Source organism: Pinus tabuliformis, chromosome 2_1, assembly GCF_031772625.1.
Source record: "Pinus tabuliformis cultivar Carrire ecotype Pingquan chromosome 2_1, CPIR1, whole genome shotgun sequence".
Taxonomy (NCBI): Eukaryota; Viridiplantae; Streptophyta; class Pinopsida; order Pinales; family Pinaceae; genus Pinus; species Pinus tabuliformis.
The window spans coordinates 823,979,181-824,051,269 of record NC_142299.1 but is presented as its reverse complement, the minus strand read 5'-3'; positions in this window follow the sequence as shown (position 1 = coordinate 824,051,269).

Genomic DNA, 72,089 nt, shown 5'->3' with positions numbered 1-72,089 from the left:
CTACATCAACGCATTTGAATGTGCTTTTGTTGGGATCATATAGTATGGTTTTGGGTATGGATTGGTTCTACCTTCATATGACCAAGGTAGATTGTTACGAAAAGGATATTGAGTGCTTGAATAACAATGGAGAAAATGAATCTTACAGGGTAAGAACAAGGCTATGTCAATTAGAATGTTGATGGTTATGTAGGAAAAGCATAGTAACGTGAAAGGGTGTGTGGTATTTGTAGTGCATATTTCTAGTGATAAAGACAAGGAATTTGTGGATACGGACATCTTGTGGAGGTGTTCAGTTTTACAGTACTTTCAAGATGTGCTCCCACGAGAGATTTCAGAGTTATCACCCCATAGGGAAGTCAAATTTTCTATTGAGTTGGTACCATGGGAAGCACCAACATTAAAGGCACCATACACGATGAGCACACTAGTTAGTAGAGATGATGTTTCAATTGAAATAAATTCTTGACAAGGGATAAATTAGGTAAAATGTATCATCTTGGGCACACTAGTGTTTTTTATGAAGAAGACAGATGATACTCTCAGGTTGTGCATCGATTACAGGTAGTTGAACAAGGTGATCATCAAGAATAGGTATTCATTGCCGAGGATTGATGACTTGTTTGACTAGTTGAAGGGAGAAACAATGTTTGCAAACATTTACTTGAGATCTGGATATCATCAAGTATGAATTAAAAATGAGGACATCTGCAAGACTACTTTATGGACCAGCTATGGGTATTATGATTTTTTTGTAGTTCCATTTCGTTTGCCTAATGCTCCAACTACTTTTATGTGTTTGATGAATAGTGTGTTGCATCTTTATTTGGACAAGGTTTTTATTGTGTTTTTTGACGATATACTGATATATTCTTTGAATGAGGAAGAGCATTATTGGCTCATTGGGGCCTAACCCAGGTTCGGAGTTAATTAGCCAAACAAATCCCTGTACTATTGGCATTTTTGGAAACAGTCTGTAGAGCGTGGACTAAGGTCTCAACCGAAGTAGTATGGGGCAGTGCTGGAACCAGGTTTCTGCACCCTTGAGATGTTTGAGGGGTTGATTTGGTCCAACTGCTAGTCCCTACGTGCGGGTTGCTTCGCGCACATCCCTAACCTTTCTACCCTGATATGTTGGCCTCCACACAACCCTAACCAGGGGATGTGGGGCTTCCACGTTGCTGGAGAAGCACTCTGCACTATTCCCCTAAGTTACACCTGAGATCTTACTTATCTTCTTACACCAGTGAGTATCTTCGTGTAAATGGATGCCTTATGTTATATTTATTTATACAAAACATTCATAGGAGTTTGCGCAGTAAATAAATAGTAAACTATACCCAATAATAGATAAAAAAGGAAAAGATACACAAAAATGTGGTAAAACTTCTCTTTATTGATGCTTCTAATGGTTACAGACTCGACCTGCCCTGCGCACTCAGCTGCAGGGGTCCGCGCACTTAGCTATGGACTACTAGGCCTCTGTACACATAGCTGCAAAGCCTTCGCCTACTCTACGACCCAAAGACACAACTTACACTTCGAATCAATCAATTCCTTCAACTCCTCATGCTTATATTCCATTAACTATTTTCTACACTTAGATCCTCACTCTATCTATACAATCCCATGGTCCACGGACCATGTTTAGATCTTTCAAACCGATATTACATTACAAAAACAAGGACAGACAACCCTATGACTCTATTATTACTTCACGCTCCGCACCCAAAAGTCGCAGAGTCTTCACAATAGACTTGGTCAAAACTTGGGCTTTAAACCCCAAAATATGCCTTGGGGAGATTCCATGCCCAACATGCCCCCAACACAAACATCGTGACTCACCCTCGAGTCACTCTGTCGATGTGGAGATCTTTGCACAGAGTCCCTCCAACTCTGCTCGAACCGCTGCAAGGTCGGCAGCGCACTAAGTAGCTGCCTGCTGAATCTCTTGTACCAGTTGTTCCGAGACGTGGTGTTGGAACTACTTCCCTGGACCTATTCTTATGTCCCTTGCATTTGTTTATAGTCCTGCACCTTCTTTTGGCTACTTGGAGTGTGAATACTATGCTTCAGTTGAGTAGTTAGATAGCCAGGCCACCCATGTATGGCTTCAATCGACTGCCATTCACTTTGCCTAGGAAAGGTTCTCCATTTAGTTTTACTAGCTGCAACATGCCTCCGTCTATGACTTCCTTACCAACATACGGTCCCAGCCAATGCACTCTGAAATTTCCTAGGAAATTTTCACGCTTCTTTTGTACCTGCTGATGGAAGCCAGCCAGGAATTGTTCGTCTCAAAGTTCTTCCAGCTACGCGAGCCTCTCTTCCATGGCCCCATGGTCTGTCATACTAGTGAGCACTGCTATGCATAGACTACGCACAATATACTCCATTGGCATGACAGCTTCCACACCATAGACCAATCGAAAAGCTGTCTGGCTTGTCAGTTTCTTACATGTTGTCCTATAATCCCATAGTACTGTAGGAACGCACAGGTCCCAATCACTCTGTTGCACGTTGTATACTTTAGCTAGTGCAATCTCCAATATTTTGTTAAATGCTTCTACCATTCCATTGGCTTGGGGGTGATACGGTGTGCTTTTCTGATGATACACCTGAAACTCTTCTATCAGCGCGTTGATTGTTTAATTCAGGAAATGTGTACCGTGATCGCTCATCAATATCTTTAGATATCCAAATCGAGTCAACACTTGTTTGAATAGAAACTTCGTAGCCATGGCGGTTGTGCAATCTTTTATCGGCTACACTTCTACGCAATGAGTCAGGTACTCTGTCACGGTGACAATTAATCTCACGCCCATCTTCCCTTGAGGTTTGATAGGGCCTATAAAGTCGATCACCCACTTTTCAAATGGCTATAGCATCATTTGCGGATTCAAAGGCATATCATCCCTCTGCGATGGTTTACCAGTTCTTTTACATATATCACAGGCCTTACAGTCTCCTTTTGAATCCTACTGAACGGTTGGCCACCATAACCCTACGTGGAGAATCTTTTGTGCGGTCGCTCGCCCTACATAGTGTCCTCCTGTAGCACCCCCATGTGCTTCCATGAGAATCTGATTTTGTTTGAATTCAGGTACATACCTTCGTAGTATCTCATCCTTGCCCATCCTATATAGGTGCCCCGCGATGATAGAAAAATATGCCACGCGCACCACCAGTTCCTTATTCTACTAGACAAAGTATTCTTTAGGTGCAGTTCTCGTTGTCAAAAAGTGGATTACATCTTCAAAGTGTCCATCTTCTATGTGCATAACAAAGAGCTATGCATCAGGTAATCCTTCCCCCAAACTCGTTGATTCGTCACCCATCTTAATGCACGAAAAATTATCTGGTCCCTTATTCAGGCGTCTAGGCTTCACAATGACCTCAAAATCATATTCTTGGAACAATAAGAGCCACCTGCATATGTGCCCCCCCAACACAGGCTTATTGACCAAATATTTCTCCGTGGAATGGTCTGTATACATCTTGAAGTGCCCCCCTAGCAAATAGTGCCAATATCTTTGGAGCGCGTACACCATGGCCAACCCCTCGGGTTCAGTGGTGGAATAGTTCTTTTCTGCTTTAGACAATCTACATCTAGCGAACGCAATAGGGTGATCCAAGCCCTCTCCACCCTCCTCTGTTAGTACTGCTCCCAATGCTATACACGACACATCGACATGGACATGAAACTCAATGTCCCATTTTGGGAAGACTAGGGTTGGCGCAGAGGAAAATTTTTCTTTTAATACATCCAGGCTCTGATGCAGTCATCATTCCAGCAGAATGTGACATCTCTTTTCAACAACTTCTCCATTGGCATGGTGATCTAGGCATAGCTTTTGATGAACTTCCTGTAATACCCTATGTGTCCAAGGGTTGCGTGCAGCTGTTTGACACTTCGGGGAACTTCCAAATTTAGGATTACTCCAATATTTGTGGGGTCTGCCATCAGTCCTTGTTTGCAAACCACATGTCCCAACAGGTTCCCAAAGGGAACAAGGAATGTGCACTTTTTGAGTTTCAGTGCAATTTGGTGTCGTTGGCAGGTATCCAACATCAACCGTAAGCTCGCTACATGGTGCTTAACCAATCCAAATATAATCCAATCATTCAAATATACCTCTAGGAACTTGTGGGTATATTCCTTGAATGTTGCAACAACTATGCGCGAAAAGATGGCCGGCCCATTCTTCAACCCAAACAGCATAACGATGTATTGAAAGCAGCCCCACTCAATTGCGAAGGTAGCCTTGCTCCTATCTTCTACTGCGATTTTGATCTGGTGGTACCTTGAGAGCCCATCAGTAAAATAATATGCTTCTTGCCTGCCAAAATTTTACAATACTTCATTTGTGAATGGAGTTGGAAATGGGTCATGCACACATGCATCATTCAATTTTCTGAGGTCCACAAATATTCTTATCTCACCCTTCGACTTCTTTTCCTACACTACCATAGGGCTTACCCAATCAGATTCTTCCACTGACTCAATGATTCCATCTACGAGCATATTGTCTAGTTCTATTCGGACCTTCTCCTTCTACTTCGGATTCACGCAGTAAGGCCTCTACTTAATTGGCTTCACATCGGGATTTAATTTGATCTACATCATTCCTAAATCTCCGAGGATTCCTTTTAAGTTCATGATCTTGGTGGGGAACAGGTCCTAGTACTTGTGGAATAAATCGACGACTTTATCCAATGACGCGTCATCTCAGTAGTCACCAAACATTGTGTACATAGGTTCGGCTTCCATACCAATGTTCACCTTCTTTGTTTTTATGGCGCGACTATGTCAGGGTCTTCAACCAGTGGCCCATGAACCTCGCGATAGCCTTCAATTTCTAGAATGTTAACTTTAAGCAAATCATCATCTTCTTCTTTAGTTTTGACGTTATAACACTCTAGTACGCAGCTCAGCTAAGTCATCCATTTAGGCTGAATCAATTCTATTGGCTCCTGGGGTATTTTAAAGATAGTTTCTTTTACTGCTTGTAGTGCGTCATCAACAGTATCCCAGCAATGATCCTCAAACATAAAGGTTAACAAGAACCCTTCACGCAAGATATCCTAATCGCTTGTCCCATGGTAGAGTTCCGTCTCTATATACCATTTCATGGGTATAATATCTAGGGTATGACAGAACAGGTGAACCCACTCAGGTTGTGGCTCTTCCCCATAGACCATTTTCCATTTGGCGAGGTGCGTGGATGGATCATCCCATCTATCATAATTGTCTTTTAATAGCATCTGAGGATTCCCAAACCACATGCGCATCATTCTCCTACATTCGTGCTAGTCCTCAAAGCTTCCTTGGTGCATACCCCAACACCTTGCGAGCGTAGCGTGTAGTACCTATTTCAAAGCTTCGACACGTTGCTATTCTGGCACCTCCCTTTTGAATCGGTTCAAGAAGTCATCTACCTCACTCAACCCATCATACATAGGTAGATCCCTTACCTCCATTGATACACAACATGATGATCTTGTCATCATGTTACAGTTCAACGTGGTTACCTCATGTAACTGGTTCTACCATTGTTTTATATCTTGTCAGAATCCAATGTGTAGGAGCTTTCGTGCTTCCGTCAGATTCGTCCATCTGCGATTGGATTTACCAAGTCTTGCTCTCACGTGGTTATCTTGTAGATGCAGTCCAAGTCATCGTCGCTTTCAGAGTCGCACAAGGTCTCTGTGTACCACGATCCTTCTGCTGGGTCCAAAGGTACAACTATGCGCAGATACTTTTTCTCAAAAATCATATTTCACTTCTTTAGATTTATCACCCCATTCATGTCAGTGGCCTAATCTATTCCTAATAGTGTGGGGTAGGGATTCTTGTCATCAACAATCTCTATCACTTCGAAATCTGCTAGCATGCTTGTTCCTTTCATATCCACTATGAAGGTAGGATCTTTTTTTGGTTCGCCATTCATAATTCGATAGGAGACCATTGCATCGTAGGCCATCCCATGCACTCCCATGTCTACTTTGGCAGAACATTTGCATTCATTCCTAGGTCTAGAATCACTTGGTCCATCTCGTATTCCCCAATCTGCACAGTCAATCTCATATCCCTTCCCATCCTCGTCGCTTGCTTTTCGATCTTTCCGACTACGCGTGGTTCTCCTGGCATGGTCCCAACACATCTATTTATGAGTTCTTGTAGCCCCTTTAGAGCCTTGCTATCGTGCAGCAACTTCATCCATGTTTCCAGGAAACTTGTGAGCATCGATACGTCCATTTTCGGCTCTGGTCTATCTTTTCTTCCTGAAGTGAAGGCATCAACGAAGCTCTTCTTAGCTTCTATGAAATTTTCCTTAGTGTGCTCCAAATCAAACTCTAGTTCTTTCGTCGGAGCCTTGCGAACCCAAGTACTCTCTTCAGGCTGCTTGCCTTTGTCATCCCCTGTCATAATTCCACTTCGGAGCACAATATTCACATCAGGGTCTTCCTCGCATGGCTCAAACATCATCATTTGCAAGTTCTAGGTCAGGGGAGGTTGGAGCACTCCTTTATCACACAGCCTCACTATTAGTGTGGGACAATCCTCCATTTCATGATCAAGCAATGTACAATACAAGCATGATGGATGCATTAGATTCGTATAATCCTAAGCATAATGCCCTGGCCATCTACAATTGTAACATATTAGCTGTCCACGACCTCTTCCAGGTCCTCCTCCAGCTCGACCTCATCCGCGCCCCTGAAATCCAGTTCACATCATCCCTGCGTTGAGGTCAAAGGGCTGCATTTCGGCCTGAACTCCGTAGGTGGGAGTCCTTTCCATCAACATTTCATAACTTCTATAGGTTCGCTCATCATGTCCCACTGATCTACAGAAATTAGAGAACAAATGTTGCGAATTATGCGTGTACTTTTGTAACAGATGGCAGTTGCCTATAGCATACCTTCCCCCTATTTGACAAATTTCACACCATAATGTCAGCTTTGTGCTAGGTTTTTCCTGTGCCTCTGGTCTCAACAACATTGTTCGTCCTCCTACAAGGTAATTCTCGAACACTGGGCAATGGTCCTTGTCATGACCCTGACACTTACATTTAACACAACATACTTCGTCGCACACCTTTGGACAAGTTGTCTTGTCCTGTTTCAGACTCTGCACCTCAAGGCCCAAGTTTTTCAACTGCACGTGGATCTACTAAACTCCTAGGTTGGGGTCTTGTATCAGGTTCTTGTCCAGTCTCATCGCGATCTCCAAGGCCTTGGCCTGAGTTTTTAGCCTCTGTTGTGACAACGTGTTCCTTAGATGTGGCGTTAACGATGCTACAAACCATTCGCGGCGTTGTCCATCTGTCAACGTCATGTTAGCTTCGCGAATTGTGCACTTCAGTCTCTGATCCAATTCCCAAGGGGTCTTGCCTGGTAGCATGGTTATTTCCTTGAACCTAATGATCGACTGCGCCTCTGACTTTGGCCTGCTAAATTCCCTATTCAATGCAGTTTGGATGTTTGCGATCCCCACATTTGGATTGTCATTAGAATGCTTAATGTACCAGGTTAGCGTGCGATATTGCAGAGCATTGACCAATGTTTCCTTCTTTATATTTTCATCCGTGACTCCCTGTACTTCCCATACAGCCCTTATCACAAACCAAAACTAGTCTGGATCTTCATTTCCTACTCCCTTGAACACTGGCAACTTTATCGCGCTTACCATATTGACTCGCGGTGGTGGCGGAGGTGGTATGGGCAAAGATGGGGGTGAATATGGTGAAACTAATGGTGGTGTGGGTGGGGGTGGTATGTGTAGAATCCTTTGCCTTATCAAATTGATTGCACTTCTTGGTGAGACCTTCGTGAGCTCTTCCCCATTCCCTCATGGAGGCAAAATCAAGGGGCTAGTTTCTAGATTTGCACTACCTTTGTTTTTGTAAATTCTCCCATTTCGTGTAGCCCCAAACATCAATTTATTCGCATAACCCGCTTTTCACACAGTAGAATTTTAATCCAAGTGTTCAAAGACTTAACGTACTTACCTCATAGTCCTTTGAGGAAGTGTCGTTTTTCCTCACTATACCTAACTGAAGTATATACCGTGAAATCAGTGATGAATCCTCCTATAACTCGATCGAGCCAGTGGTCAACAGCGCACACAATCTTATCCTCTGATGGTTCCAATCTATGCACGAGTTCTGGAGTCCACACAATAGGTCTGTCGAGCTTGCACCTTCCTTGGCTCTCTGCTAGCTTCGTGATCCACTCATACATCTCAGTAGGGAAAGATGTGAAGAAAATTTCATGGATATCTATGTACAAGTAGCAGTCTAACCACTCTTCTTTTGATAGTCGCAGATTCCTGTTCTCCTACGCCATAAACTTGTGAATCTTCCAATCCCACCAATCTTCAATTCCTTTCTTTGTTGGATTTTACTGATACGACATCATACATCACTATGCAGATCCCGATCTTGGCAACAGAACCATTTTTTGGCTTGTTGGGGCCTAACCCAGGTTTGGAGTTAATTAGCCAAACAAATCACTGTACTACTAGCCCTTTTAGCAATAGTGCATGGAGCGCGGACTAAGGTCTCACTCGAAGTAGTATGGGGGGTGTTGGAATGAGGTTTCCAAACCCTTGAGATGTTTGAGGGGTTGATTCGGTCCAACTGCTAGTCCCTACTTGTAGGTTGCTTCGTGCACTTCCCTGGCCTTTGCACTCTGATATATTCACCTTCACGCAGCCCTAACGAGGGGTTGTGGGGCTTCTGCGCTACTGGAGCAATGCTCCGCACTATTCCCCTAAGTCACACTCAAGATCTTACTTATCTTCCTACACTAGTGAGTATCTTCACATAAGTGGATGCATTATGTTATATTTATTTATACAAAACATTCATAGGAGTTCGTGCAACAAATTAATAGTAAACTATACCCAATAATACATAAAACAGGAAAAGAGACACAGCCATGTGATAAAACTTCTCTTTATTGATCCTTCCAATGGTTATAGACTCGACCTGCCCTGCGCACTCAGCTGCAGGGGTTGGTGCACTCAGCTGCAGACTACTAGGCCTCTACGCACACTGCTGCAGAGCCTTCTCCTACTCTACAACCCAAAGACACAACTTACACTTCAAATCAATCAATTCCTTAGACTCCTCATGCTTAGATTCCGTTAACTATTTTCTAGACTTAGAGCCTCGCTCTATTTATACAATCCCATGGTCCGCGGATAATGGGTATATCTTTCGAACTGACATTACATTACAGAAACAAGGGAGAAAAACCCTATGAATCTATTATTACTTCGTGCTCCGCGCCAACAAATGCAGAGTATTTACAATAGACTTGTTCAAGACTTTGGCTTTAAACCCCAAAACATGCCTTCGGGGGATTCCACGCCCAACAAACATGTTGAACATTTACTATAAGTGTTGAGATTTCTAAGAGAGCATCAATTGTATGCCAATATTAGAAAATCCAGTTTCTTTCAGACAAAAGTTATATTACTTGGGATATGTGGTTTCCAAGGAAGCATAGCAGTGGATCTAGAAAAGATAAAGTCTATTATGGAATGGGAAACGCGTAGGAATGTGGATGATGTAAGGTCAGTTATGGGGTTAGCAGGTTATTATAGGAGGTTCGTAACGAATTTCTCTTAGATTAACTATCCCATTACATCATTGCAAAGGAAAGGTAAGAAATTTGAATGGAGAGAGGAATGTGTAGCCAAGTTTGAGTAGTTGAAGTAGTTGTTGACAAATTCTCCAATGCTAAAGATTGCAAAACTAGATAAAGAGTTTGTGGTGTGTACATATGCCTGAAAGAGAGGAATTGGTGGAGTCTTAATGTAGGAGGAACATGTAGTGTGTTATGTGTTGTGGCTCCTAGAGATAACCCCTGGGTTGAAAAGAGACCAATTCCTAGGACATCTTGATAAGTTCTTTCAAGATTTGCTGATATTTTCTTTTACACTTAGTATTTAATATAATTGAGATGAAATTGATTCAAAACCTTCCTTAAGAGGAGAAATACAAAGTTAGATGAAAAATATTAATAATAGAAGCATTAATATTTGAATCTAGTGGAAAACATTACATGAGCATGCAATTTTATTAGTCATTTGTAGTATATCGAATAGAAGAATCGAGGAGGAAAGAAAACCATTGCAAAAGGCTTAAACTTAGAATCTAGTGCATTGAAGTTCAACACGAAGTGCATGAGAAAAACATTTAAATGAAGTGTTAAGATAATGGATTTCATTTTTAAGGATAATAATTCATATCAATTATAGGCATCCTACACTAGACATAGATGAATGAATAAATCCATGAAAACATATCCAGTAGCTGCTATTACATGAAATATGAGAAGAAGAGTGAGAACATATGGAACAAACACAAGAATGAATACATACTACACATTCATATGAGCCGGAATCGCCAAAAATGTTGATTAATATTCCACAGAGCATACATTTCATTAACAATTTGTAGATCTTCTCTCTTGCAAAACCAAAATTCAAAACCTTTGGTTCTATATCATAAATTTTTTTATAGGTCCTCAAACAGAGAAACCATTACAAAATATTCTTTTCTGATTTGGTAGTGAATCATCATAAGAAAATATCCGCGTGGTCTAGTGGCATAATTGTACTAGTCAGATCCTAACTGACTAGTATTGAGTCTTTGAAAAACATAATATTTACATGAAACAGGAAATATCAAAGTTTCATAATTTGACACTATCAACAGTATATTTAAGCATGATAGACAACTTTAGGAGGAAGTGTTGTTGGGTTGATGATGTAGAGCACAATAGGATTGATGAATTGTCCACATTCTTTCCAGAGTGATGGAGCTAGTAGAGGAGAATCAAAGAATCAATGATGTGAAATATTGATATTTGTGAACCCTGTATAGTTCAACCTAGGGTGGAACAGGGTCTTCACGGATCCTAACTGTTGAAAATCCTTTCTGAGATAATTAACCACAAATTTACTTTAAGGGTGGAAATCTTCTAATTGGTGGAATCCATCTTGCTTTTGGCCTCAACTAACATATGACTATATTGTGTCCATGGGACCAACATTCCCACTTGATCCCATCAGCTAGGAAACCCTACTCTGACTCTCTCATGAAACTTAGAGTTGAAGGCAACCACATCCTTCAACATTATGTTTAGGAATTCTTCATATTTTTCACTGCCCTCTTCCTTATGAACTACTTTGGATAACTCCATGATAAAAGACATTCAATCTTCCACTTCTATGGACCTCATCTCATTAAGTGGCCTTTCATTTACAAACTGAATGAACTTCTTGGAAATCTGGGAGCTATTTTCACCATCTTCCTTGGTAGCTAGGATGAATAACTCATAGTCATTGATCACAATATTTTTTTCATCCATCATAGTTTTGTGCTCTCAGTTGTTTTTCATATCTATTATAATTTCATCCCAGACTAGTTGCTTAGCTTGCAGGAGAGACATATTTCCTCTCGGAAGGCCTTTGAGATCAATAGTTTCTTGGTTGGCTACCTATAGGTTCTTGCTGATCATACCTGCATTAGTCCTTGTTGGCTAAAGTTTCTTTTCCTTTTGTGGTAGGGGTTACTTGTGTCTAAGTCCTTATGCAATTTCTTAAGCTCTCCTTCCAAGAGCTAGGGATTGGTGAGGGTCTTTGTGAGTTTTTCCATGGGATTATGAGGGTTCTCAGGAAACAACACAACACAAATGTAAGTATATACTCAACTAAAAATTTTCCAAATGCTACTTAAGGGCCACCACCTCATTGTTTCTGTCTATCAGTTCCTTTTCCATAACATATTTATCCTCCTCCACCTGTGTGAGTTCCTTGGACTGCACATGCTCGTTGGATGGAATCTTTTGTTTGTTTCTCAACTCTTGAACCTTTTCTTGTGAGATTTGAAGAAGGGCCTCAAATGCATCCTTATCCTTTGGATTGACCCCTAGTTTTACAATCAACTCCTTAAAGTTCTCATTCTGCATATGTAGAGCTCTCGAGTTAGATCTTTCTTAAATTAATCTTGTTGTGGCCTTCTCTAGAAGCTTCACTGCCTTATTGATGGTAATTACATGTCTGTTAACCTCAATGTAAATCATCTCTCCCACCCACATGTGGAAGTTTATCTTACATGGTGGAGGGACACTCTACAAGTGTAAGGAGACATCTAGGGCCTTGAATTGGGAGCTTGATGGTAGTGATTGTGCTAGTGGGTGATGGAATGAGAATTTCATTTGATTTTTCTCCAAGTCCATAGTAGCCAGAAGTATGGTCTAGTATGGAACTGAATGGGAAGCCATTAGTTGCTGCATATTCTCCCTTATTTTCTTGTTCCTTTCTTCAATGGCCTTTCGAGTAGGCGAACTAAGTTGAGTTGTGGTTGTACTTCCCATTGAAATCAGAATGGATACCTTTAAGGATGATGAGGCAACAACTTGTAGTGCGTCTACCAATGTCACCTGGAATCTTGGTTGGTCTGGTTTTGTCTCTACAAACCTAGTCTTGATTTCTTCTTCTTCTATCGGTTGAGTCCTAGGATTTTTGCTGGTTTGTACATATTCCATTTCTACATCCCCTGTCTCAGCAAAAATCCTGTTCTATGCCTTGTCCTTTGTTGCTAAAGTCTCGACCTCCATATCTATGTTAATAGGCCATTAATCGAGGTTAACTTTCCATTCAAGCTTAGGCCTATATTCATGCTCATAAATTGAAGCTTTTATGCTTTCCCTTTTTTCTTGCAATGACACCATGAGGGCCATAATGCCAAACATCTCCCAAGTAAAAATTCACTTGTTTTAGTAATTCCTCAGCTATCATGAAGGCCTGTCTAGAGTTAACAATAAAATTCACTATAGGTTTTCCCAACTTGAACATATATCCCTTCTTAGCAAGGACAACATGGACTTGGTCAACATTAAGACTATGTCTAACGAAATCAAGGGAAAATATCCTCATAGGTATGAATGCAGGCAAGAGATATGGAGGAAGATCACACCCATAGACCTGAATATCCATGTAATCCCGAAACAAGTACCAATCTCCCACCTTGGTGTCCTTTCTTAGTTGAAGGATTTCTTTCTTCTAAGGGAGAATTCTTGGAGGGGACACATTATGAATTATTTTATAGGAAATCGCCATGTAGGACGAAATGAACTGTGAATAGCCATCATTCTCTAGTTTCCTCTTAACAATAGTTTCCTAGTCAAAAACAAACTTCCTCTATTTTTTTGGGGCCACTAGACTAAGGCCGAAGCATTCAAACTCCCCCACATGGGTGTACACAAACATAGAGAACAACAATGAATAATACCTAATGTATGAAGTGCTGGAAAAATGGCATAACTGGAAGTTTATGGACTCGACCAAGTAAGTAGGTATGTAAAATAAATGACCTCGCTACATAATCTCTCTAAGAAACTGCATGTATGCTTTGTTGGCCATATTGGCGTTGTCATCTCAAAAAATGTGAGAAATCACAGACAATATAGGTTGTACAGACTCAAAAAATATAGATATTGGGAAACTATCAACAATGGGCTAGGACTGTAAGCTAGGGGATAAGACCATTTGCAGAAAAAATTGTTGTTCAACTACTAAAAGGGTAGTATAGTTATAAACCAGGATGGTTTCTGTGAATTGCTAGGGTTAAGGAGAGCTTGGGTAAACTAGATCCTTTTGGATTAGCTCAGGGTCACCTCTAAGGTTTTTGCTCCAGTGGGGGCAAAAAACCAATTCTTCTCTTCTATATAAGTTCTAGTTAACCAAGACATGAGCTTGGGGAAGTGATGCACAAAATGGGTGATCTGATAATACAACCTTGAGTCAACTACATAGTGATAGAATGTATCCTCTCCTTAGATGTGGTAGCCATACCAGTCGAACTGGAGGTCTAACAGGTGGAAAGAACAAAGAGGGTCCTTAAAGGTGGTTAGATGAGGGTTTGGATTCTCAGGCTTTAGGGGCCTTAGGGGTTGCTTTCTTCATGCTTTTAACAAGAATTCAAATAATTTTCACATGGATGGGACCAAATTGTTACCTATTACTCCTAGCGATAGCTAAAAACGATGTTGGAGGGGAGTACTATTCCAGCTAAGTAATCAAATTACGCTACAAAATAGACAAATGCAGGGAGGTGTTTGCACTAGGAAAGTGAGACAAAGATTTACAAATTTGGAGCGAGAAGGGTTTTTATAGGTAGAGAGGGGGCAACAGTCATCTCACATGGGATGAAGTCACAGGGGAACATGTGGCGAAAGGAGATTGGGAAGTGATAGATGACAAGTGGATGGGAGTGGGGGTGGAGAAGTTACTGTTTTCCTTTGAATTTCATCTCTCACTTGAAACTATTTTCAACAGACTAATGATGTGGTGGGTGGTCCCCACCATCCTCCAACGAGTAATAGAATAGGAGGTCAGATTTAGCAGCTACCGCCCAGAATAAATTTGGGCCATTGGATCGGTGGGCTCACCATTTTCAATTTTCAACTTTGGGGGGTAATGCCAGTTTATTTCCCATGCAAGCTACCCCCTTGAAATGCTTCATAGAGCTGGTTAGGCATAGATGGACAACGATACACCCCAAAACATGCTTGAAATTTAAACAAAAGGGCGTGGCTATGATAATTTCCTCTTTTAGCCCATTACGATTTATTGGAGGAGGGTTCCATGGGTACAAGCTTTAACATTAGAGTTGTTAGCATGGCACCAGGGTCATATAGTTTATCTCGTTACTAGTTTGATTAAATGTCAAGTAGTAGTCTTGAATTCAACCTTTTAGCCATCTTAGAAAATTTATGAAGGGAAAAAATACTATGAATCAGGGAAACTAAATGAGCACGAGTAGAATTATGTGACGAATGATTTGGAGTTGGCAATGATCATCCATGCATTGGAGATTGAGAGACATTATTTTCTTGTTTGGAGATTTGTATTGATGAGCGATCACAGTGGACTGAGATATCTATTTGACCAACCAAACTTGAATGCTAGAAAATTAAGATAGTTGGCCATGATTGGTGAGTTTTAATTTGAGATCAAGTATATTAAAGGTAAAGAGAAAAGGGTTTCATATGCTCTTAGTAGGAGAGTACAGGTAAATCACATAGCATCTATGAGCTTCTATGGGATACATATACAGGATTGGATCTTACATGCAGGACTACAAGATGACAAACATAGGGAGCTTAGGCACAGGTTACAATAGGATATAGGTGATGAGGATGTGGACTATCATCTCAGAGCGGATGGTTTGGTTAGATTTAGGAATAGGTTCTATGTGTTGAATGACAGTGAGACCAAGAAGCTTATCTTGACAGAATTTCAAGCTAATCCATATTTAGATCACCCAGGATATTAGATGACATTGACAGTGGTGAATAATTTCTATTATTGGCCAAATTTGAAGAAGGAAGTGGAAACATTTGTGGCTAGGTGCTTGGATTAACAATAGGAAAAAGTAGAGTGTAAGAATCGAGGTGGATTACTACAACCAATTACGATTCCACAGTGGAAATGGGAGGTCATTTCCATGGATTTCATTACAAGTTTGTCAAGGACATGTAGAAAACATGATTCTTTCATGGTTGTGGTTGATAGGTTGACAAAGGTAGCACACCTTATTCTAGTGAGGTCTACTTATTCATCTAATGATGTAGCATAGGTCTTAATTAGAGATGTAGTGAGGTTGCATGGTATTCTAAAGAATATTCTGTCAGACAGGGATGCCAAGTTCACTTCTAGGTTCTAGAAATATTTATTTGTAGGTTTTGGTACAAAGTTGTCCTACAATACAACTTATCATCCGTGGACTGATGGAAATATAGAGCGGGTCAATAGGATTTTGGAGGACATGTTTAGAATGTATGTCATGAATCAACAAAAAAATTGGGAAGAGTATCTTCCACTGGATGAGTTCTCTTAAAAAACCCGAACCATTTCATTCATTATGAAATTAGAAAGACGAAGGTCCAAAGATGGCCCTATGGATATGGCTCTGGATCTGTATATGAAACTGAATGGTCCCCTCGTTTTGTGTCCCTAAGAAGAGAATCACGGCATTAATATACGTAATAGGTTACACCCTCAGGGACTGAAACTCTTACTGTCTCTGCCACCTTCTCTACTGGTGGTGGTAAGACTCGGTCTATTGCCCCTGCTGCTGGCATGGGATATGGATATAGATATTTTTATGGGGACTTCGCAGCTAAGAGCTATGGAATTATATCTTATGAATCTCCAGCAGGCACTGCAACTAACAGATCTTTCACGGGTGAAACAATTGCAGCTACCTTAGGTGCTAGATAAGCCTTTGCCTTTGTTTACTCTGCTATAGCTACCCTTTCTTCTCGAATGGGAAGTGTGTACATTGATCTACGTATAGAAAATTGAGACCTATGGAATGCTATTAGGTGGTTGATGGTGAAAGGTGAGACTCAGTCAACTCCATTCGGAACTAGACCTAGGGCAGGGGTCCGGGGGCCTGGCCTGTATTATGGTTTTTATATACTGGTTTCACTCCTTTCGTTGCTAATCCGTTTGCTTCGGTGATGGGATAGGTGGAAGGGAGGTAATAGCCCTACCTTTCTAGGGCAGTGAGCCAGTGATGAAAGAATATTATTTGCTTCACTAATGATGTAACATCCAAGTAGTTGAACAGCAGCCGCTATACGAGTAGAGTATAGATAGGGGACTCAGGAGGACCCCAACACAGTTCCCCATATCTACGATCATAGCCCTAATAATAAACACACATAGACCTACTCCTATAGGGACAGGTATCGAGGTACGACACCGAGAACCAGAGAGCAGAGGCAGAGCCTCCAGACACAGGCAGGAATACACCCGGGCCCAAGGGAGGCCCTATAGAGACTAGGGCCCAGGTAGCGAGGTAGGGGACCTAGGATAGGACTAAAAATAGACTCGATACCTATGGGGAACTAATCTACTCCGCTCCTCAAACGCAAACAACTAGAGTTCCCTACCTCTATAATTGAATGGGTAGTACCAAATCAAAGTGTGAGGAGGGGGTAGTGGATAAGTGATGTGATAGAATGTCATGGGTAGTACCGAAGATCTTCTATATTATATATCTATAAGCCAGGAAGAATGCATTCCCTGCCCTGCCATGCCTTATTCCTGCCAACTTCATTACTTATTCAGTGAGGTAGGAAGAAAGATAAGGAAAGAATGCTTTAGGAAGGAGATTGTAAGTAATTTGGGGGAGAGTGACTTATTTCTTTCTCAGCTGATTGAAGGTGGGAGGGTTGGTGCATGAAAGGGTTCTTAGTAATCTATTTATCCAAAACCAAGGAACACGGTCTGGCTCCCTCACTTTGGTCCCGAGCTGGGCTAGTGGCAATAACAAAACTGATCAACGTAGACATGGTAAATAAGGGAAGGTAAATGAGGGAAGTTAGGTGTATGTGTCAGATACCTATGCCAGACCTAGACCTCATGTAAGATTCTCCGATGATTAGATCTCCTGTAGTAGTAGGGTAGAGGATAGGGTACTCTTGCTTCTTCGCTAAAGCTCAGGGACTGGACTAGCTTCACTTACGCTCAGCTCTATAAGTTTTTTCTAATCAGGAATGGAAATAGGAATAATAGTCATCCATTTGTTGACATATATTATACATCAGCCATTGCTCCCGAAGAAGAAAGCTCTATTGCTAGTGGTAGATCTTGCCAAACCTTCTACTCAGTATCTCTATTAATCATTGGGAACACATATATATCCGCGGGCACTAACTAACATACTCCATGTGAGCTAGGCATAGCATACTCCATGTGAGCTAGGGGGGATAATAGTTGGGGGCAAGGGAATCCACTATCTCTGGACTAATATGTCAACTTTTGAATGATGTCCAGTCTGGCACTATTCAGTCTACACCAATAAAGAGGGGATGCCTAGAGGAGGATAAGTGGTTAAAGAAATAATCAATATTGAGGAACCTATTCAGACCAATGAATCATAAGTAGTGCAATGTTAAGTCACGTCCGAAGGAGATTCCAATCAACGGATGGGAAAGGACACCTTAATTGATCTATTGGGGATGGAGGCGCCAGAGGAAGTAGTTCGACCATCTGCAGGAGGGAATGTAGTGGTAGACATGGTACCACCTCAAGGTGGAAAGATTAGCTTGGAGTAGGTTTAACCCCTTCTGCATTCTAGTATACCTAATGTAATCACTAACTTTATTTTCAATTATCAATTGAAAAAACCCCAAATAGAAGTTAGGGGGATAATAATGGAGGGCAACCTCGTGGAGGAGGAAGCACTAGCAGAGTTGGGTAATAGCGTAGGAGTTGGGAACATCCCGAGTCCAGACCTTTTGGGAAGATCGGCTTCCTCTTTTTCTTGGACAAACAAGTGGAGATGCCTCGCAGAGCCTTCGGATAACATCTCTGATCCTTAAGACTGTTAATAGAGGTATAGATATTATTTACTACAGTTTATTCTCTATTTCTCCCTTTTGATTTCATGGGCAAGTGGGCACGTCCCACAGGGCACCCTCGGAGAGCACCTTATTATAGGCAAGTGGGGACAACACCTATGGTGTCGGCTATGCTTCTTTGTCGATAGGTTGGGAAGGCGAGGTGATACCGTTAACTAGCTATCGAGGGATATAGGTGTGGGAAGGCAGAGAAAGAGGTAGTAAGGCTGGCATTCCATGCACGATCTCTGTGGCTGGCTTTCCTCCTGCCATACTGAAGTGTTATAATACTTTCTTCTCCGCTGCTTCGTTCGCCCTCTCCATCATTCACGGAGGAACTCTCAATCCTCCGCTGGCGAAATCAAACTAAAGCGGTAAGGTCACTAAAGCAGTGAATGGCAGGGCGACGATTCATCAATATTCCCGAAGGGCCATATGATATCTACTCATTTACTCTCTCTAAGGGCAGGGCACGCAGTAAAGGTAGGACACTAACAATGCAGTAAAGATGGTACGCACCTCCATTCTATGATTGATCCATGAATAAGGGCTTGCCTTCTGACTTGAAACAAGGTGTTTCACGAACGTAAAGTTAGGGTTCTCTCCTTTCTTGGAAGCATCCCGGATCGAGACGTGAAGTCCATCTCCCAAATTTTGATATCTTCGAAAAGATCTCTGCCTCATGGGGAAAGCAAAGCGAGGTGTATTTGGTTAGGTAGGGACTCCAACCTATCGAAAGCTCCCAGGCTTCCTTCTCGAACTTCAGACGCTTTATTCCACGAGAGCTATAACCACGGCGGGCTCACTACCGCGGCGCTCTCCCTTCCTTTGCATGAGAGAGGAAAAACGATTTCAACATTGAAGGTCCGGAGGGTCTCGCGCTTCCGAGTGCAAGGACCGGACAGGGGGCTCAACTGATAAGGAGAGGAAATTATTCTTCAAATAGTGTTCTCTTATGGACAAAATTGGTTCTTCCAGTCATTATTTATATATGTAAAACACTATATTAAAAAGGTGTTCTAAGAAGGTTTAACGCCAGATCGGACTGGAACTAAACGAATAAATCAAGGTCCAGAGGGTCTTGCACTTTCGAGTGCAAGGGCCTACCTATTTAAAGCAAGGGCTTGATCGCTGATATGGCTAGCTGGGCTGGCTGGGATCGTTGGGATCAATGGGTAATCCGGATGGGATTGGTTGCTGGATGGGAGGGGTAGCTGGAAGAGCTTGCTTGGTTAGACTTACTTGGGATTTATGGGGATTATAGGTATTGCTGGCTTGGGATGGCTGGCCTTGCTTAGTGAGCGACTGGTAAATGAACTAGTAAAAACCTGGCCTTGCAAGTAGTGATAACCTGGCCTTATATCTTCTTTGGCTCTTTCAAAGGTCCCGAGACGCCACCTTTTCTTCCTTGCCCTCAGAAGCGCAAGACCTACGGACCTGAATTTCCCATGCATGCGTGACTTAGGTTTCTTAGGGGATTTGACCACTACTTAATAGGCTACCCTTGAACTAGCAAAATTACCACAGCTTGGCTACCTTCGTCATGGGGGGATGAATTAGCTACTCTTCAATACGCCACCTTTCAGTGGGGAATTTCCCATCCTTCCTTACTGTATAGTTAACCGTCACAGTTGGGATATTGTGATCAGTAACTAACCCTATTATTAATGTTCACGCTCTCCTTCGTAAGGCCATTCCCTCTAGCGAGTTGCTAGATAACTCCCCCACCAGCCCAATAGCAGTCATTAGGAGGGAGGGTCTCTTCTCCGCTTCTTTGTCACGGTTATTTCTTTATCGATAGCTTGTTCGTGTGCCACCAGTTTGGATTAGACCATTGAATCTTGGACAATGAGTTAGGGAGAAGCAGTAGTGGGTTAGATAGCTTGGATGGTTCAGTGAATCAGTTCAGGTAGGCAGGTAAGGTTGGGGAAAGCCAGGAGGAAAGACTCTAGATGATGGAATGAATGTAGATGCTAGAATGTCTCACTAATGAAATATGCCCATTCAGCCAGACAGCCAGACATTACCCATTCAGCCAGACAGCCCATTGCTAGAAAGCCAGCCATTGAAGTTCCTGTCAGTAAGTCAGCCATTTCAGTCGGCTCCACTACGATACCCATTCCAGCCAGCCATTGCCAGAAAGCCAGATAGACACTCAGACAGCCATTGCCCATTCATATAGATAGACGTTACCTATTGCCAGAAAGCCAGTCAGAAAGCTAGCCAGACAGAAAGCCATACAGACAGACAGTTACTACCTAACCTAGCCAGTAGCCAAGCACCAGGTGACAAAGCCAGCCAAGTCCCCCCTATCAGATGAGTCAAAGGAGCAAGCCATAACTCTTTGGATTTGACTTTATGAATGTCGTTTCACGCCCCCAAATAGCTATGTCTTTACGACGACAAATGAGGATCACTATATAAAATAGAATAGGGTAGGTCCGCCTATAACGACAAAACGAAGTAAGTATACACCATCCCTTGGGTCTAAAATAGTGCATTTCTATTTTTCCTTTACTTCTATTTCGGCTTTTCATGGCTCTTGGAAAGTTTTTTAGGGCACATGAAAAGGGGCCTCTTCCCTATCTGGTTCATCATCTCATCAACACCGTCACTGTTGTTTATAGAAAATCCTATAACGAATAAGTGTACCCACCACTACGCCGCCTTAAGTGATGAGTGGGCTAAATTCAGTAGTGGTTTAACAGTGTCGTATCTGGGCCCTTATGAACCACTCGTTCCCTGGCCTAGGTACCACTAGTTACCGAAATAAGTAAGATAGAACATGAAATAAACACAACACACAATATTTTGGGTGGAAGCTGGGATATACCTAATATATATCTGAAGATTGGTAAGGTTAACAGAACCCAACGCAACACACCTTCCTACCATCAACTATGCTTTTCTAGGCGGGAAGTTGAGTATAGAAGTAGTTCATTATCACTAGCCAGTCTTCGTAATGCATGCCAGCGAACCAACCTTGCCCAACTATAGCAAGTTTTCTTCCTCCCAAACCCACTACTCACCATGTGGAATCCTATTTCCCACTATCAATAATTTCCTCACCAACTATGGAACAGGAAGAACACCCTTATTTTAACAGAGATCACTTTATTCATGTGTCGGAGAGGGCAGACTATGCAATAGAAAAAGAAGGAACAGCTAGTCCACTTAATCTGGGCATATTTTCGTTTCATTTGTTGCCCGGAAGTTTCCATTTGAGGATATCTCGAAAATTGATGTTGGCCAAGTTTGTGGGTCTCCAGATACCAGGCACTAGCACCAGTTCCTCTCTCTACGTACTCTATAGCAGCATATGTAATCTAATTCAACCATCAAAAAGGTAGTGCACAGCACCATTCAATTCGCCTGTACAAGCTGCTATCTAGGTTCATCTCTGTGTTGACAGGTAGGCTTTGGAATCCTCTATTTTCATTTAAGCCAAGTTTCTGGTATACGCCCAGGTTTACTCTTAAACCTCCTCTGCCTAGTCCTCCAGTCATCGTTCTGACACCAGCGATACCTCAACATCCAAGAAAACTCCTTTCCTGGATACCTATGCTCGGACATCGAGCCCCCCCCCCAATGAAATTTGAATCTACCCAACAACTTATCAGAGCGACCTATGGTCGTTTCATAAAAAAGGCGGAGAATAACCTGTATTGGCCCTCTGGTTTATCCCAGCATGTTGTCCCATATGTCTTTCCTTTCCCAGAATTAATGTTCCCTCTGTGCGCATAAATTGAACCCTGCTAGAAGCTCTGGAACGTCTTTCGATGGATCAAAGGTCATCTTCCCCCAGTAACCTCGAATTCTATCGCTGCCAGGTTAGGAACAAAGTTCGGGTCCACTACCTTGTGTCTTTACAAAAAGGATGAATAAACGATATCTCACTTGCTAATAAAGTGTCCTTATGCACTTCAAATCTAGAAAAAAGCAGAACAAGTTACTATCTTATTTGAGGAAGAAGGAATAGTTCGATCTATGATAAGAGATCTCATTCTCGGATGATGTAATAGCCAGACTAAGTCCCAAAGTCTTTCCAACCAACTTCAATTGTGAGGCATCCTTTTCTTAATAGAGTGATCCGGGCGGGTTGGAGAGGCATCTTCCTATATATAGAATGAAAGAAGGAAGACATATTTCCAGTGGGGAGGGCCAATCTTCTCTTTTGATGTGAAATTAGTCAGTTTCAGGTTTGATCTCTATAATGTTACAATGGGCTGCGCCCAAACCATTCTTGGCTTTACAACTGCAGCGCCTACGGTTGTTGATGAGCTTTCTTCCATTTATATGGTAATGCAGTGATTACAGAATTCCGTTGCACTAATGTTGATCATAAGCAAGAAAGAGAATCGCTTTGATAGAGACTCCCAGGTGCGTATCTGGTCAACAACCTATAGGAATAGTCGGATGTTCTATTTCAAAATCCAGAAATGAAAATGACTGGTGGTACCTGTAGAGTTACTAAATGTATCGTCTTTGGATTTTTCTTTTTGTCCGAAAGTCTTCTTCAGGAGTCTTCATTAATATGCTCCCAGTGGTTCACGGATAAAAACAACCGACTACATCCGAAGAAAAGGCAGAAGTCTAGGGCACCTGCTACCATATCCCGTTGAAGTTTACGAATAGAGTTCGGTCAAACGCAACGCAACGACTTCTTATTCTTCAATAGCAGTACAGGTCGAGGTACCATGCCTTCTCCTTGACAGATGGAGCCTAGCTTTCTGACTGGGCAAGCAGATCCTACCTCGTTAGACGAATTTTCTCCTAGAGGAGAGCTAAAGTGATTTATTGAGTCAACCGGGGCTCTTTATAGCCCTGCCTTTCTTTATTCGGATTCTGCTTGAAACTAGTCCCATCTTCGCTGCTTTTCTAGGAAGTTTTGTTCCTATCAATAGAAATCTCCCTTTCTTCTAGTCGAGCGTCTTAAAAGCGACTGACTTCCATTTATATATGTAATTGTTGAGATCGTTGAGATCAGGCCTACGAGAGGTATCGTATTCAACAAGCGCCACTCAACTGCGCAAACTAAGCCCTCCATAGAAGTTCAAGGTAGTCAAGCTACATACTACTCGAAAGAGATGGCTAGATATAATAGATTCTAATTCATCCTAGCTTGATATAACCTTTAGGAAGGAGATTGCTAGTCCTATAGAGGAGAGACCGGAAATCCAGAACTAAGACCGAAAAGAAGATAAGCATATAGAGGAGAATAGGTAGCTGCTCTTGAGCCACAATAGAAGGTTAAAAGAAGGAGTCCCAAACTGATAACTGTTCTTCCTCATTAGACTCAAGAAATTATATGAGATAAACGGCTTCTATGCCCATCTTTCTTTAAGCGAAGACATCCTCAAATGAACCTATAATTGGAGAGGGCTAGCTTAACCTCTAGAAACTCTCGTTGAAAGGCTTTAGAAAGAGCCTTGGAGGGAAGATTAAAGAAGAGAGCTACAATCGAATCTATTCTAACCTGTCCTCCTTATCTTCTATAGCTCTCACTTGAGAGATCTTATTTGATATAATTCATCCTTGTGTGCTATAACCCTAAAGTTAACAACAAGGTTTTTATCCCAGGTTTGAAGAATTCGATGACAGGCCTTCGCTGCAAAAGATCCCGGAATTGGTAGATTCGGAATCAGCGTACAATAACTCATACTGGCTTTCCCTTAGCTTCACTCGTAGTAATGATGACTAGTAAACTACTCTTCACTTGAAACTGTTCCGCAATCTCATTATTTTTTGGGTCCACCACTTGACGCATACCCCGTCTGTCAACCGTAAGCCTCATATTTTCCTAAAAGATGAACTAGCACATTGGGATCTAGTGTTTGAGAGAGCAGGAAACAGAGGGTCAACCCGGGTAACAGGGGCAAGTCAAGGTATTAGGCTTAGCCTTTCTTTGGATCAATCAATCTACCTAAAAAGGATATTCCTATTGGTTAGGAAGTCGAATAACTAAATAGCTCACCTCTCCTTTCCCCGCGTGGGTCGGGATACCCTTTTGGATGCTTTTTTGGAGAGAGAAAAGGAGACAAAGAAGTGGAATAAATAGAGTCAATAGTGGAAGGGTGTAGAGAGGAAGAGAAGTCCATAGGATCCACAAGCAAGTCTGTTCTCCGTAACCTGATACTCTTTCCTTTATTATGATATTACGGTGATATAAGTTTTCCAACTAACTGGACGATGAGTGGTCATCTGTTCCCAGCCCTCATAAAGACCTAGGCTGCTGTTCATCGGAGGTATGGTTGAGAAGGTCTACTAAAAGAACACACACCCGTAAAAATGGACTAGATGGAGAGTTGCTCATAGGGTCGTTCTGTTGAATCTACTAAGGCTTTTCCAGTATGGGTTGATCCTTGTACAACAGGCTTCAGACTTCATGTTCTGTAAGGCTGGGTTAGATAGGCCCTCCCGTCTCATTCCATTTCCTAAGATCTGTCAATGATTTATGAATCGTGGTTCGAAGTCTCTTAGCGATCTTTCTTCCTTCCATGAGGGTCTGTGACTACCGACCTGCTGTAGCTAGAAAAACAGTATTTGACTAGCCTGTGTTAATCATCGAAAATTCCGTATTCTTATTGAGCTTTTAAAGAGCTGCTTTTTACTCTCTTAAAGAAAGGTGGCTGACAAGTGATCAATAGTCTCTTACAATAGACGTTGACCGAACCCACGTAGGGCCCCTTTGGGCGCTACTTTTTCGATTCCAATCTTTCACAAAGACATCCACTTTCTTCTCTATACGCAATTCTTGATATATGAAGCAGGGAAGGCTAAAAGGAAGGCTCAATCCTCGCTGTCCGAACCGGGAGTCAATACTACCTTGCTCCGGTCAGATTTAACAAGCCATTTGTTAAAACAAAGGTGCAAAGCTACTTGTCCCTCCGGGGGCAAGGTCAACTTTTATTTGCCAGCTGGATGTTAGTTTACTATATGAATTCTTCTTAGGGAAGATGAAAGGAGAGGTTCACTTGGCATCATTCACGGGTCATAATTTTCATGCACGATTAGAAGCAAGCAGTCCAAATCTTCAGCTCATTCATTCTCCAACATATCATTTTGTGCGGCTCATACAAACTCCGTTTACCTACCCGGTCTAGCTTCCATCCCTATCGGTCTCGAGGTCGGAACCTCAACAATCGATTTCTCTCTCCTTCGATTTATGCCAGCGAAGGTTCCAAAAAAGGGATAAGATTCTTAGAGCTGAGGGACCATGATCATAAAGTGAAAAGCACGTGGTAACCAAATCGAATGAAAAGTACAGCCTATCTCGATTAGCTGATCGAAAGCTAGCGCATCATGTTCTCGAGTCGCCAGGTGTTTATTCTCCCAACTCTGCCCACCAAATTCGATATATCTATCTTGTTACTAGTTGGATCGGAGTCGACACAAGGAATTGGTCGACGAAGCCAACAAGCAAGGGACTAAGTGCTAGTTGAGCTAGTAGTTTCCAGGGCTAATGTCAAAATAAGATTTAGTATGTTGAAATAACTTTAATAAGAAAATGTAAAAAATAGAAGGAAAAAAAAAACCAATATTTTATTTCTTTTAATTAATTACCACAACATAAGAAAATAAACTAGCATAGTCCATCTTAATACCGCAGTTTTTAAATGGAAAGATATTTGCAGCTTGATTTTTTTTATTCCTCTCACTTCTTGATATATATGTGGTTAAGATGGGTCTATCCTAGCCAACATTGATGTTGGTATTTCAAAAGGAAGTTACCTTAGTACATATGTATTTAAACACATTTTCAACATTATAGAGGACATGGAATAACAAAAGACTCAGTAATCATCAAGCATATCATCATCATTAGACAGGATACAAGTCAAATTTAAAGGGCTATTACTATATTCAAATATAATTAGTAAAAAGGATGTGGAATAACATTTCAAAACACTTCCACTAACCCCAAGGTAGACTAACCCTATAGAGATTAATGACTATCATAAACCTACCTTGGTTGCATTATGTTAGGCCTCTCTTTCATTCTTCTGTTCATATGGAGTGAATGCTTGAAGATAAAAATCTTTAGCAAAAAATTTTGGTTATCACAAATGTAAATTGAGTGTGGTTTTGGTCTTATATCTATAGATTGGAACATCATATGCAATTGCCTTAAAATCCTCCCCACCAACCCATTGTTTTGTCTCATCAAACCTATTCTCAACTTTTCCAAAAAAAATAATAGGGTGTGAAACATCATGCCTCGCAATTTCCCAAGGATTTCCCATCTACAAGCCATTAGATAGATTAGCTAGTCTTAGTCTAATCATTCTTAAAAAATTCTTCTACATCATCCTCTTGGAAAAAATTAATGCAAGATGATATAATGCAATTGAAATTTCTCAAAATCGGTAGTAGATATGCACAAATACTCTTTTATTGTCATGATTGGAATGTGATAAAGAAATTGGATGAAATTTTATCAATGTATACAATAGAAATGATTAAATTCTCACAAAATATACTTCATCTTTATTCAACAAATTTGATTAAGATAATAAAATTTGTGCATCACCATTCATCACATATAATACATTACCTCCATCCAACATTTAGCAACTTCCTCCCAACTATATTTTGTTATATTTTGATGGAAAAGGCCATACTTTTATTGAAGTCTATAGCCCCATGTATGATAATAAGGTGTTTCCAAGGAGTCAAGGACTATGTTGCCCCTACCTATTTCTAAGTCCATAGCTTTACATCGATGCTTACATTGAAGTACAATTTTAGCCAGCGAAATTGTGTCATAAAATTTGCAACTATGTTGAATAATCCATGTGTTCCCCAAAGAATAAAAGTGGGTTGGTAAAACGGTAATGAAAAGGAAGTGAAAATTCAACCTAAAACCATGTCCGAAAAAAAAAAAAAATATTCAATTGTTTGATCTTTACTGCACAAGTTGCATGAAGTGTTTGTAACTATAACACCAACTTTATGAAGTTTGGTCTTGACAATGAATCCGTGATGAAGAAAAATCAGCTCCATACTTTGTGTTTGAAAGAAAAAAGAGATTTTCAAGTTCATTGGCCCATTTGTGACCATTGTGCCTCCCCAGTCCTCAACCCCACCATTTGTTCAAGCATGCGACAAGTTAGAAGTGTGAAATATAGATCATATAGGTCACTTTTCACATATATAAGAAAGGCCTCCCACTTTTTCATTTCCAATACCCCCGAAAGCAACCTAACCATGATACTGCATTTTGAAGACACACTTTTTTGAAATCACATGAAAGACACCCTTTCACAGAATTTTGTCTAACCAATGCTTAAGCATGGTTAATATAGGGGTAGTTCTTCCATTATTGGTGATCATGGTTTCATTGATCCTTCTATAAGAGGATATCCTTTTGACCAATATTTTCCTTGGAAACATGGTTAAGGGTCCATGTTTTCCAGTTGAGGATGTGTTGCCACCCAAACTAGCAGGGTTTCCAAGGTCCTTGCAACATGCTAACATCGCATAGATAGGACAAGTCCCCACTGTCACCTTGACACAAGTCCCTGCACTTTTATCCTAACTCCTCCTACAATGACTATTGGAGGACACCTTGAAACAAGTTCTTAAAACTAAAATTAGAAGACTAGTGCCTCGAGTCGAGTATTCGATGAAGAAATGAATTAATTGTTTGTTGTTGTAATGATATGGAAATGTGAATTATGTAGGAAATAAATGAAGAAAAATAGTATAATTATTTTAGATTGGAAATACTTTTTCCCCCATCTATGTTCGTAGTTAACAGAACTAAAAAATTATATTTTTTTCTTGATTTCTTACATAACCTAAATATGTCTTGACTTCTCCCTCATGCCTTATCCAACAATATCAATAGGTTCTCCCATCACCACTTCTTGGGAAACCTCCAAGCTACTACAACGAGCCATAATTTTTCAAGCTTATTTACACATTTCAAGTAAAGCTAGCTGTAAAACATGAACAAGCATTAGTTAAGTTAATAGGTGATTGGATTTCGACCCTATCTAATGTTATATTTTTCTAGTTATAATGGTGGCTACATTTGTAGTCTGTTTTTATTTTAAAAGATCCCCAATGCATATTTATTTTTCATACTAATAGTTAAATGAAACATTCTATTTGAAAATACATATAATATAGGTAAAACAATGCACCAAAGAACACAAGGAAATTCATTCCACATGTGTGGAACAATAATTATTACTTTAGTCGAAATGTTGTGATTTATTCTAGCATATGTTGTCAAAATTGTATTTACTCTACTTTAGTTTGCTTTTATTAGAGACTATTCCCATGTCTATGCTTAGATCTTAGTTTCAAGACGAGACTTAACCATATGGAAAAATATTCTACCCAACCTATAACATAACTTGTTTTTCAATTGTTGGTTACATGATTTTCCCATTAAAAAATTTGTTTCCACTCAATGCTTTGTATGGGTTGAACTCTCCATCCTACTAATAGAATTTATCAATTTTTTAATGTCCATAGTCCATGCACTTGGCCATATTACTTGTTGAGATTTGTTAATTTACCAACGAAAATATAAATTGTGTATGTCAACCCATAACAATGACTTGAGGAAGAAATTGAAAGTTGAATTAGGGAGTATCTAAAAACAAAAGGTAAGTTATGTGAACATTTGTATCCATGATTTAGATGATAGGAAACAACACAAGATCAAAAATTTGTTTTTTGATGCCAAAAAATGGGGACAATGACTTAGATACTCGGAAACCAAACAAAAAATCAGAAAATTGTTGTTTAATGCAACAAAGTTAAATGATACATCTATATCTATTAACACTTCTCTCTAAGATTGACATCTAGAATCTATAATAAGAAAATTTACTAGAGCAAGGTTATGTCATTCAACTTCTCAATAACTATTCAAGGCTATGACAATTGGAGCTCCAAGCAACCTCAAGTCAAGGATGTTTTCAAAACACCTTGCTTGCTCCAAACACTGTTTCATCAAAGATGTCAAACAATCAAAAGAAATCATAGTGTGATGGTGAAGACCGCATCCTCCACTCTTATTGAGAGGAGAAAATCTATTTTTCTCTCACAGAGAGAAATTTTTAGCACAGGGATGAAATTATGACATGTCAAATTAGTTTCACCCTAAACAACAAAAATTAAGTTCTAATAATAAAGAGTGTTATTAGAATTGGTGATTCAGACAAACAACATTTCTTAGTTTTTGCAGAATTTTTCCATTTTTGCCCATTTTTTCTTGACCTATTTTTCAAATCCTTGCTAAGTTATTGCTATACACTACTTTTTTTTAATATAAAATAATTTGATAACCCACTCAACGTTTGTGTCTTTCATAATGGGAAGTAAGGAATAAAGTGTGAACAAATCATATATGTACAAGGTCAGAAACTTAGCACATTCCAAACTAATGGTCAAAATGACTCAACATACAATAACTCTTTATATATCCTAAGGTTATGAGACGTTAAACTCAATTTTAATATGATAACAAAACATGGAGTCACATGATGTAGAATAAACAAATTTCTTTGATATCAATGATGGAAAGGGCCATGTAGCCATACTCCTAGTAGTGCATTTCAAAAAGAATGTTTTCACATCATTACGATATTGTCCTAAATCGGTGTGAGTTTTGTTCAATTTCAATAGTAGGGAGGCTTGTAACATTGGAAAGGCCCAAATTTCAAAATTCCTTGAAAAAATATAATATCATTTGGGTTTGTGAAGCAAGGTTGAGTATCAAATATTACCCACATGTTGTCCCATTCACCAAAAATATTTCCTAAGAGCCACTAATCTCCAATATAAAAGACCTAAGTCATTTCATATAAAACCTTATTTTATGTTTATAGGTGAACTTATGGTAACCACAACAAAGAAGCAAGCTATAATGTTTGTAAAATAAACTATTTTGGAAAGATACCTCCAATGATCACTATGAAGCAACCATACCCTTTCCCAATATGAGAATATCACAATGCAATGTAATGAGATTACAACACTCTAAAAATATCCCTTCAACTGAGAAGTCATTGATGAGGATTATTTGTTTTTCTAAATTTAACTAAGACTTGAACTGAGCACCAACCACTTAAGACAACCAACTTGCACAATAAAGATGGCCCTAAAGGGGTAAATGTTTCCCTCAAGGATTTGAACATTAGTGAGGACTTTGAAACACACCTTATTTACCATCTAACTAAGACCCCATCGTGACAGAGTTTAAAATGTTTAGCTTGAGGTAAATATAAATCTGATTGTAAATATAACTATGATCATGTTATTGGTCCCACAATTCATCATTACATTTGTAATAACTTAGCCTCATTTTATTAAATGGTAAGTGGAGATAGTTGACCACAAACTTGATTATCCCAAGAAGTGGTCACTAAATAGTTATACTTTAAACTGAAAGAGAAACTTGAGATACTTTCATTTTGGGGGTTGCACGTTCTGAAAAACAAATAATTTGTGAGTATAGTCATCTTATTGTGTTACCTAATTCATGAAGATGACGTAACATTATTCGGTAATATATTACTAGTAAAACAATATAGCATGACCCATGAATAAAATTCCCAAATATAACAACCAAAATAAATACAATGTCTAGACTTTAGTGGAATCTCAAAGGCATTTTCTCATGCTTACCTATAATAAATCTACATGGACATAATGAAAATGGATGTTATATAAAATATGAATGCAAAGAATCCCAATGCACTTAGGGTTGATGGCCCTTGCCTAGCATCGTGAAATAGCCATGGACACATGGAGGTAGTGGTTGGACTTTTTTTATCGTAGACAAGAATATTTGGTGCTCATATTACAGACCAAACCCAACCCTTATTCTCATTAAGGCCTAGGAAGCAGTGAATTTAAACCATTACCTAAGGTTCTATTCCTAAGGGATTTATTAGGCATCTATGGGGGCACCTGGAGGTATATGTTGAACTTATGACACATAGATATGAATACTAAGTGCATGTATTACAATCCCAACCCAACTCCTTAATTCTAACTTCTTCTTGAAGATTGGGAAGAAAAGAGCTCAACACCATTGGCCAAAGTTCAATTCCCAAATGCTTTAGCAGACAATCACGAGGGCACATGGAGGTAGGAGTTAAAATTAGGGCACATATTTCATATTACATACCCAATCCCACTCCAATGTTCCCCTTAAGACCTGTGAAGTGGAAGCTTGACACCATAAACTTAGGTTCCATTCCCAAGGGCTTTACCCAACACCTTAGGATAGCATTAGGAAACCTTGAGGTTAGGATCAAACTTATGGCATATAGATATATGGGCCACATGTTTATATTTAAAATTCAAGCCTACCTTTGTGTTCTGATTTTTCATGAAATGGTAATTCAAGTGCACTTGATTCTACTGAGTTTAATTTTCCTAAAAGACATGTTAATGCAGCGAATTGTTGTTCTGTATTGTCATATGTATCCAAATGGAGAGAGTATTTTGTTTAGGTAAAAAATAGATCCCCCTTCCTTTGTAAATTTCCATCTGTATAACCCTCTCTATATATATAGCGACCAAACAAGGGCATAAAGGTAATTTTTTTCCAAACATGTACCAAAAAATAAATGAGAAATTACATACTACTTTGAATGTGAGTAAATTTTTTCTTGGCAAACATTCTTGAAGGAATTACACCCAAATTATGATCTTAATTAAAGCCTTCCGTTGTAAATTATTTACCAACATGGATAAATTGACCTTGAGAATGTGAAGCCAACCTAAGTCAACTACACTGAAACATGGTGTAGACTTTAAATGTAATAAGGATAGTCAATAATAGGCTCAAAATCACAAAATTGTACATTATGAATATTTTTGGAGTCTATGAAATACTCGATATTTACATGAGGAAAATACTAGTACAAGAAATTCCTACCTCGAGCGATTCATTGCAATTGTGAGGACTTGTGGCAGTGTCAATGGTGTCAAAGGTAGCATCCATTGAAAAAAATATTTGATGATTAAATTCTTGAATATGAGGAAGTGTGATAGAATTCTTAAAGTCACACATACAGAAACCTGGAATCCCTAAATTTTTCCCCGTTTAAAAGTCTACGAAAACTATCACTGTATCAAATCTGTCAAAGTATGTTTTAACAAAAATGTTAAATATCCAAAACACTCAAATATCTAGGAATCATAGGCTCTGTAATTTTTCATGTACAAGTTTCCCTAGGCTTATGCCTTAAATTTTCCACCAATTGATAACCCTCCAAAGTTAAAATGTTTAGCATACATCCTTCTCTCCTCTTGATTTTTTAAAGTCTACCTTCTATGGTCGAGCTCTCAAGCATATTTTCCATTCCCTTCGGGCTCAGTGAGGTGCACAAGATTCTTGCAATAGCCTTAGCAGCCACAATATTGACCTTTTTAGCATTTAACGCTCGTATTCATACCTTTTTCTGTCGATCCTTTAATATGATAAATTTCCTCCCAAACTCATCAAATGCTAATGCCACCTTCTACTCCTAATTCTTTAATATGATAAATGGCCTCCAAAACTCATCAAATTCCAATGTCATCCCTAAAAATAGTAACAAAATGTAGAACATAGATTAAAACCTAAACATACAAACATCGTTTTCAAAAAACCAATGGATTTTGAACCACAGAATTGAGGTTCTTGTACTCCTCTCTGTGTGCAAGACTAAATGTGCGGTGGAAATGTAGTGAAGTACCAAGTGGAACATACTTGGCACCATCAATGGACTGAAGATTCGATGGTGGAATTTGATATTGGGACTGCTATTGGTCAAACCATAATTTGCAACTCTCTTAAATCTCATTTTCTCTCCCACCCTGTGAAAAGACAACATATATGAATTTATGGTTGGGAGGGATTTTGTAAATAAAAACTAAAGATTAAATTTTAAAAAAATAATAAAATTTTCCTTTGTGAAAAAAATTAGATATGATATCTTTTTTCCACTTACATCAAATTTTGGTTGTATTTCTTAGCAGAATATTACATGTTTTTGGTAGTGTTTGAAAATCTACAGTGCATGTTAGGTGGTATTTATCATAATAATAATCAAGGTCACCATTTCTAAATAATGAATTTACTATTAATGTTTATGGAGGAAAAAATTGAGATGTTGGAAAGAAACAAGTGCTCTCAACTTAGTTGTATTGAAAACATTTAGTTTTTATTTCATATTAGGTGGGTAAAAATAAAATAGAGTATATAGTAAGTGGATTTAATTGTTAAAAAAAAGTTTTGTTTCTTAAAATTCATATGTCAAATTCGGAAGGTGTATGATATGTGTCCTTTTTTAGGTTAAATATATTCAAATTGTTGTGTGAATGGGGTTGGAGAACCCTATGTTTTCATCCTAATAAAATGGAGTCCTCTCCTAGTCACTCGCATAGTTTAGGTTCTTATAAGAAAAGTAGATGCTTTGCCTTAAATTTTTATCATGTCATTTTATTTAGTGTGATAATGTGGTTTCAATGAGGCAAGAAAAAGGGAATGAGCTTGAACAATTGGGATGCTAGTGTTATGTTATCTTTGAGGCATGAGTGCATGTTTAAGAAGACTCTAACAAGGGTTGAAGGGTTCAAATAGTTAGAGATGTTGGATGGTTGTAGTCTCAATTAGATGTGTAGACAAGTAATTTAAGCACCATGAGAAGTTTTGAAGAAAACTTAATACATTTGACAAGATGCACGAAGGAAAATTGGTATTGGTACTAGGTGAACATTTCTTGATCAAAGTTCATATGCTCTCCTTGGCACTACCACTTTGCAAGAAAAGGAATAAATTTGAAATAGAAGTGCAGCCCACTAAAAATTTTGGAAAGTTTGTTGCAACATATATAGGTGGTTATGTTGTGTTGCAAAAGGTGTTGATGGCCCACTCCTATTTTTGATAATATGCCAACCTTTGAATTTAATTCCCTATGAATTTGATCAAAGGATATAACCCTACAGAATCTAATAAGCTATGTAACAATAATCATCATGTGATCCAATAAATACATGTTTAATTATAATCTTTCAGCCAATCTATAATAGGGTTTGAATTTCCTATCACTTGTAAGTTTATATTGTTGATGTGACACAATTAAAATGACTAACATAAAAGACTGATTTGTATTATTGTAGTTCTTGTTATGTGGTCATATTTTTGTTCCTAGACTAAATTAGTCATTCACATTAGCCATTTTTAGTTGTATTACTTATTAGCTAGACGTATATTTTAACTCAGGACAAAATTAGTCATTGATGTTAGTTGTTTTTAGCTGGGTCACATAATATTGCTAATTTTTAGTAGTATTTCACATGGAAAAACTACGTTGACTAAAATTTTTAGTCACCTCACCATTTATTTCACCATTTTCTACTATTGGATACAATAACTTGTCCTATCATCAGATGCATACACAGGTGGATCCATTGTTATTGCTATAATAACATGCCAACAAAACAACTATCAATTTGAACTAAACATCAAAGATGGTGAAACTTCTAATGACATAGCCACGGTAAGTCAATTCTTCTTCTTAGCTGTTCTAAATTTTTGTAGAAAAAATTTAAATATTTACAACATTGAATGGTTGTGACATTTTCTCATTTGCAATAAATGCCAGACGCAATTAAATGAATGTTATGGAGAAAATTTCTTGTAACTAAAACACCGTCTAGCATGTAGAAACATAACATTCTATCTATTGAAAAACATTGTAAGAAATGGGCCAAAACGATGGTATATATTGTAATCCACATCAGCAACATTTATCGATGATCTAAATGACACCTGTGCACAAACACATTTTCTATCCTTCATCAAATAAAAAATAGAGGTATTTAGTATATTTTTTTATTTTTTCTCACATTCTACATAAATATTCCATTTCTTTCAGAATCTTTGATTTTTTCCTTCCAAATAACAACAATAATTACTAATTTTTATCTATCTCGAACAAGGTGCAAGGTACACTAAAAGTAAAAAATGTTTTCTTGCCACCTTATCGAAAAATTTGTCGAAAATCTTCAGATCCCATGCTTCCAAATTTATCAATTTCTATAATGTGCAAAAAAAAACACAACAACATGCTACCAGCTCAATATCGAATGCACAATAGAGACAAATCACAAAAAGATAGATTGCACTATGCAAATGCCACAACTACAACAATACTGCCTGACAATTGCAAAGACAAATTTCAAACAGTACATGCAAAACATTTCATCCATAGTATTCAAATTACAAAAGATCTATGTACATGGAATATTCACTTTGACACTAAGAAACATCATTGCTGACATAAATCCACTTTGAAGAACCTAGCATGCAACATCAATTCCACCAAGTTTTTTCGCTCAATTTACGTGTTTTTTTAAAACATTGTGCAACTAATTCCTCTATTTCCCATATTTTTTGCAAGTTATCCTTTTTTTTTTTTTGACAGAAACGATTATGGGGTATTTATATTCCTTTTGGCCTAAATGCTGAAAAACTGATTACATGGAGTACTTCTGTGTCCTGGTGCTTCTCACTTCTATGAGTGAGCATGCCTCTGAATCTTGTAGACTTCTTCTTTGATATAGGGTCTATGTTTTCGGTTTCTGAAATTTTCCCCCACTTGGAGATACAAACAAATTTCTTTAAGAGCAAACAGTAAAACATGGTAGTAATCAGATTAAGGGATGGGATCCCATGATTCTTCTTTGTGTTTCTGCTTGACCCCTGCTGAGAGGAGGGCAGCCTTGTTGGCTTCAATGTCCGCCTCTTTATTGTGAACTCTCAATACATGGAAGTAGTTTAGCTTCTGAAAGTCTTTTCCAAGGCCCTTGATTCTAGATATCAGCCTTGCTAGCTTGAGGTCCATCACTGGGGAATTAGATATCATTGCATTTATAATGATCTAGGAGTCACCAATTACATTAGCTTCATCAATATTTAAATCTTTGAGGAACTTGAGGCCTTGAAAGAGGTCCAGAGCCTCAGCTTGAATGTTGGATGCATGTCCAAGCCCCCAAGTGAAGGAATGGGTTTTTTCTCCATATGGGTTTACAATAACACCTCCTATACCAGCTTTGCCTAGATTTCCATTTGCTGCCCCATCAAAGAAAAGGGAGTGCCTGGAATGCGATTTGAGCCAGTTTTGAAATTCAGCTTCAGATTTTCTTATTTGCCAGTCTTTAATAGGGAGGGCGTTTTTGACTGCTGGTTGGAATTGCAAGTCTAGGAGTGAACCCCAAGTGATGTCCTGATGGCTGAGATTAGTATTGTCTTTAATATCAGTCAAGCAATCCTTTATATGGCATTTTGTTTTGATTTCTAAGGCCTTGCTGTTCTAAATAATGCTTCTAAAGATTCTTCTATTGCGTTCAAGCCAGATCTACCAACAAATAATATTTGGAAGAATGGCCCATGCTTTTTTAATTACCTGGTTTTTAGGAGATGGTCCGGGGTATCTGCCTACCCAATTAGAGAACAGCTCAACAATAGAACAAGGCATCAGGAAGTTGGGATCTAGATCTTGAGTGAAGGAGAGCCACATTTTCTTGGAGAACTTACATTCAAGAATTAAGTGGACAACTGTTTCTGCATTTTATTTGCACAACGAACATATGGATGGCCCATAAAATCCTTTCCTTTGCAAAATGAATTAGAATTCGTCCATGATAGAGTTTCCAAGCAAAGAAGTCAATCTTGGGCCATGAAGGAATGCGCCAGACTCCTTGCCAAGGTGTTGGGTCAGGGGGGGTGTAAGGCTTCTCGTTTAGCTTATTATAACCCATGGAAACAGTGTATCCTCTATCGCTCGATCCCCAACCTTTCGAGTCCTTTTTCCTCATTATCGTGGGTGCCAGGTTGTGGAGATGTTCTAGTGTGCACAACCCTTCTTTGTCCATCTAGTAATGCAGTTCTCTGATGGATGTTCTTTCTTCGATTGGATCCTTATTCAATATTTTATCAGTCCATATGTTGATCTTTCTGTCGTTTCCATGGATCCAGTAGGAGTGCATTTTGATTAATGGGGCTGCTTTTGCATATAGCTTGAGAAAAGGTGAGTTCTGCAATTGGATCACATTCTCTAAACAGCTTAAATGAGGTCCTCTGAAATATTTTTTCCATAGAGCCAGCTGGGCCCATCCAGGCTTGGGTGCAATAATCCTCCAGATAGTCTTTGCTGCCATAGCCCCATTCTGCTGACATATATTTTTAAAGTTCAATCCACCTTCCCACAACGGCTTTGAGATAGTTTCCCAGCTGATGAGAGGAATATTCTTTTCATTCTGTTTTCCGCCCTTCCAGAAGAACCTACACATGAACTCATCCATTTTGTTTAGAATGGTTATTGGGGCGAGAAGTCCAGCAAAGTGGAATAAGGGGAGGCTCGAGAGAATTGATTTTATGAGGACAAACTTGCTAGCAGCGTTGAGGAAGCGATAGCCCCAGGTTTGGATCCTGGACTTGAATTTTTCAAGATGAGGGAGCCATTCTTTGGTTGTAAGTCTCTTATGAAAAACAGGGAGGCCCAAATATTTGAATGACGTCTAGGAGGAGGAGGCTGCAAAGCCCAGACATCTAGATATGGCAGAGAGAATCCTGGGTGAGGTGTTCTAGCTGTAAATATGACATTTGTTCTTGTTAACAGCGCTGCCTAAGGCCTCATTGAAATCATCCAAAACAACTTTAAACTTAGAGGCTGAGGAAAGGGTGGCATTTCCTAACAGCAGAGTGTCATCCGCAAATAAGGCATGGTTTATGCTTTTGACCCCTCTAGCAATACACAGTCCATTAATTTCTTGATCTTGCATCTTTTTGTCTAACAGAAAGCTGAGGACAGAGGCTTGGATGACAAAAAGCAGAGGGGAGAGGGGGCATCCCTGCCTAAGTCCTCTCGAGGCTTTTAAAAATTCAGTGGATCTTCCATTTACAAGGGGGGCAATCCATGGCTCTGAGATGCATGCCCAGATCCATTTTATGAAATTTGCTCCAAAACCAAACTTGCACATGACTTTTAAAAGAAATCTATGATTTACTCAATCAAGTGCATTTGCTAAATCGAGTTTGATCACCATACCTTGTTCCTTTCAGAGAAGACTTGAATGTATTGCCTCTTGGACGAGTGTGAAGTTGTCCACGATCTGCCTTCCCTGGATGAAGCCTCCTTGATTTTCCAGAATTATTCTAGGCAGAATGGGCTTCAGTCTATTTGCAATGACCTTGGTGATTAATTTGTACCCAGTGTTGCATAATGAGATCGGGCGGAATCTGCTGAAGTTGTTGGTGCCTTTTTCCTTTGGTCTGAGAGCTAAGAAGGTGGAATTTGTGCTGCCGCCTATTTTCTATGTATTTTGAGACTTTTGTATCATTTTAAGAAGGTCCTTTTCAACAATCGGCCAATAGACTTGGAGGAACCGGGCGGAGAAGCCATCTGGCCCTGGGGCCTTGTCCGGGTCCATGTCAAAGAGAGCCTTTTTAACTTCCTCTTTAGTGATTTTGGCCTCTAGGATCCCATTCATACGAGGAGAGATAGCTTGAGGGATGATGTCTAGCAGCTCTTGGTGATGGAGTGACTCCTGATCATCACTGTACAAGTTTTGGAAATGAGAGAAGATTGCTTTCTTAATGTCTGCGAATTCCTTGTGCGTGTCATTATCTTCCTTGATCTCAGAAATGGTGTTGAAGAATTTCCTGGCCTGGGCCTGATTGTCAAAGAAACCCGTGTTCCTGTCCCCTGCTTTGAGCCAAAGGTTTCGAGACTTTAATGTCCAACATTCTTCTTCAGCTAAGCAGGCCTTATGATATCTCTGTTGCAGCTGAGTTTCTTGATCTATCATCTCCTCTGTGACAATAGCGCTCTCCATGTGGGTTTGATGAGAGGCAAGAGAGTCTTTGATGGCTTTCCTTTCTGTTGCAGGATTGGATAGGGTTTTGGCCCAGTGTTTTAGAACTCCTGTTACCCTTCTGAGCTTTTCCTCCCAGATGAAGAAGGGTGAACCTTTGACAGGCTAGCTCCAACAATCTTTGACTGTTTGCATGAAAAGAGGCTCCTTAACCCAAAGGGGGCTAAACCGAAAGGGGATAGGTCCCAGATCTAGATGGGCAAGGAGCTCTAACTTTACAGTCTTATGATCCGAGACGCTACTAGCAAGAATGTGCATTCTGGGTTCTAAACCAAGTAACACGAAGGAGCTTTGAATGAAAAATCTATCTAGCCTGGCAGCAATATTTCCATGAACTACTCTTTTATTAGACCAAGAGAACTTGCCGGATGAGGGCTTGATGTCCAGTAAGTCCCAATCTTGCAAAAGATCCTCCGCCCATTCTCTTACTGGATCTCGGACTGCACTCCCTCCCCTTTTTTCAGTCGAATGAAGAGTGAGGTTGAGGTCTCCAGCAATGATTGTATTTTCCAGATTTGTCAAGTCTGCCTATCATCTTATACTGTCCCAGCAATCCTTTTTCTCGTGGATATTAACTGGAGAGTATACATTGAAAAGGCTGAAGGTTTCCTTTGTGTCCAGATTCTGCAATTTTATTAGCAATCAGTGAATGTTGCTCGCTTCAAATATGACTGCATATTTATGGGAATCCCATAGTGTACCAATCCCTCCCAAGGCACCCCTGGCAGAGATTGCTCTTGCTTCACTTTTGGACCTGTTATCACAAAATCAAGCACTAAAAGGCTGCTGATCAGGTAGACTCTATGCAACTATTTCAAACCAGACTTTTGACTAAGGCTTAGCCTCCTTAGCCTGAGAGGGCTCTCTCAAAAGGTTATTGATTTTGACTATTGATGAGATGGCTAACTCTTGCAAAGTAAATTTAACAAATATGTTGGTTGGACAGACATTACAAAGACTTCCATTGGGCTTATGGAGTTAATCATCCTTCAGTAAACTATAACACTACTCATACATAGAAGTCAGGGCATGTAATGTTTAAATACTCAAAACACATCTCATGGAAACTTCAGCTTACAAGTACACACAGGAAATCAGAGCAGCAAAGTGAATTCTGAGTGATTGTGTATCTATACAACTGTAAAAACATAAAGGATAAAACAAAACCACATATCTTGAGCATTTGAAACACTGTATGAATCCTGAGAAGAAACGTAGTCACTTGTATTACTGAAAATGAGTTTGTACACAAGCCAAAATAACACTATGTTTTCTCAAATATCCAACCCTCATTACATAAAAGTTTCATCGATATATAGAAACATAACTTTAACTACTTTGAGCTCCCTCCTCCAGCATGAGGGGAGCTCGATGACTGCCACTAATTACCCCTATCCACTGTTGAACTAACTCATTAAATACAATAAGTACTAAACTGGAATTTTAAAGAGTCCTAATTTAACTATAACTCTAATTCTATCCTCCTCGTAGAATGATTATTTCTTGTTCTTTGACACCTGTCTCCTTTTAGTTTGGCCGAGATGGCTGAGAAAAGGATTCAATGTCCCATACTAGCTTTGGATGCTGAATGCTTTGATGGTTCAGTGATGTTAGGAGAAAACCCCTGTTTTTCTGGTTCCAGTCTTCCACCACTTATTCGAAAATGCAGCAGCATGTCTCCAGCTCTTTAATATCCCAAAAATGTAGAGCACCACCATGTTTCCAGATGTGTTGGAGGCTTCGTTGATGGACATGTGTGCAAGCCAAGTCTCCTCGTATGCAACTCCTTCCAAACCCTAATGACCGGTAATAAAGTGCCTTTATAATCAAAACTTTAACTTGAGCCAAAACATTTCACTTTTACAAAGGTACACCTGTCATCATTTGAATGGCTATGCTATCTTCATTTGGTCTCCTAAATGTCCCTCAGATGTTTCCTTTGAAAATTTCTGATCATCCTATCAAACTGTTTGTCTGCGTTAAAAAACAACACCTACAGCAATTTCGTAGCGCGCTACGAAACTGCTGAATTTGCTAAAACAGTGTGTATTTGCCCTGAGGTATTTACTTCTTGGACCTTTAATTTTTTAAACCTCCTTTACATGTGGCAGAGATTTATATGTCCTCAAAATAATGAAACTAAGCAAAATTTTACAAAACTTAGAACAACACCTTTCTCAACATCAGTTAGCAGCTTTTTGACCTAGCTGTGCCTTTAAGTCTGCAACCTCCTTCCTCAAGGCTTTGTTTTCAGCTCTTAAATGCATGTTTATTTTTCTAATGGATTTGGCCTGTTTGAGAGCTGGAACAGTCCATGTGTAAACATCAGCTACTGAATCCACCTGGCTTACTAGGTTTTTACTTCCTCTCAAAACAGCTTTTCGATAATTTGCATACCTGACTGCAGACTCCCTAGTGGCACTCTTCACCTTGGCAATTACATTTTTTGCTGCCTCCAACTGGTTCTTTATAGCTATAATGTTACCTCCTTGGAAAATAATGACTGTTCTATTCTTGTCTTTTTGCTTAATTTTCTCTGCCTCCTCTGTTCTGGGCAATTTTTCAACTTCCTCTGCTCTAGGCAGTTTCTCAGCTTCCCTTACTTGTTTTCTTGTAACAAGTCTTCTTGGTTTGAAGATAAATTCATCACCTGGTTCATCAAAACCTCAGTCTTTTTGAAGCTTTAGATTTCTTAGTGCTTTCTCGTGATGATTGAGTCAAATCAATGTGCATTGGTTCAATATGCACCGGTTCAACCTGCTCAAACTCAATGGCCTCAAGCAAATCACTCAAGCTGGCCTTAGATATCGGGCTTTCCTCAACAGTTAATGCTTTGCCTTTTTCTTTGCTTATTTGACCCCTTGTCCTAACTCTTGACACTGTTTCAGATCCACTTGGTCCAGGTACAGCTTTATTATGCTTAGCTTCTTCTTTCGATGATGGCTGAGGTTGCTCTTTAATGATCAGTGGCTTCATGGATTTTCTCAACTGTGACTTGGCCTTCTTTTTATCTTTTGCCTCCTTTCGAAGCTCAGCTATCGTGGGTTCTTCAACTGATTTTTCTTTTTCTCTAACCGACTGTGGAGTAAGACCTGTTTTACTCTGGAAACCAGCCATGAAGATGAAGGAGTTCCAATCCCTACCTATTTTCTGAAGACCATCCAAAACCAACAATTTAACCAAACCATGGTGAAATAACGATGTTTCACAGTCATCCTTCCTTAATTGCACTTTGTCACACATTTTGCTTAGACTGCGAAACAAGTAAAAGAGGATATCTATGGATGCTTTACCAGTAAAATGTAACAGCAACTTGAAGTGATAGGAGTAGACCTTATTGTATCTTCCCTCACAGGTTAAGTACTTCTGAATACAGGTGAGAAGAATGGCATAGTGCTCCTTAACATAGTTTCTAGGCACTGCTTTTGTTAGGTATTCATTCACATATGCCTCTTTTAAAAACTCTTTGCAGGGGTTCATATCAAATTTAAAGTTCTTAAACCATTCCTGCCCCACTCTTGGAATCTCAGTTACAACAGCAATTGCCTCGGGAGACACTTGAACTTCTAACATAGCTATTTTAGAATTCAAACCCGTGAAGTTTAAAGCAAAATCCTTTGTTACCTGAGCATGGCCACCCTGCAGCTTCTTACAGAAATTCCAACAGCCGGCATCCTTGAAGGCTTTCTTCACGCCTTCATCTCTTAATGCAAGGTCCAAACCTTCAAGCTCTGTTCTCTGACATTTTCCAGACCTATGTTCTTTCCTCTCCATTTCGCTTTTGAAATTTTCACACAGAGAATGGCCAACAGCTTCAACTCAAATGGTAATTCAATTCTTTTTAACGCGGGCTCGCTTGTAATCAGGCTCACCTGAAAAAACTCGGGCTCGCTTGCAAACTCAAATATCTCATCACACAGGTTGGTCATTTATGCATCATCTACGATCATCATAAAAAATCCTTGCACGGTAAAACCCATTTGAATAATATTTATGTGCATGCCTACAAATCTATTGGTGGAGTGATGGTTAATGAGTGTTTGGGAGGTACGCCCACTGACATGAACGGACGGAAGTGGTGACTCATCAATAGACTTGACCCTTTGAGGAATATACGCTGAAAAACGCACGAATCTACGATTTCGTAGCGCAGTTAGTTATGAATTGGCATGATGCGCTGCGAAACAGATTGATGCTGACGCGCTGCGAAATGGCCAAACAATGATTACGCTGCAAAACTAACCAATGAGACTGCGCTGCGAAATTACGGAAAGGATCGGTGACATGGATAAGACAAGACATGGCTTTAGCAATCATGATGGAGGATGACCAATAGGATTAGAGAACGATTTACATCAAACACCTTTAAAACTTCAACCCTAAGTAAGAAACATAGGACAAAAACCATTTGACACCAACTTTTGACATTTAACTTGGACAAACGATTATATACATATGTTTATAGTTCTAAGTGATAACAGGACCACAGATTTTTGCTTGCTTGCAGGAAGACTTTGTCTTCCAGATTGGTCTCCTGGACGATAAGTATGTCTGGAGCTTCTGTTCTTATTAAGTTTCTTATTGATTCTTCCTTAACTTTACTCCCCATGCCTCTGCGATTCCAGGAGATGACCTGCATTATTTATATTTCTAGTGGGCTCCCTTGGAGCCTTGGGGCTGATTTTTCAACATCTTCGGCTTTGAGGCTAGCAGTTTTTCCAAAGTTGGCTAGCTGCCCTGAAGCTTGCCTTTGTAGGTCTTCTGCTCTCTTTTTTCTTTGTCTGTTTTACGGCCTCTTATAGATCTTCTTACCGAGGTTTGGGACTCTCCTATTTCTCCTTCTTCTTCTAACTCATCAATTTCCTACTCTTCTTCCTCATCCTCTAAGGCCATGCCTTTGGGGTTTCCAGCTTCTTTGGGGGAAGCTGATGGAGTGCCTTTACTTGGAGAGACTGGTTTTTGGGTTTCTACCTCCAGTGTGTCTTCTGTTGGTTGGCTTAGAGGGTCAAATTTGTTTTCTTGCATCTTTTTGGGAGGGGGATGCTGAACATTAACCTAGAGATTACTGTTGCCAGAATATCCACCCTGTTTCTGCCCCTTTTGATTGGCTCTTGCTCGCTTGACTTGGTTACCACCCTCTTCATTCCCTTCCTCTGGCTCTGCATTGGTCGGACAGTTTCTGGTAAAATGCCCATAAATGTGACATTTCCTGCATTTGAATGGCAACTGTTCATAATCCAAGATCTGCACATGAGACTAGCTGCTGACTTTGATTTTGATTGCCTCTGGTAGTCCCACCTCTAGATTTACCTCTACACAAATCCTGGCACAGTTGTACTGATCCTTGTTGCTTGCTCGATCTATGAATTTTCCGAGGGAGTTGCCAATGTGCTTCAAGGAGTCCCAGTTCCAACAATGAATTGGCAGATTTGGGAGATGAACCCATACCAGAACAGCTTTGGGAACATCGACCGTCGGGTCAAAGTCCGGGGTCCATTTGTTCAGATAGAGTCCCTGAGGACCCATGAAATACAGCCCATTTTGGAAGATCAGGTCTTTGTCTTATTTGGAGGTAAATTCGAAGAGAAAATACCCTCACCCTAGAAAGTATGAGGTTACACTTTGATTAATCAGAGGCGCCCAATTCCTATTAACCCATTGCTCAGTAGTTTTCGGAGAGGGCCAAAGTCCCGTGAATTGGCCAATGAGTCCACGATCTGCCAGAGACAAAGCTACTTAAATGGGGGTCTCTAGACGTAAAGAGATCTCATGAATTTCATCGAGTTTCTTAATGAATTTTGATGCATCGCTTCTTTTCTTTGGAGGCAAGTCGGCCAGGAGCTGATTGAAAGCATTAAAGGCAGGATCAGGGGGTGGATCCATGTGGTGGCCCAGTGACTCCATAAGATCTGACCAGATGCCAGCCGTCACAAGGGCAGCCATGCAGCAACGGTGAAACCCTAGCTAGAGAATCTGCTGACTGTCTCAGATCAGGATCAGGTCTTCTACAGATAGACCCGCAGTGAGGAGGTGTCGTAGAGAGCGAGCAGAGCTACAGGCTTCAAAGCCCATAGAGTGTGGTTCTCGCAGAAGGAGATGAGGCTCTCAGGTTGCAGAGCAACGTGAAAAATGCAAGTTATCCTTATTATCTAATTGTTATTTCTTTTCCTTGTACTAATATATCCTTAATTATCTACAGTCACAGGTTTTGTCTCACTGCCATCCAAACAAATCAAGCCTTTTCCCTATGAACATTATCATTCTTACTAGCAATCACATATGGATTATTCGAAAGTTCCATTGAAAAATAGTGTTTTTCCAATTATTCTTTAGAAAAAATATCAAATAGTAAAAATAACAATTGTATTTTTATTCTTTCATAACACATTATTGTTACTTTATCTCTTAGATAAATTTTTCTTTCTTTCTATAAATCTATAATGCAACTTATGCTTTGTTCCTATTGTCTTCATTTAGTTTTACAATGTTAACTACAACTATGTCTATTTCATGTTGTGATTAAAGGATAGAAATTATAATAGAAAGAAATGTATATTTCTCCAGCTATCTGCACCTCATATTTTTGTCAATGCATAGATATACTTTTACATAGTTTTTTTTTTTATTACCTCAATGCCACAATCCGTAACAATGAAATCACTTAACTATGAATTTACTATCATTGTTATATAGATCTTGGAAATATACTTGGCCAATTGATTGATATTGTGTACTATATCTAAAGTTTAATATAATATAAAAATAATTAGCCTCCCAAGTTTCTGGTTCAGTAGACATTGGTAATGTTCTATTCCAAGTAGAGATATATGTTGCATAAAGTAGAGGAAGCCCAATTGCATTAGGAATGGGATCTTATATTTATTAATTCGTTATTATTGATGTATCATGAGAACTTAAAACAAGATCATGATGTTATTGAAATTCAAAGTTTGGTAAATATCTGAGGCAGCTAGACTACCCTTTTCTTCAAAGGGAAATCTTTCAAGGTACTTCCATGTTTCCCATAATATTTGGATAGAGGTTAGCCAAACTCCTAGCCACACTATTGTCTGCAACTCCTGAAAAATTTCATTGAATAATGAATTTGATCATGTTACATATGGCCTTGCACTCGACGACATGTCTTCAAACAACTGAAATTACCATTGGGAGTGAAAATTCCCAAGTGCTATTTAGGAAGACTGAATACATTTTTTTATGGAATCATAACATACAGTGGAAAGAAAGAGGAGAAATTATTCTTTTCATCCTGCTCAAGTGGCATGTTCTATTTTGGAAAGTATCATCTACATGTGATATGAATCATGGATGTTAAAATACCATAATTTCCATTATATTTAGTTTTTAATTCACTTTTTTTTTCAAAACCATTGAAATAATGATTGAATTATTGTCTATTAAACCTCGTACAAGAGTTCCTTGCAATTTTGTTTAATGGCCTTTTTAGCATACCTCTTCAATCATGATCGCCAATTATATTTTGTGTGCACTGCACTATGACTTGGACAAACAAGAACTGTATATCAGAATAATTACATAAAATCCATTTTTTCTCTCAAGAAAATCCAATTACATAGTCTAGGCTAAAGCATGCAGAAGGATCTTCGGTAAATTTGTGATATATTTATTGCCTTTAATTGATATTTATGGGTTTGCTGTATAATATTGAAGTATATGTTCTATTTGCATGGGATTATCTTATGTCTTCATTTTTTGCAAGGATTACATTCATGGTTAATTGATTTTTAACCGTTGCTATGTTGCGACAATAATACACAAATGCCACCACTAGTGGTCTGCGATTCCCTTCCCAAGAAAAATTGAACTGGAAGGATCATTCAGTGTTTGCATAGTTGATATGCTTTGTCATTAAATGATAACTAGCCATGTGTAGTTGTTAGTAAATGATCGTTAACTTTTTGCATTAATTAAGTTAAGGAATTATCATATTCTATGAATATTGAAGTCTTACATGATTCCTTTCCTATATTAATATTAGGCTTTAGATCATCCCCTATTGGATCGTTTATGTACCCGTTGGACTACAAACTGAGGTGCGACTGATAGTGAGTGACATATATCCAAAATAGCTCTTGCTAGTTATATTACAAGTTTTTTCACACTGCTAATGCTCGTCATGGATATTTCTCTTTATAGAAAATAAGGAGTGGGATTCCTTCTGTTAAGTAACTTAACAAATTGTGATATATTCAAATCTAGGAAGTTTCTCATTAATCATGATCAGGGTGGATTAATATTTAAGGTTATGTTGATTATGCTGGACCCACCAACATTCAGGGGATCTCCTCAACATGAAGTCCCAATTAGGCCTTGCACCGTTTGGTACAGGAGTCCCATCTAGAATATATCCTAGTTTCCGATGTAGTGGGTGCTAATGATTTCTCTCATGAATATTTAACTTTTTTACTAAATAACTCATTACATTACATCATGACTCTTCACATTTTTTATAGGGTATTTTGTCTCATCTGATCAATCAACCTCCTAATGGGATCATTCACATCTTATTCCCCCTTTACATCATTTGTAGAAAGCCTTATGCATGACTCCCTCATTCCCCGTAGTTTCTACCCTAAAATCCATCACATGAGCCAGTTTTATGATCAATTCACATTGGCGTTTTGTTGGATAGTGTTCACCTATAGGTTTCTCCATTGTGGCCTATTTTGATCACCTACAGGTTTCTCTCCTTACACTTGAACTGGTTTTAGAAATTCAGGACAAAGGAGATAATATCGAACCCGCCATTTCTAGAAGCTTTTAGGATATGTTGTAACCATTTACCTAAAATACAACCTTTGAATCCTATCCTATCTTACCTTCGAGTTTCCATCCCTTATCCTTAGATCTCATCCTTCCATCAAGAGTGGATCTCAATCCCAAGATTGGTGAGATAATAAGAACTTCAAAGTTACCTCACTCCTCTATATATTTACAACCTTCCATATGCAAGGGGTTGGATTTTGAAGAGTGATCTTACCCTTATGTTGTTGTTGTGTGATTTATCCTTTCATGCATTTAGCGTGATTGGAGGTACACTTTGTGACAAAGGAAGGACAAGTCAACAACTTGGGGGAGCTCTTCTAAAGGATCAAAACCTATTTATGGTTGTAATTCACTCCATTTATATCAATATAAATAGTTTTTTTTGTTTTCCTATATGTGATGTCGTTATTTCATATATTTCAATACTAGGTTGATCTCTTCAATGAAGTAGATAGATGATGCTACATATATCTCGTAGTTTCTTAGCTTGTGTTTTTTGGTTATACATGTTCTAATTTTGGCAGCTGGAGCTAGGATTGGAGAATTCAGGCCAAATAAGGAGTGGAACATATGACATATTCCAAGTAGGTTTCTTCCCCTCATCTACTGACTTTAAGCAAAGCATTGGTTCCTTTGTCATTTTGTTGTTCTAGGTTAGCCACCAAACCTAGGGTAGTGTTATAGCGGCCACAACACCCTCCAAATTTTGGCTTGCACTAAAATTTCATAGCCTTCCTTGGTTTTTCCTTCATGGTTTCAGATACTCGAGCTCATTTCATGAGCTCCTCAGTGTCTTTCCACCCCTTCTGCTTGCTTGATCAATTGTCATCTTTTGGAATGTTTGACTCCTTTATCATGCTTCCGTTTCTTTTCTTGTGATTTTGAAGCTTTGTATTTTTATTTTAAGTTGTCCTAGGATATGTAAACGTTGGTCGCATTCAGACACAAAGCTTTAAGAATTTTCGCACAACTGTCATCACCATCGTCCTAAGGTCTACCTCAAATGATGCACTAGTCTCTTTTGGTTCTAGATAGTCTCACTAAGGGTAATTATTTCCTTGTTGTTTCACTGGTCTATGTCATCGTGTCACCAAAGTATGTTAAGTGCGTGATCACAATGTCAAGTTCCTCACAAGTTCACTTGCCTCACACACTTAGCCACTTTCTTGAAAATCCTTCAGACAGGACAACCCTTTTTCACTGGACCCCGTCTAAGCTCCATAGTGTGTAGTCTTAGCCCTTAGTGATGTTTCTCTTCTTCTTGGAACTATATAGTGCGTAGTCATTTCCCCCCAGGGTAGTTGCTCTATGCAATTCCAGACGTGAGCAAAGTGCCTTCCTCCCTACGATTGCGTAGAAGTTTCCTCAAGCTTGACCTGAACTACACATTTTGGAAGATCAGTCACCAATATTCTTCCCTACCTGCTAGAACCTAGTAATGGATAGAGACCCAAGCATTACTTTCCCACCAAAACTATGAAAAATTGGCCACCAATATCCTACCCCAACCAAGACCCGCTGATCCCAAAAACTATGCAGAATTGTGCTATCTAGTCCCTCTACTCCCCAGTCTTGCCTTCCCTAATTAAATTGTGTAGACTTGTTTCTTAGGGTCCCACATTATAGCTACCACTGATGATATCAACTACACAATCCTGCCTCCTAGTGGCCCCTGCGCAATTTTTCCTGACAGTGAAGACTACACTCAGGAGTTCCTTACCTAAGCCTAAGCTACACTTTGTGTAGTCTCAGTGACCAGTCTCCCTCCTTGTCACCTGGAACTACACAATGCATAGTTATTGGGACCCTTTCCCATATTTTCATCTATTGTGGGCCCAGTCAATGGACCCGATGCATCATATTAGACTAGGGGGTTTTGGACTTGATTTCATCCCATCATGAGTGAATTTTAGGAATAGGTACATTATAAGACCATGGCAAGATGATGAAGGAGATGAAGAAGGATTGAACAGGCTAGAAGACTCCCTAGCCGTTGAATGGACAAAAGAAGCTCATCAAGAATAAGCAATGTGAGCACATGCATGTAACCTGCTTTCAAGAATAATGATCATTGAATACCCCACATCATCAAGCCATGTGGAGGAGAAAAGAAAGCACATCCAAGAACACATCTATCACTCAATAGTAATAGAAGCTTAACATTGCCACCACAGCAAGCCAGTCCATGTTAGTAGTTTCATGTTAATTTTTTTCAGGAGTTGTCAAAGGCAATATCACTATTATGGGCCATATCTATTCTAAAAAAAATGTAATGTAGAGTGAAATTCCAACGCACACACATGAATATGAATAGTCACATCAGTTGAAAATTCATAGGAAGTTGAACAGTCATGATGGTAGTCCAAGAGTCACAAGGGTCAAGCATCACCCTTGGTTATATATACCCCCCTCACTTTATGACCAAGGACTTTAAACCTTGGTTCCTCCCACAATGCATAAAGAGCTTTTAGTTAATTCTTTGAGAAGTGAGGAGTGGCTCCAATGTCCCACTACTGGGGCTAGTGATGTATCATGTAAATATGTGTCTTGGAACTTTTTCTTAACACAGAAGCATGTTCAGGCTAGCACGTTTTCATGCATGTCTTTTAGATGTTTTTGAGACGATTCTTTCAGAATTTCTAATTCATTCTTGTTTCACATGTAGTAAGATAGTTGAGATATTTCGGTTGTTTTAGTACTTTCCTTGTTGGGAATGTGCTATATTGGTTATCATTGTTGTCTCATCCTTGTGGACTACTCTGTACATGATACTATATAGGCCTTCCTTGCTTAGTGGTTATAATGACCATCACATTCATTTTGGAATACTCTGCTAGATCATGGATGGGTCTTCCCTTGTATATTGGTTTTAACGACTGTTGCATCATCTATGGATTACTCTGGTAGATGTTAGAAAATCCTTTCTTGTTCACTTGTGTCTATTCCTGGGTGGTACTATTACCTCTCACTTAGAGGCTCACTTCATTTCCCCCCTTTGCAGTAAGTGAACCTAGACACAGTAATGTTATGCACTCACCAGACACACTCACCTCACCTTTTGAAGATACCAATGTAACACTTTCATGTTCTGAACAACAAGAGCCGAGGAAAATATCTATTTAGATGAAAATTACACAATAATACCATATGGGACTCCTACACCAAATAGTGTGAGGTCTAATTGGGACATCATATCAGGGAGAGACCCAGAATGTTGGTTGATCCAACACCGTCAACATTTCTAGCATTACAAGCAGGGTCACGAGTAGTTTATGGTTTATTTTCCCATTGGCACCACTCATCCATTTTCTAGTCAACGTAATAACATTCACTCCCTCTCCCCTACTCACAATTTTGAATTTGGTAATTTCTCACCTCCCAAATTCTAATGTGAAATCCCATACCATGAAATCTAGGTTATCCGTCTCATCACCCACCAGTTTGAAAAAATATTTAGACTAGTTCTATAAGTGTACACCCTTACATACTCTCAAAAGAAGCACAAGACTAGCCCCACGTGAGTATTAATCACATATGTGGAATAGGCGATCTTTGCCACTCTTGAGGAGCTAGTAGAAGTTGTGGAGAAAGAAGAGGAACCCCCACTTTTCCAAAAGGAAGAAGAGAACAACCTCTTACTCTTAGGTTCATGGTTCGATAGAGGATCTATAAGGGAAGGAAATGAAGGAGGAGATTCAAAAGAAGAGCTAATATATTGAGAAGAAGAATTGTTAGATTCAAAGAGGAAGAGGAGGATAGCGAAGAAGAAAACATTGTAGGCCAACATCTAGATTGGATGACACAGGGCCCATTGGCACTTCTGAGTGTTTTTCACAAGATGCCAAGACATGTAGACAAGCTCTTAATGAAATATGACCTTGAAAACACAATGAAGGTATAAGATCACTTAGACACATTCTACCTACATCTCCAGACACTTAAGGTACGTTACAATCTTGTTTTGTGTAGACTATTTCCATGTAGCTTAGATGGCATAGTAGTTGTATGGTACCACAACCTTCCTCCAAACTCCATCCATAACTAGGGGGTGTTAAAAGGATATTTCTTGAAAAGTTTGTTGAAGACAAGACCACTACCATGTTACTGAAGGAGTTTGGTAGTCTCAATATGGAGCATAAAAAAAAGACCAAATATTTCAATCAAAGGTTCAACCATATTCTTAACAAGTTCTCAAATGACACTAAACCTCACAACTCCATCTTTGTCGACTACTACACTTCTGCACTTTTGACCAGTATTACATAGTTCACTAAGCAAGCTCTGAAACCATCACTAATAGAAAATTATGAAGAGGTTATTTCCATGGAGAAATAACTCCACACTATTGGAGTCATTGTAGATGATGAATCTGCTAAGGACTCCAAAGACACTAGTAAGAGGTCCCAAAACTTTGTGAGCAAGGTTAAGGAAAAGGAAGCAAGTGATATTAAGAACCTTACTTGTCTCGTCAAATCCATGACTATCGAAATGATAGAGATTAAACAAAGGATAAACAAGAACACCATGAGTAGCATGCCTTCTAGGTACCCACTAAAGAAGAATGAATCTTCAAGTAGCAACAGGAGCTAGTTGACCAAATCTGCGCAAAGATCCAACCTAGTTCTGAACCTTGACAAGTACATGACATATTCATAATACACATTTCACCATGAACATCATTTGGAAAGAACGTGCCCAGAATGGAGCTGTGGAATGAGCAACATGGCTACACAGTTTTCCAACAACCTCACGGTTAATGAGCAAGCTAAGTCTAACAATGAATAAGAAGAAGCTACTACACCTCATGAAGCTTCGAGCACTGGGCATGTAGTAAACATGTATCAATATGCTCTCATAGACCAGAAGACCACCATTCAGAACGAGCCTTGGAGTGATGGTCTGGTCCTGAAGAAAAATAATTGATACAACTTGAGAAGTCAAGGGGGGTCCACTGTGTTTAGATACTGCAGGATAAAATAAGGCAACATATGGCAAGGACAACAGGTCTGCCAGTCAACATAACACATAACATTCAAAGAAAATTTGGAAAGACAACTTCAATGAAAGAGTGTTTTTGCGAGCAGTAAAGACAAATCCGTCCCATCAGGAATCATGAATTCAGTTCCATCCCTGAACACCTTAGTGATACTTCCCACAATTGAGTATAACATTGTAGAAGATATCAAGAAGACTTGTGAAAACATATCTCTGTAAGAACTTACAAAAATCACGATTTAGCGTGACATTCTTCTCGGAGAACTTGGGGAAACCTTTGTTGGTTAAGCCACCTCCTCAAATAAGGGATGAAATAAGTCTCTTGACACTCTCACATATGTGCTCAACGTGTTCCACATGGAGGAGGCAAATTCACTATGCCCACCATTCTTGTTATCATTTGAAATATTCAACTTCAATGTTCACCACTGTTATCGAGAAAACTAGCGTCCATTCAGAGCTGCTAGTTCCACTAAGATGGGTAGCTATCTTAGAAACAAACAAACTAAAGTTACTTGTGTTTTCCTTTTTGAGAGATAGATGACAGAGAAGCATAGAGTACCAATCTCAGTCTTTCGCTAGTCTCCTTGCTTGTTTCCTCTCTCCTTTGATAGAACTTTCACCACTCCTTCCTCACTTGTCCTGCTTCAAAGAACACCTGTAGAGTCAAGGCAGCAAAATACTATCAAAGCATAGAAATCTATAACCATAAACAATGTAGGATCATATGTACATTAACCATATAAATGCATATACAAATACAAGATTCAAAGATATACAAGCATATGGAGGAAAACACAAATAGCTTTATTGATAGAAGTAGTAGAAGAGAGGATTACAACCAAGTTGTATGATCCAGCATCATCCTCCCAACATGAAAGCCCTCTTCACCTCATACAAAGCAAGATCACCCATCAATACAATGTCTTCAAAGAGAAACCTGGCCTGGGGAGTAGTCCTAGCTCTTCCTTGCTGGGCTTCGCCCTTGATAACCTCGACTCAGCTCATCTGTCAAGTGCGATCATAAGTTAGGCAAATGAATGAAAGTCCAAGTTCCTATCCCGGTGGTCGAGCGTGCTTTCGCATCATCTTCTTCTTCTTAAGGCTAGTTATCAGCCATAGTGCAGTTAAGATAAAATAGATTTCGTGCTCCGAAATTCTTTGTCCCCGCAAAGCGAGCAATTTGATTAGGAAAGAATGTCAAATGAGTCTGTTTTGTAGAACCGGTAACCAAGTATCCAAGCCAAGTATCCAATCCAAGTAGCCCAGTGGAGTATTATCCCATCCCAGGATCCCATGAGCTCAACCGAGTAGCCGATTCGAGCAGCTGAGTATCCCAGCCCAGCTATTTTCATTCTTTCCTATGCAGCAATGATCTCCTATTTGCAATGAATTTTTCCAGCCCAGCGCATGAGCCCAACCGAGTGTCCCATCCCCTCCCATAATTAAGTAGTAGCGAAATTCCTCTCCCGTTGGTCGAGAGTTTGACATGCTCACCCTCCCCTTAACAATCGAGCATGCTTATGCATCCTAAAATAGATTCTATATGCAACAGTACCTCGAATTCGGTGAGCCCTTCATGCTCTCAGAGAAAGCAGTATCAAGCCTTGAAATCCAGACCAACCTGGAGAGACTGAGAGGGCTGAGACACCTATTTTCAAAGATAGGAGGGAAGGAAGGAACTACTTGCCTGACTCATTTGACTTTCCCCTTGATCCGTATCCATCGTTAACTAGAGATGGAAGAAATGAATGAGATATATGGGCATATGTCATTCTTTATCTCTCCTTGTGGTTGAGAAAGCGGGATACTGATACCTGGATACTGATCTCTCCCTCGACCTCGTAACCTCGGCTGAGTCCCTAACGGGCCTCACCATATGAATAGTGAGTTGATGGCAGCCTTACAGTTCTTAAAGTTCCTCTCCTTATCAGTCGAGCCAATGGCGGCCTTATTAGTTGAGCGTGCTTACGCACCCTGACGGACCTCTCTTTTGGGGCCCCTCCCCCAAAAGAGAGTTGTTCCTAACCATATGAATGGTTAGCGTTAACACTCCTCTCCTTTTGGTCGAGCCCCCTACTGGGTCCTATCCTCACACGTCGATGGAGGCCTTTTAGTCGAGAGTTCGTCCCTCACCCTCACCCTACCGGGCCTACCGGTCGAGCCTTAAAGCGCGTCAGGACTGTTGCTGATATCATTGACATCTATTGTAGATTTAACAATTTGTTTCCAAGTTTAAGAATAGTTTCGATTTTACTATCATAATTTTATAAACAATCTTCTTGAATTGTTTTAAAAGAAAATGTCATTGCGTGATCCTTTTTTTTCATATAGGAGTTGCAATAAGATGCTGCAGCAAATGCATCTAAGATAAATTGTGCATTTGTGTTTTCTTGCCACAGTGATGGGATTTTCTTTGCAAATGCATTAATCTAGATATCACAAGATTTTCCCTTTAACAAAAGTATGGGTCAAACAATACACCAAGGAAGAATTAATATATATTCTTTGTTTGAAATATCAAGATTGGCCAAGAAAACATCAAATCTCATATTTTTTGAGTAAACTTTGTTGTGTAAAAGTGAAAAAATTTTTTTCTTCATTTCTTGATTGTGGTTGGCATTGTTGTATAAAGGTGCGAAGACACATGTTTCATGCATCGAGTGAAAAGTAAAACCAAATCTACAATTGGAGTGTTTGTTTTTTTACCCGTTTTTTTATAGTGGGTCCGTATTTGAATCATTTGATCTCATAACATTGTTCAGTCACATGTCAAATAGAAATAAATGAAATAAATAATATTATTTTCAGGGGAAGTTTTATATATTGGTGAATATTTAATCCAAACAAATCAATGGTCATGTTATGGGCCTCTTCTTTGGAACTATGTGATGAAAAGGTTGTCTTACACTACTCTAAAGAATTCATTTTTTTTTGTGATCAAGCCACATAGTGCTAAGATTCTATGTCTATGATATTAGCTACAAGTGACTGCGTGAATTTTGATCAACGTATCAATGGATTTATTACACCATTGTTCACATAATTCATTAGATTTTTCGAATTTTCGTTTCTTAATGCCTTTTCAATGGATCCCATAATCCCATAGATGCTCACCTCTAGTGAATGTCACAAATAATTTTGGTGGGCCAATTTGGTGAATCATTTCAAAAATGTTTCTTGACATGTTTCAAAGTAATGAGGAGATGTGCTAATGCTTTTGAAACATTGGTATGAAATTGTTGATTGTAGATTTTTTCCAGGTTGTTTTGGTATTTGACATCTTTTACAACTAGTTTTTTTCTTCTTAGTTCTCCTTTACCAATGGAAATCTTGCAAACATGATTTATCAATCTACGTATTTATTTGGAAAATATCTTTGTAACTTGTGTCTAAAAATATTCAAACTTGTGTAATAGCTTCAATTGTGTGATTTGTTGATATGATAATCAGATCATGACATGGATGATTGAGCATGTCCATAAAATAATGTTGGAAAGTTAAGTTCTTCAGAGAACTTATCTTGGAAAATAAGTAACGGAAGGAATTCTTCAGAAGGTGAAATTTGTATTATCCTTATGTAAAGATCATGGATTAGTTGGGTCTCTGAATAAACATGTCCTAGTGTTACTGATTCTGGCTAGAATTTGTCATGAGGATCTCGTGAATCTTGTTTTTCAATTTCTACAACACTACTGTGCAGACTTTGTTTACATTGTTCAAAATACTTTCTCCATTAATTGTTAGTTACATTTTAGCATTTATGTAAAGGATTGTGTTTCTCAAGTCTTTCAAAGAAACCATGACTTTATTTGGTCATATATTGCTAGATATATATGCATTTCTGCATTCGAATTTTCTTTCTAACGTTATTGTAATTTTTATATAATCATAGATATCTCTAGGAAGAGCAGTCTGTATTTTGTTGAAATTGGAAGGGACATTTATGATTATGCATGTTAGTCCCATTTAATATTTTTTTTAGCCAAGTTGTCTTATCTTGGAAGAGGTCATTCTTGGTGCTACCAATCTCTTCTCCAAGGTTGTTAATTCTGCAATAGACAACAATTTTTGGTTTCACCAAATATGTACAGGTGTTACAAATTTGGGCAACTTTGAATTGAGCAATGGACAATAAGAAGATCTGCAAATTTTCTCATCAATTTTGATTTCATTGACTAGAGATGTAATTGTGAGGCCATAATAAGTTTGAAAGATGGTTTTGTTCATGGAACACATTTCTTTTTCGAAAAGAAATATCTCACAAATGTTGCACACATGTGTAGGTTTTTCATGAATTGATTCAAAGTATTCCTCAATGTATTCCTCAATTGCTTTAATTGATTGTGAGTGTTTTTTTTGTTCTTGCAATAACATTGCACCAAATGATCATATTGCATCTTTTAATTGATGCAAAGAGCTATGTGGATTGTTAGATTTACTAGAAAGCTCAATTGACTTTATTTTGTTGTGTTTATCATCCAATGATGCGCAATAGGAAATATGGTGTGATACTCCAGAATGTTTGGGTAAGTTAATAAGTGTTTTTTTTATTGATATTTTTTCAATAGTTTTTTTGGAAATTTTCTTCAAAATAGCCTATAGGAATGCTGAATTTTTCTTTTGCAAGTTGTCTAAATTGAGTACATGAAAGTGCATTGGAATATGTTTTTCCCAAGATTGGTTGAACATGTGTTCATGTCACACTAGTCTCCTAGGAAATGGAATTATTTTAGTTTGGGGTACTGCATGAAAATAGGCATGTCTTGTTGAAATTGGCACATGCATAAGATAAAGCATTTTGGATGAAGTATTTGATGAGTAGAATTGAAAGGAAATATTTTTTGTATTTTCATTCCAAATGTAGATATAAGAATTAAGTATTTCAGATAGCTATTGCATTTCAAAATATTTTCCTTCTATATGTCCATTTGCATATGACATTAATAGGTTTATCACATAACTCTACCAACCTTGACACATTGTTGTTTCTGAATTAGTTTTGCATTGAGGTGTTTTTGCAAGTATGTTATAGCTCTTGTATCATTTTGACTACAACAATTGTGGAAACTTTGTGCAATTGTTCTGGTGAGTGCAAACACTTCAAACCATGGGGGAAATGTAAAAATTGAGCTAAACAATGAGTCATGAAAATCATTGACAATGTTGCTATGTATCAAAAACCCTTGTTCTAATAAGAATTATTTAATGAACAACGTGCCAGTTTGTAAAATACAACATTGTTGTATATCAATGCAGGAAGCTATTGATTTTGAAACTGGAGGAAGAATATCTATTGTGAAATATACTAGTAGTGGTTCAAAGTGGCCACATATAGGATTTTGGTTATGCAACAAAATATTGAATTGATAGCCATGAAGATCTTGGTTGAAATGAAGAAAACATTGCCCATTTTTCAATAGCCAAACATTTATTGGAATTGAAAACCAATTAGATAACCATTTGATGCAAAAGGCATCACACCATAAGATAACTCTTGTATAAGCAGAAGAAGAGGTGTAGCCAATCCTTCCAAATATGTTTCAACATTGGTAACTTGATGAAGATCTTCAAGGTATTCAAAATTTAATTCAATTCTTATTGATTGCAAAGAAGCCACATGTTTGACAATTCCTTGTCATATTTAAGTTGATGTATAGTTGAAGTGAAGGAACACAATAAATGAGTCAAAAGGACAATCTCCTAGATTGTAGAAGAAATGTTGTAAAGAGGGAAACTTTTAAGGGTGGAATGTTGTCTTGAAGTTTAAAAACATTAGCTAATCTCACTAGTCCCTAATATGCAAACTATAAAATGTTTATTGATGTATTTGTAAAATTATTCAAATTTATAATAATTATATATATAATCTCTATATAATGTTTAATATTGTAAAATTTTGGCTAATACTTTTTATAAAAAATGGAAATTTGAGAATCTCTTTTTCTTTTAGAAAATCATGGAACATTAGCCCACCTGCCAATATTAGCTCCTAATATTTTCCAAGGTTGTAAGATATTTAGATGAAACTTGGATAATTTACTATTAATTTCTTTGAAATGTGATTGTTCTATTGAAAAAACATTTTTGTTGCCATAATTCTCATTGACCAGATATGGGAAGTTGTATGATTGAAAATTATAATTCAGAATTTTTGCAAAGTTCAAGTAGCACAATTTATTTTAGATACTATAGCACCAAGTTCTAATAAAGACGGCTATGGAACTTGTTACTTAAAATGTAGTTAGAATGTCTTGTTATTTATTTCTTTTGTAACATTTAAATGATCTTGAATAGTCTTATTTGTCACAAAACACATGAAGAACAAGCTATAAAAAAAATGTAGTGTCTACATAAGTTCAAACACTAAGAAACATGGGAAAAAAATGGAGAGCCAATCGAATACCTTAAAAATCTATTATTCTTTTTTGCAATGATACATCATGAATTGAAGTCATTGGATATCTAAAGAGTAAAAATATTGATACTTTAGCATATGGTGTTATGAATCATCTACTAAACAAGTCTACAATTTTCTAATGACAATATACCATAGATGATGCAAAAAAAAAGACCTAAAGAGACAATCTTCTATCTTAAAACTTTATTTCTCTTATATGCAATGATATGTGAGACAATGAAGTCAATCAACATATAAAAAATAATCTTATTATATAGATTCAACATATTATATTCCTTTCAGTATAAAACAAGTTTACAATTTTTTAATAACAACATATCACACATGACAAAATAGACAAATGCATATAGTCTTGTAACTAAAGTATCACTATTTTCAAATGGTTGCTTTGCATGTCCCTTCATTTAGAAAAAGAAACAAAAATTCAATTGATTTTAGCTACAGAAGTCTAACTTTGTCATTGTGAATTTCTTATTAATCTTTTGTTAATTTCAAGTGCTAAAACCAAAATAATCAATCTAATATCCAATCACATATGTACATGGAGTAGGAGCATGACCTTTGGTCCATTAATAATAAATATATATGTTAAATTTCATAAGTAGGTGTATTCCTTGTGTATATTTGACATTGTCTAAATTTTTTTGTATCTGAGAACATACATTGAATTTTCCACTACAAACATGGGTAGCAAAATAAGTGAGATGTAATCTAGATATTGCCACTTTTTGTAGTGAAATTTGAGCATTGATAAGCCAAATGTAATCTAGATATCGCCACATTTTGCAGTGAAATTTGAGCATTGGTGTTGATGTATATTTCATTATTACAAGCCACTATTTTACTATTAGTCTTTTCTTCTCCTAGTAATTGCTGAATTAATTCTAGTTCTTGTATCTAAGGAGATTCCATGGCTGCAACATTTTCAAATTTGCATATGATTGTTGCCATAGTGCTTGAGTTCAACTAGTGGAATAGAACTGATTTTATTATGATATCAATAGAAAAAGAAGCGCACTTTCTCTAAGTTATCTCTTTTCTAAACTTTTATGAGTTTTAGCTACAATACACAGGACTAGAAATAAAATTGTAAAATATAGCCCCAATAGCTAGAAGAGTTAAATTTTTGAGAAATCAAGTATTTTGCTATTTATTTCTACCAAACAAATGGATCTAAAAGGTGCAATGGTCTTTGAAAATTTGTATGCAGTTTTACAAAAGTTCATGTTGCCACATGGTTTTGTTGTGGTATTTTCCTATAGCTCAAAAAACTCTCCATGTACTAAATATGCTCAACAATCTCTCCTAGCTCTTTGCACATGATTAATATATATGACTATGCAAGGAGAAGAAACATGATAAATATAATATGGAAATATTATTAAGTTGATTCTAGAACTAAAAAAGTCTACAATGTAAATTTTCTTTGTAGATTCAAATTTTCCACTACAAAAAGAAAGAAAAACTCACACTTTCTTTTTTTTACATGCAAGCATAATGTAGCATATAATAAATGATACAAGATCCTAATGTTCTATGTAAAAATAAACATACAAACGCTTCATTGCACCCAATTTTTGTAATTGTAAAATTGAAGAAATACTCGAGCCAAAAGTATACCCCACTGGTACATTTTGGGTATGGATGAACAAAATATATCTATTCTTTATGATAATTATGTGTAAGGCAAGAACACTTTTGTACTGCAATAATACCTAGTACTAGGGGCATTTTTCTATTAGGAGTAGATTTCATGACATTAATATCTGGTACTAGACAAAAAAGGTTATATATTGCATGAATTTTGGCCATATGAATACTCCCCATATCCAACCATCAAACAAATACATGAATTGTAGGTTAAGCTTTTTTTCGAGTGGAACCTATTCAATATCTACTATGAATTTATCTCTTTTTGCATCCACCGACCATTTATATAGGAATAGTTACACTAGCTACTAAAAAAAAGTAAAAGGCATGCCATAATTTTATTTTTTTTGCTAAAGCAAGTGTGGATCCTTCTATTTCAATAAAAAAAAAAAATAGTGTACAATTTTTACAAACGTCCATCCAATGCCAAGGACTCGAAATAGAAAGAAAAGCCCAAGCCCCCAAGGGCTAAACCTCCTAGCCTTACAGCTAAAGACCGGAACCCAAGGAACAAACAACTAAAATAAAGTTTGGCCACTTGAAAGCCGGCGAACTTTCCTGCTGTCCCACTCCTCGAAAATTCCAAACCATCTGAGCCATCCAAAAAAGCAAAATAATCGACTGCTGAGAAGAATATCGCTTAGCCTAAAAAGCCCGTCGTTTAGCAGAACACCTACTTGAGATGCACGAACTAACTCAACCGTTGAATCCCTCCACCTGAATCCTACGACTAAGAATAATATCGTGCAGGCCAAGATGGTCTAGTCTTAGCGTGCGATAAATTCTGGTTTTCGGGACCCCACCCTGCCACGTGTTATAAGTTGAATGGAATCACTAAGAAATTCTCAAAACCGTTTTCCACAAGAAAGCGATGCGATCGGCCAAAACTGGCTCGGAGGCGATTTTACGTGTCGAGACTCCAAATTCTGGAAAAACCAATTTCCAGAAAAAACAAGATTCTTCTTGCTCATGTTAATCTCCCTCTCCTGAAAATGGAACCTTGTAAAGGTTAGAGGTTTTCCAATGAATGCAAACTGGAGGGAATCTTTTTGTTGCCCCCTATGAACATAGATCTTCATCTCGCTAACTTCTCGAGTATGAGCATCCAGACATGGTCTACTTCCCGCCCAAGAACAATATACCCAATAATGGTGACTCATTCAAGGAAAAAGTAAAATCTAGTTGGCCTCCATGGATTTCTGTCTAAACACTTCCCAGTCTTCTTTTGCCTGCTCACAACCTAGAGCTTTCAATCTTCCTGGATGCCACTCCTGCCATTTTCTCGACAATTTATTCTCTGTGCAGCTGACCCCCTGGTTGGTAAGAATATCTGCCAGCTTATTGGCCTCTCTACGAACAGGGTGGAAACTGACCGTGCGAAGGCTGTGCACATGACTCTGAATTCTTTGGAAGACCTGAATTAATTTCCAATGTTTAGAGACTTTCTTCGGCGCAGTTCCATTATTTATTTTTTTCACTGAGTTAATGACTAACTCGGAATATACCTCTATCAAAACATTGAAACAGTTGTTTTGACTCAGAAAATCCAGGCATTTCTCCATAGCCATTAGTTCAGCCATGTTGTTAGTGGCAGTACCAAGGTGGCAATGGAAGATAGATATAATCCTTCCCTCTGCATCTCTGAGGACACCACTGTACCCAGCAGTTCCCAGGTTCCCTTTTGAAGCTCCATCAATGTTGTATTTTAGATAGCCTACTGGAGGAGGATGCCAAAATTCCTTCTCCATATCCAAAGTAATAACCTTCCTGTCAGGTCCTAGGGCAGTGAGCCCCTATAACCCCAGTTTCTTGAGAATTTTTAAATCTAAATCTAACGGAGGTTTTTTAGGGTAGTTGCGAACAATAGTTCCCGCAGTCTCCTTGAGTTGTTTTAGGATTCTTTCTAACAAGCGGTGTGGGGGCATCTTTTCATCCTAAAATATTATTTTATTCCTTTCCTTCCAAACATTCCATATAATGAAGCTTGGAATAAGAGCCCACACTGAGCTGAGAATTTCATCATCTGAAGAATTTCTTCTCCAATTGGTGAGGGTATTAATAATGCTCTCTCTGTCTCTATCAGATTGCTGAAAGATTGTATCAAAAATGTCCCATAACCAGGAAGTGAAACTGCAGCTGTTAAGTAAATGTTCCATAGTTTCTTCTTGAACTTCACAAAGCTACCATCTTGAGGGCCCCTGAACACCCCTTTTCTTGATGTTGTCCCAAGTTAGTATTTTCTTATGATATACTAACCACATGAAGAGTTTGATTTTCATCCACCCTTGCTGCCTCAAAAGGTTTTGCCATATTTTTTTAGGAACCTGGGGATCTAGCTCAAGGAGAATGCCTTTTTCTTCCTTAATATTAAAGGTACCCTCTTTGTTGTTGTCCCATCTAAGTTGATCTTGTCCCTCGGCAACTAATATCTTCCTTAGTTCCACTATTTTCCCGAGTTCCTTTGCTTTTGTTTGCAGGAGAACATTATCTTTGCAATCAATGTTTCGCCAGATTCTCCACTTTTATGTATGATGAGAATGATCCCAGAAGTATTTTACCATAATTAATCCTTGGGAATCTAACTCCTACTTAAGATCCCTCAATTTTTCTTTTAACAAAATTGACTCTTGTTGCCACTTGTCTTCGCAGAAAAGAGCAAGATTTCCTTCTCTGATTTCCCAAAAGTTGTTTTCTTGTACTAGTCTTCTATTCTCCCACGCTTTGTTCCAGATATATGAACCCTTTATATTTCCTAACATTCTTATGAGATCATTTTTTTGCCAAGAGCTAGCATATTTTTCTTTCCATATGTTTATGCATTGAATCTCTAGATGTTGATCCCAACGCCACCAAAGTTTGGCCCCTAGAACTTGACTGAGTATCTCCTGATCATCCAAACCCAGCCCTCCCTGATTCTTGGGCTTACAAATTTTCTCCCAAGACATTAAGGCCCATTTCTTCTTATTATCCTCCTTTCCCCATAGGAAGTTTCTTTGAATATCTCTGAATTGCTGAAGGACTCCTTTTGGAGTTGGGAGGGAAGATAACATAAAAATATGGATTGCTTGCAGAACAACTTTAGCAAGAACTAACCTGCCTATAATATTTAAGGATCTGATGGTCCATTTACTGACTTTGTCCTACAACTTGTTTATCAAAGGTTCCCAAATACTTTTGAGCCATGGTTTAGCAGTTAGAGGAACTCCCAAATATTTTGAAGGCAGGGAATCCCTTGAAATCCTAGAATTCTGGAGATATTTTTCTGAATAGAAATATTGGTATTGAAGAAAAAGATTTTTGATTTAGAGAGATTTACTTCCATACCTGAAGCTAAGGTAAATAGAGTCATAATTTTTTTGTAGGATGTAGCTTCTTTGACTATGGGGATACCCTGTAACATGGTATCATTTACAAATTGTTGGTGAGTCAGGGCCTAGCCATCTTTTGTTAGTTGCAGCCCTTTAATCTTCCCTGATGCTTTCACTTGCTTTATAGCCCTACCTAGACCTTCCATCATGATGATAAAAATAAAAGGAGAGAGAGGGTCTCCCTGTCTTAGTCCTCTTGAAGGACGGAAAATCTCCAAGGGAGAGCCATTAACTAATATAAAAAAACTACAAGAGGTCACCAGTGCCATAACCCATCTGACCCAATTATGATCAAATCCAAAATCTATCAAATCTTCCTTATGTAGGCCTAGTTAACCTTTTCATAAGCTTTGGCGATATCTAATTGCATGATCATGCTCGCCTGCTTCTTGCTTGTTAATGAATGTACCACCTCTTGGGCTTGAATGATGTTATCAAGAATTTGTCTGCCTTCCACATAACCTGATTGTTCCCCTGAAACAAGAAACGGAAGTAAAGGTTTGAGTCTGTTAGCCATAACCTTGGATATAATATTATAGATTACATTGGAAAGGGATATGGGTCTATATTTATCTGGTGTATGAGAAATGTCATATTTGGGAATGAGGGAGATGAAGGAAGTGTTGAGCACTTTCAAAAAAAAATTGTTTGACCTGGAGTCCTCCACCACATTCAAGATGTCATGCTTCACAATATTCTAGCATGCTTTGAAGAAGTCCACATTAAAACCATCCGAGCCTGGTGCTTTACCATTCTGTATTTCTTTGAGGACTTCCCTAAGCTCCACAACCGTCACTAGTTTGTTAACGTTGAAATTGTCCTCTCTGGACACCCGTTTCGGTATATTGTTGGTAACTTCCCTAATCAATTGATCTCTATATGAATTGTTCTCTTAGGTTATACCTTGGAAGTGGTGGACTAACACATTTTCTATAGCTTCGTGGGAGATCAAAAGCTTCCCCTCCTCATTCTTGATCGAAGAGATTCTATTGTGAGTTCTATTGGCTAAGGTGGTTCTATGAAAAAACATAGTGTTGCACTCTCCTTCTTTCAGCCATTGAACTCTGGACTTTTGTCTCCAGAATATTTCCTCTTGCTTACATAGATTCTCCCATTCTTGAAAATGTTTATCCGCTTGATCACTGATGCTTTTATCAAAGCCTTCGTTGATCAGAGATTGGTTGAGAACCTGCATTTTGCTCCCAACCACTTTTTTCTCCTCATAAATATTGCCAAAATCCTTCTTGTTCCATTCCTTAAGCCAGAGCTTGATATGCTTTAGTCTTTTATGATGAAGATACATTCTAGTCCCATGAATCTGCAAATCTTCTAACCGCCATGTTTCAATATTGCTGATGAAGTCTAGGTGAGTCAACCATATGTTTTCAAATCTGAATGGTTTGTTCCTGGGAGTTCCTATCCCTTTAATCTCCAACTAAATCAGCGAGTGGTCTGAGCCTCCAAAGGGAAGAACTTGCGCTGTTACCTCCTTATTTTTCATCATGAAATTTTTAGAGATGAGGAATCTGTCTAACATAGAGGCCACCTGGAAACCTCCTCCTCTTTTGTTATTCCAAGTATAGAGGCTTGTATTCTGATTAGTGTCAACAAGATTCATGTTGTCTGAAAAGGATTGGAAAGCTAAGGACTCTTTACTTAAAGTTCTTGTTCCTCCTTTTTTCTCTGAAAGAGTTTTGATCATGTTGAAATCCCGTCCCAAGATCCAGGGTATATCTGCATGTCTTTCCCTGAGATCTGCTAGGGAATCTATAAACCTGAGCTTTTCATTTGTTCTCTAAGGACCATACACGTTTGTGACCAGAAAAGTGTCCCTTTCTCCTACTTGTTGAATGACAACTGATAAATAAGTTCTGGAGGTCTTAGCATCCAGAATGCCTACTTTGTAGGGATTCTATAGAGTGAGAATTCCCCCTACTATATTCTCTGCTTTGACTTCAAGAAACTCAAATATGTTGAGCCATTTGCTATGAATTTGTCTTAATTTTTGAATGGAACATTTCGTTTCTTGAATGAAAATTATATCCAGTGATTCTTGTCTCATTCTGTTACTAAGCATTCTTTTCTTTCTTCTGCTTCCTAGACCTCTAATATTCCAAGATGTGAACTTCATTATTAAATATTTGTAAAGGAGTAGGTGGCTAGATATTTCATCTTACTTGAATCAATCATTAGCTTTCCACACTCCATCAAGAGTTCATTCTGCTTTTTCCTTCCTCTTTTCTTGCTTGGGTTTCGAGTGGCTAGTCCGAGAGTTGTTTTCATCGTTCTCACGCCTCTGTTGTCCTACTTGTCACAGGTTTTTCCCTTTTCCAGTGCTTTAGCCTGCGTTTTCCATAGAAACAACTGTTGTATTCTTTTGAGCTTTTCTTGAGGTAACGAGTCCACTCCTCCCGTGGTTCCCTGCATCAACAACCCTTCTAGATCTAGGTTTTCTTTGTCAAGAATTTCCTGTAGTTCATGGTCCTCTAGGTCCATTTCATTTTGGGTCATTTCCTGATCCATTTCCTATTCAGCATCACTCATAGTAGCTTCTTTCCAGTACTCCAAATTTTGTGTTTGTTCTCGGTTTTCTTCCTTCTCCCTTTCTACAGTACTTCCTTCCTTTACCTGATCTTCTTTTTTGATTTCCTCCTCTTCTTGAAGCACTTGGTATCTGTTCTTCCTAGACTGTTTTCCTTCATCTTGAGGTTGTTTCAGTCCTTTTTTACCTTCTTTACCTCAATTAACCACTTTCTAGAAGCTGTCTATTTCTTTCATTGTGTTATTTTTTTTCTTATTTACTTCTTTGCTGAGTGGACAGTCTCTAAAAAGGTGTCCATGTTCATGACATTTTCGACATCTAAACGAAATGTGTTCATAGTCTACTGTTTGCACCCATTCTTCATCATGAACTTCCAAGATCACCTCATCCGATAGAGCTCTTGAAAGATCCATTTCCACACATATTTTTGGAAAGGAAGTATATTTTCCCCTTTTAGTAGCTTCAGAGGCTTTAACATATCATCCTAATTTATTGCCTATGGCAGCTAACAATTCATTTTGCTAGTAATCGAGAGGTAGAGAATAGAGCCTTACCCAGACCGGAACTAAAGTGAAGGTTTCCCTTTCTGGAATGAAATTCATCCTCCATGGTCTCATGTAGAGTCCCGCTGCAACAAGGCCCTCCTTCAAATATTCTATCCTTGTCTTCAATATCCATTAACACCACTGTGAAGAATCCTTTAGACCCAAGATGCAGATCTATGCTCCCCTTAGGTTTCCAGTGGTATTTAATCCATGACTGTAAATATTTTTCAGTGGGCCATAGACCCATGAACTTACAAATGATGGCATATGTCCACATGTGCTCTCTGTGTCCCTGCAGAGCTCGATCATTTAAAATGACCCTAGGTGTTATCTCTGCTTTGGGTTTGCAGGGTCCTTTTTGTTTTCTATCTTTAGTTCCCTGTTTTTTGTCTTCTTTCTCTTTGTCTTTTGTGCCATTCTTTTCCTTATTTATGGCCTCTTCTGCTTCTTCTTCCAAATTCCTTCTCCATTCCTCCCCCATTCCTCTAGAATTTTCTAGAGGTTTCTTGCCTCTACTTGCCAAAGCCGCCTTGAAGGAGGGAGTGGAGCTCCCCCCTCTACAACCCTCCATAGGGTTCCCTGACTGTTACTCCCTGCAAGCTGTGTTGTTCATTGTTCGTTGTTCGCTCAACCTCTCAAGCTCTCTAATCCCCTATGATTCTAATCCAGGCATGCCATAATTTTCATAATAAAGAGAAAGAACAATATTGATATGTGAAAAAAATGAGTAAATTACACTGATCCAAGATATGTTATCATGAATAATATGGGAAAAAATATGTTTAACCATAAAATAAGTTTACAATTTTCTTATCACAACACACCACACATGAAAAAATCAACAAATTCATTTAGTCATTTAACTAAAGGTCAACTATTTTTAAATATCTACTTTTACATATTTGTGCATTAAAATAGAAAAAGTAAAAATTCAATTTATCTTAATAAAAAAAATTTTATATTCACATTGTTGGTTTCCTATTTAACTTTTATTAGTTTGAAGTGTAAAAAAAAAAATGTTCAGTGTGATATTTTTGTACATATGTACATGGAACAAAAGTATGAGCTCTGGTCCATCAACAAATTTATCTTTTAAACTTCACAAGAAGGTATGCTACATGTCTACATTTCATTTTCTAAATATGCTTTGTATCACACAACACATATTGCATATCACAACACAAACAAATGTAGCAAAATAAGCGAGATTTAGTTTATCTATTTTTTCTTTTTGCACTAAAAGTGTCCAACATCGTTGTTGTTTGTTTGTTTTTTACAATCCACTATGTGACTATTACTAATTTCCTCTCCCAATAATTGTTGCAGAAATTGTAATTATTGGATTATACGGCATTGGATGGCTCCAATAATTTAAAATTTTCATAATGTCATTTGGAATTGTGTTTCATCTCAACTAGTAGAGTGGAGTTAACATGGATATGGTATGAAGATAAAGAGAAAGTTCTCAATATATTTTCTTTAAATTTTTCGAAGTGTTAATTTCAATAGGCGACAATAGAAAGACAACTACAAAAAATAGTTCCACTAGTTGAAATAGTTCAAATGTAGACAAATGAAGAATTTTATTTTCTGTTGCTACTTGGCTAATTGATATAAAGAGTAAAAATGGTCCTTGATAATGTATGTGCACCATTTAAAGGATGTAGACAAATGAAGAATTTTATTTTTTATTGCTACTTGGCTAATTGATATAAAGAGTAAAAATGGTCCTTGATAATGTATGTGCACCATTTAAAGGATTCATGTCACCACACGGATTTGTTCCTTTATGCACTTCTAGCTCAAAAATCTTTCCAAGTGATCGTTATGCTTAAAAGTCTCTTTCAAATGTTTGCTCATGATGGATATATCTGATTATGCAAATAAAATAAACAACATAAATACAATGCAACAATATTTCAAAGTTAATATCACAATAGAAAATGTTTACAATGTAACTTTGGCTTGCACATTCAAAGAATCCACCAAAAAAATAAAAAAATAGAAAAAAAATAAAGGAAACATATATTGAATGTTACATGTGGTTAAGATTCTATGCAAATAAAGACATAGGCAAGTTTCATTGCATCATGTTTCTGCAATTCTAAAATTGAAAAAATATTTTAGTTGACAGTAAGCTCTGCACCACTAGGTGAAACCTATTTTGGTAGACTAGATTTGGATCCATGAAAATTATATCCATGATAGAAACACCCTTTATGACAAAAATATCTAGTAGTGGAGGCATTTGTCTATGCAAATTATATATGATATAGGAGTAGAGTTCATGCCATTAATATCTAATACCAAGGAAAAGTGGCTACTTGTGCTATGAATTCTGGCTATATGAATATTCCTTGTACTCAATGATTAGACCAATGTATAGATTGTACCATAAACCAGATACTTTGTATTTTCCTAATATAGAGATATTTTGTTTTTTGCAATGAAAGCTTTTTAATCTCTATTATGAATTGATCTTTGTTTTCATCTACCAATGATTTATATTGGTGTACCTATAGTAGCTATCAAAGTAAGCAAAAAAAAAAAACAAATAAGTGATACATTTGTGTCATAGTTTTAATGGCATGTCATAATTTCAAATAATAAGAAGAAAGGGCACTATCCATATGTGCATATAATCTTGAGATAAAGAACTTTCATTTAAAAGTGACTTAAACCAAATTGAGAATCAAAGTAAAGAACATGCAATATTGCTAACAATGTATGATTACAATGTTTTTTTTTTGTAAGCTGAGGCATGATTCTATTACTATTAACTGAAAAAACTATGTACAGACACTTAAACATGGCGCCACCCGCCCAGAAGGGAAACCGGGTGGACTTCGAAATTATATAACACCCATCTAAAGAAAATATACTTCTAGTTTATCAAATCTGATTGATAAGCTACCTGGTCTACCTATCAACATACTACTATGCATAGCTGTAAAGAAAAGCGATATCAAAATTACAAAAAGAGTCATATAGTAACCTCCTTAATCTACGGCTTCATGGCATCATCAGTCCTGGTATCAGGTTCTGCCTTAACTATTCCATTATCCTTGAGCAACTGGATCAACTCGTCCATCTTCCTGTCCTGCATCATGAGTGTTATTTGAAGACCCTTCGTTTCTTTTTTGATGTTTGCTCGGGAGAGCTCCACCATTTCACCTGCGACTTGCTCCATTGCCCTGGCAAGGAGGCGTTTCATTCCCCAATACACATGCAGGGACTGCTTGTATAGAGACATCCTCCCGCGGGTATGACTCGGGTCAGGGAGAAAAGTCTCCCAGTCTGCCATTTCCGGGTCCGACTGATCCTGCAGCGCCTCGTCCTCCAGGTGGTCGATAATTCTGCGAATATGGGGGTGAGTTTCATTGACATATGCATCCTCCGCTTCCTTCAATTTCCGCCGCATGTTCTTCTTGCCGCGCTTCCTGCCTGAGACCCCAGCACTGTAATCTTCCTCATACTGTTCTCGGCCAGCACGGTGCCTGCCACGACCCCGCGTCCCACGACCCCTTCTGCCTCTACCGCGACCACGGCTGCCATAATACTCCTCGTCTTCGTCGTCCTCCGAAACATCCTCCCCGACATCATCCTCTGCAGCACCCACTGAGGCAGAGTGCTTCAGCCATTTGCCTACCTTGCCGCCCGAGGTCGGCCGTGGTGCGTGCTCTGCAACATAATCCTTGCTCTTATGATTACAATGTTGAAAAGAGAGAGTTGTACTAAAAAATCAGGTGTTGTCAATGAATCAAAAGTTGGCAAATGTAATGGTGATTATGTTGAGCTTAAAAAAAAGAAGAACAAAATTATTTCACATTTATCACCTAATTATCTATAAACCTTGGCCTTGCTCACAACCCTAATCCAAAGGTACACATGCATTATGATAGCTCTAACAATAGAGAAATTTCTGTCTTGACAAGTTGTGCACATGGAACTTTGAAATTTGTGCACTTGTGTAGTCTAACAAGAGATCAGTCTAGTCTAGTAGTTAAACTACCCTACATGCATCTTAACTCTAGATGCTTAAGCCTCAAAATGGATCCAATTTGAAGAGATGCAAATACTAAAAATAAAAACAGAAAAGTTATACATTGACCAATTTGATTTGCCTAGACCAATGCTAGATTCAAGGATGAAGATCAAAACATTCAAAATATTTCTCAATAAAATAGTAAAAGTTTCATGGAGGGTCAATGATGAGGAAACTCTTTCTTAATAGTAATTGGCATCTTACATCCTAGACTAAATCTTTCTTTCTTAAGTAAAATTGTATATTAAGGAAACAATAGATGTTTGGCAATGTATTTTATCTTTGGCTCATCACTAGGTGAAGATAATAGAACATCCTCATCCATGGCTATGCAACCACAAAACTATTACTATAAAATTTGAAATAAGTTGAAATAATTCCATTCTCT